This window comes from Pristiophorus japonicus, chromosome 13 (assembly GCF_044704955.1).
Source record: "Pristiophorus japonicus isolate sPriJap1 chromosome 13, sPriJap1.hap1, whole genome shotgun sequence".
Classification (NCBI taxonomy): Eukaryota; Metazoa; Chordata; class Chondrichthyes; family Pristiophoridae; genus Pristiophorus; species Pristiophorus japonicus.
The window spans coordinates 77,738,649-77,799,596 of record NC_091989.1 but is presented as its reverse complement, the minus strand read 5'-3'; the positions used below and the strand labels follow the sequence as shown (position 1 = coordinate 77,799,596).

Below are 60,948 nucleotides of genomic sequence, written 5' to 3'. Positions count from 1 at the left end.
CTTTACTCTTGAAAAAAGAAGGCTGAGGAGTGACCTAATAGAGGTCTTTAAAATGATAAAAAGGTTTTGATAGAGTGGATACAGAGAGAATGTTTCCACTTGTGGGGAAGAACATAACTAGAGGCCATCAATATAAGATAGTCACCAAGAAATCCAATCGGGAATTCAGGAGAAACTTCTTTCCCCAGAGAGTGGTGAGAATGTGGAACTTGCTGCCACAGGGAGGGGTTAAAGTGAATAGTTTCGATGCATTTAAGGGACGGCTGGACAAGCGTATGCTGGAGAAGGGAATAGAGGGTTATGCTAATCGATTTAGATGAGAAAAGACGGGAGGAGGCTCGAGTGGAGCATAAATGCCGGCATGGTCTGGTTGGGCCGAATGGCCTGTTTCTGGGTTGTATATCCGATGTAATCCTGTGTAATGGCTGATCTGTATCTTAACTCCAGCTATCAGCCTTGGTTCTGTAACCCTTAATACCCTTGCCTAACAAAAATATATCCCTGTCAGTTTTGACATTTTTAATTGACCTCCAGACTCAACAGCTTTTTGGGGGAGAGAGTTCCAGATTTCTTGTATATTATCTTAGAAATGTTACAGTACTGAGCCACTCAACTAAGGTGAATGCAATAGTATTTGCAAACAGTGGGCAAATGTTACGTCAAGATATCGAGCATCACACAATCAAATATCACATGATCAAACCTCCAGGAATACATCCAACCAGAGTTGGCAACACAGCTGTTAGCTGCTGAGTTTCTGGCGGTAATCTGATGCACTGTTGGTTCACAACTTTATTTGCTGCTGTCTGGGCCCTGCACAGATCTCCACCGTCTCCTGGGCCCTGCACAGATCTCCACCGTCTCCTGGGCCCTGCACAGATCTCCACCGTCTCCTGGGCCCTGCACAGATCTCCACCGTCTGGGCCCTGCACAGATATCCACCGTCTCCTGGGCCCTGCACAGATCTCCACCATCTCCTGGGCCCTGCACAGATCTCCACCGTCTCCTGGGCCCTGCACAGATCTCCACCATCTCCTGGGCCCTGCACAGATATCCACCGTCTCCTGGGCCCTGCACAGATCTCCACCATCTCCTGGGCCCTGCACAGATCTCCACCGTCTCCTGGGCCCTGCACAGATCTCTACCATCTCCTGGGCCCTGCACAGATCTCCACCGTCTGGGCCCTGCACAGATCTCCACCGTCTCCTGGGCCCTGCACAGATCTCCACCGTCTGGGCCCTGCACAGATCTCCACCGTCTCCTGGGCCCTGCACAGATCTCCACCATCTCCTGGGCCCTGCACAGATCTCCACCGTCTCCTGGGCCCTGCACAGATCTCCACCATCTCCTGGGCCCTGCACAGATCTCCACCGTCTCCTGGGCCCTGCACAGATCTCCACCGTCTCCTGGGCCAAACTTTTGTTCAGTTGCCAACTCTCCAAGAATTAAAGAGTAATCTCCTGCTTACAGTTGCCAACTCTGGTTTGATGCATTCCTGGAGATTTGATCATGTGAGATTTGATCACATGGTATTGAATCACATGACAATGCCCATGTGATGCTTCACCAAGTGACATGCCAACTGCTTGAGTGACTAATGTTACCCAAATAAAATGTTTGACTTTTTGTTTTATAGTGAGATGAATAACATAATTTATAAATCAAAGCAAGAACACAGAATAGAAAGATCTAATCATAAGTAATGTTTAAATAAAACATTACTTCTGTGATGTTTCTACAATATCAACCGCAATGGGAAACAGCAAGGGGGAGAAACTCAGGAGTGCCCCGCTTGGGGGCGATAACATTCGCGGGGCGGGACTTCCTGCGCCAGACGTCACCGCCCCTGACAGGAAGTGGAGCGCAATGCCAGGTGCTCCACTTCCTGTGGGGGCCGGTTCGGGGGCACTGCCCAGGTGTAGCGCTGCTGCGTTCCAAGGGCCCTCCCGTTCCGTTAAAGGTGCGGCAGGGTTTTCAGGGGCCGACACTGGGCCAGCGGGGATGCGAGGTGCTGTGGCTGCAACCTGTCACACAAAGGGAGTGCCGGGCTGCACCATCGCGGCACGGACCCCATGACAATCGACACATAGGCTGGACCGGTAAGTCGGAGGTCAGCGCAAAATGCCGCCGCACACCGCCCCTTTAAATCTCGCCCCGCGAGCGGAATGCAGCCTGATTCGCGACCCGTGAGGCTGGTGCTGACATCGGCCCACGGGGCGCTGCCCAATTTCTGCCGCGGCGCGAAAAGGGGTTGTCGCGAACGGCGATTACATCATCGCTGGTGTGGCAGCAGCCCGGGGCACTACCAGTGAGGGCGGGGCGCTATTGGCTTTGTGCCTCCGCTAACTCCCCCGCAATCACGCGGCAGCCGGTAGCTCCTTCCCCCCCCCCCCCCCAGCGTCCTGTTAGTGCCCTCCGGAGGCACACAGCAGGGGCATTGCACCCCCAAGTAAATATCACTTGATTCAACAAAAACACCAATATAAGTAACTCTCCCTCCCCATTTTGTGTTTCTCTCTCCCTCTCTCTCGCTCCCTCCCTCCCCCAGTTTCTGGCTCTCTCTCTCTCTCCCTCCCCCAGTTTGTGTTGCTCCCTCTCTCTCTCTCCCCATTTTGCGTTTCTCTCTCTCTCCCTCCTCCAGTTGCTCTCTCGTGACACACAATGTTCCCAGGCGATATCTCTTGGTCCCGATGTTTACGCCCATGCCCATTTTGGCTGCCACTCCATTACATCAATAGCCTGTTTTTTTCTCTTGTCTTTATCCCACTTAGGCCAGTCTCACCTGTCTTTTCCCTTTTCTTTCACCTGACCTTCAGCCTCAACAGCTTTCACCAGCCATGTCACCTTTCATTTCTCCCCTCTCCGGTACTTCCCCCTCCCAAACCCCTCTTCTGGCATTCTCTGAGGGACCCAGTGAGGCACTTGTCACTGTCTCCTTACGAGCAGCAACCCAAACTACTCCTCCTGCCTCTCTCCCACCGTCCTGCCCAGCACACCCTCTGGGAACTAATCATGCCAACTGCCTCCTCATCCCACTCACCCCTCCCCACTACCCCCCCTTAATTCTCAGCCGATCAACAATCACTCTCCCTATCTCCCTCCAGAATGTCGCTTCATTGCGAAGAAGGGCATTGCCATCCATGACCTTGTTGTGGATGGTTACATTGACCGCTTGTCTTTGATGGAAATTGCCCCTTACCTGGTTGCGCCTTCCACCACCAGTCTCTGCCAAAACTGTCACAGTGGCGGTGTGGCACTTGAGCTAATTGAATGGCAGAACAGGCTCGAGGTCCTGAATGGCCTCCTCTTCCTATGTTCCTAACAAATGCAAGGAGCTCATTGGACCTCTCTGTTACTAAGACTGAGTCCATTCATTCCGCTGCCTCTGCCACATCCCTCCCTCCCACTTGTCCACCAAGACAAACTTCCCCTGAGGTTCCCCACTGTCCCTAAACTCGCATCTTTCTCTTTTTTTTCCTATCTCTCCTCATGCCCTCTCCAAACGTATCCATAAGCCCCATCTCCTTCTCTCGGGACCCTATTCCCACTACACTGGCAGTCAAGGCGGCCAGCATCGTGAGAGGAGCGGACTCGGGTCTACAAAGGATGGCGGCAGCGAGTGGGAGCGGCGGCAGTCGAGGAGCTGGTGCAGAGGCCGAAGGTAAAACAAAGAAGTAAAAAGAAATTGAAGTGTGACATCACAGCCAAGCAGGTAAGTGATTGGCTGATGGATTGGTGAGTATTTAATCTTTTTCTTTCTCTTTTTATTTCCTTATCAGTAGGAAATCTTTGGCATTGTTGCCAAATTAAGTTAATTTAAGGGTTAAGTCATGGCAGGAGAGCCCAGACCCATGTCGTGCTCCTCCTGTGCTATGTGGGAAGTCAGGGACGCTCCCAGTGTCCCTGACTACTATGCGTGCAGGAAATATGTCCAGCTGCAGCTCCTCACACACCGCATTGCGGCACTGGAGCTGCGCATGAACTCATTCTGGAGCATCCGCGATGCTGAGGATGTCGTGAGTAGCACGTTTAGTGAATTGGTCACACCGCAGGTAAAGGGTACATAAGCAGATAGGGAATGGGTGACTATCAGGCAGAGCAGTGGAAGGAAGGTAGTGCAGGGGTCCCCTGCAGTCATCTCCCTCTAAAACATATACTGTTTTGGATACTGTTGGGGGAGATGACTCATCAGGGGAAGGCAACAGTAGCCAAGAACTGGAACTGGTTCTGGGGGAAGTGGGACCAGTCTGCACCTGGGCAGGACTGCAACCAATAATCTAGGAGGAGTGTTTGCTAGTGCTGTTGGGGAGGGTTTAAATAATATGGCAAGGGGATGGGAATCTATGCAGGGAGACAGATGGAAGTAAAATGGGGGCAAAAGCAAAAGATATAAAGGAGATAAGGAAAGGTGGAGGACAAAGAAATCAAAGGCAAAAATCAAAAAGGGCCACATTACAACATAATTCTAAAAGGACAAAGAGTGTTAAAAAAACAAGCCTGAAGCTTCTATGTCTCAATGCGAGGAGCATTCGTAATAAGGGAGATGAATTAACTGTGCAGATAGCTTTAACGGATATGATGTAATTGGGATTTGGGAGACATGGCTCCAGGGTGACCAAGGCTGGGAACTCAACATCCAGGGGTATTCAATATTCAGGAAGGATAGACAGAAAGGAAAAGGAGGTAGGATAGCGTTGCTGGTTAAAGAGGAGATTAACGCAATAGTAAGGAAGGACATTAGCTTGGATGATCTGGAATCTGTATGGGTATGGCTGTGGAACACCAAAGGGAAGAAAACGCTAGTGGGAGTTGTGTACAGAACACCAAACAGTGGTAGTGAGGTTGGGGATGGCATCAAACAGGAAATTAGGGATGCGTGCAATAAAGGTACAGCAGTTATCATGGGTGACTTTAATCTCTATATAAATTGGGCTAACCACACTGGTAGCAATACGGTGGAGGAGGATTTCCTGGAGTGTATAATGGTTTTCTCGACCAATATGTCAAGGAACCAACTAGAGCAGGCCATCCTAGACTGGGTCTTGTGTAATGAGAGAGGATTAATTAGCAATCTTGTTGGAGGCCCCTTGGGGAAGAGTGACCATAATATGGTAAAATTCTTTATTAAGATGGAGAGTGATACAATTAATTCAGAGACTAGGGTCCTGAACTTAAAGAAAGGTAACTTCGATGGTATGAGACGTGAATTGGCTAGGATAGACTGGCGAATGATACTTAAAGGGTTGACGGTGGATAAGCAATGGCAGACATTTAAAGATCACATGAATGAATTTCAACAATTATACATCGCTGTCTGGCGTAAAAATAAAACGGGGAAGGTGGCTCAACCGTGGCTAAGAAGGGAAATTAAGGACAGTGTTAAATCCAAGGAAGAGGCATATAAATTGGCCAGAAAAAGCAGCAAACCTGAGGATTGGGAGAAATTTAGAATTCAGCAGAGGAAGACAAAGGGTTTAATTAGGAGGGGAAAATAGAGTATGTGAGTAAGCTTGCAGGGAACATAAAAAATGACTGCAAAAACTTCTATAGATATGTGAAGAGAAAACAATTAGTGAAGACAATCGTAGGTCCCTTGCAGTCAGAATCAGATGAACTCATAATGGGGAACAAATGACAGACCAATTGAACAAATACTTTGGTTCTGTCTTCACTAAAGAAGACACAAATAACCTTCCGAAAATACTAGGGGACCGAGAGTCTAGCAAGAAGGAGGAACTGAAGGAAATCGTTAGTAGTCAGGAAATTGTGTTCGGAAAATTGATGGGATTGAAGGCCGATAAATCCCCAGGGCCTGATAGTCTGCATCCCAGAGTACTTAAGGAAGTGGCCCTAGGAATAGTGGACGCATTGGTGATCATTTTCCAACATTCTATAGACTCTGGATCAGTTTCTATGGATTGGAGGGTAGCTAATATAACACCACTTTTTAAAAAAGGAGGGAGAGAGAAAACAGAGAATTATAGACCGGTTAGCCTGACATCGGTAGTGGGGAAAATGTTGGAATCAATTATTAAAGATGTAATAGCAGCGTATTTGGAAAGCAGTGACAGGATCAGTCCAACTCAACATGGATTTATGAAAGGGAAACCATGCTTGACAAATCTTCTAGAATTTTTTGAGGATGTAACTAGTAGAGTGGACAAGGGAGAACCAGTGGATGTGGTGTATTTGAACTTCCAAAAGGCTTTTGACAAGGTCCCACACAAGAGATTGGTGTGCAAAATTAAAACACATGGTATTGGGGGTAATGTATTGACGTGGATAGAGAACTGGTTGCCAGACAGGAAGAAAAGAGTAGGAATAAATGGGTCCTTTTCAGAATGGCAGGCAGTGACTAGTGGGGTACCACAAGGTTCAGTGCTGGGCCCCCAGCTATTTACAATATATATTAATGATTTGGACGAAGGAATTGAATGTAATACCTTCAAGTTTGCAGATGACACTAAGCTGGGTGGCAGTGTGAGCTATGAGGAGGAGGCTAAGAGGCTGCAGAGTGACTTAAACAGGTTAGGTGAGTGGACAAATGCATGGCAGATGCAGTATAATGGAGATAAATGTGAGGTTATCCACTTTGGTGGCAAACACAGGGAGGCGGAATATTATTTGAATGGTGACAGATTAGGAAAAGGAGAGATGCAAAGAAACCTGGGTGTCATGGTACATCAGTGATTGAAAGTTGGCATGCAGGTACAGCAGGCGGTGAAGAAGGCAAATGGCATGTTGGCCTTTATAGCAAGAGGATTTGAGTATCGGAGCAGGGAGGTCTTACTGCAGTTGTACAGGGCCTTAGTGAGGCCACACCTTGAATATTGTGTACAGTTTTGGTCTCCTAATCTGAGGAAGGACATTCTTGCTATTGAGGGAGTGCAGCGAAGTTTCACCAGACTGATTCCCGGGATGGCAGGACTGACATATGAAGAAAGACTAGGCCTGTATTCACTGGAATTTTGAAGAATGAGAGTGGATCTCATAGAAACATATAAAATTCTGAAGGGATTGGACAGGTTAGATGCAGGAAGAATGTTCCCGATCTTGGGGAAATCCAGAACCAGGGGACATAGTCTAAGGATAAGGGGTAAGCCATTTAGGACCGAGGTGAGGAGAAACTTCTTCACTCAGAGAATTGTGAACCTGTGGAATTCTCTACCACAGAAAGTTGTTGAGGCCAGTTTGCTAGATATATTCAAAAGGGAGTTAGATGTGGCCCTTACGGCTAAAGGGATCAAAGAGTATGGAGAGAAAGCAGGAATGGGGTAATGAAGTTGCATGATCAGCCATGATCTTATTGAATGGCGGTGCAGGCTCAAATGGCCGAATGGCCGACTCGGGCACCTATTTTCTATGTTTCTATGTTACACTGCTGACCCAATGCTTGCTGATATTGTTAAGGGATCCCTCTCCTCAGGTACTATCCCACACCCCTCCAAATCTGCCGTCATCATCCCGCACAAAAAAAACACCCTCGAGCCCTCCGTCCTTGCAAACTACCGCCCCATCTCCAACCTCCATTTCCTCTCCAAAGTCCTTGAATGTGTTGTCGTCTCACAAATCGTTGTCCATCTTTCCCACAACTGCATGATTGAATCCCTCCAATCAGGTCTGCACCGGTGTCACAGTAGCACAATGGGAACGTCTGCCTGGCCCAACTGCTGGGTGAATTCTAATTCTTCCTGAATTATTGCTGCTTATGTTCTGCCTCTCTTTCAGCAGCCACAGTTTCCTTAACCTAGAGTCCCTGGCCTTCCCCCCCCATCCCCTGCCCCCCGCCCCCTGTCTTCCCCCACCCCACCCGCCCCCCACCCCCGGTCTACCATTGCTCCCGTCCCCCCCAAGTCTTCCTGACAAATACATGCTGAGGAACCAGAATCCTCCAACTCCTCACCGTCCCTCCTCACTGACCTTGCGTCTCGGAGAGACTGATGCCTAACCCGAACCCTAACCCGAACCCTAACCCTAACCCGAACCCGAACCCGAACCCGAACCCGAACCCGAACCCGAACCCGAAAACATAGAAAATAGGTGCAGGAGTAGGCCATTCGGCACTTTCATTCAATAAGATCATAGCTGATCATTCACCTCGGTACCTCCTTCCCTGCTTTCTCTCCATATCCCTTGATCCCTTTAGCAATAAGGGCCATAACCCTAACCCTCAGCCTAACCCTAACCTCAACCCGAACCCCGACCCGAACCCCAACCCCAACCCCAACCCGACTTCACATTGGATTGAGTTCTTTGGGCTAGGTTTTCGGCTCGCTTGCGCCTCAGTTCATGCCCTGGAGGAGCGGTAAAGGGTGTTTCTCGGCGTTACGCCTACCGTCCAGCTTTTACCGCCCGGTCGGCAAATTCGGCTCAGGGTTTGCGGCGGCGCAAAAACGAACCGCCCCGCCCTCTAGTTTCACTGAGATGATGTCAATTGTCGTGCAATGCTCTGCTAGTGCCCCGGATGCAAAATTCGGCCCTAATGCCTCATTAAACGCCCACCCCAGGAAGTGAATGAAAAACCAGGCATTCCCAGGGCGCAGCAGGCGGGCAGTGTATTTAAATGGAGGGATGAGGACCGGACATCGCAGGTCACAATAATTACAACGATTGCGCACAGCACGCAGCGTGAAGCTCCGACGTTAAAGCGGCAATTTTATCTCCCATTACAGTGTCCTTACAAGATCAGTGAGAAAATTTATTGGGGGCATTACTAGTTCGCCAGCGTATCATGTTCCATAGAAACATAGAACCATAGAAAATAGGTGCAGGAGTAGGCCATTTGTCCCTTCGAGCCTGCACCACCATTCAATAAGATCATGGCTGATCATCACCTCAGTACCCCTTTCCTGCTTTTTCTCCATACCCCTTGACCCCTTTAGCCGTAAGGGCCATATCTAACTCCCCCTTGAATATATCCAATGAACTGGCATCAACAACTCTCTGCGGTAGGGAATTCCACAGGTTAACAACTCTGAGTGAAGAAGTTTCTCCTCATCTTAGTCCTAAATGGCTTACCACTTATCCTTAGACTGTGTCCCCTGGTTATGTACTGCCCCAACATCGGGAACATTCTTCCTCCATCTAACCTGTCCAGTCTCGTTAGAATTTTATATGTTTCTATGAGATCTCCTCTCATCCTTCTAAACTCCAGTGAATACAGGCCCAGTTGATCCAGTCTCTCCTCATATGTCAGTCCTGCCATCCCGGGAATCAGTCTGGTGAACCTTCGCTGCACTCCCTCAATAGCAAGAACGTCCTTCCTCAGATTAGGAGACCAAAACTGAACACAATATTCCAGGTGAGGCCTCACTAACTGCAGTAAGACCTCCCTTCTCCGAGACTCAAATCCCCTAGCTATGAAGGCCAACATACCATTTGCCTTCTTAACCACCTGTTGTACCTGCATGCCAACTTTCAATGACTGATGTATCATGACACCCAGGTCTCGCTGCACCTCCCCCATGCTATTGCCAGTCGGCATCAAGCTGGAGGAAGGGCTCTTGGCCATGTTGGCCCATGGATGAAGAGAGTCCAAAGATGTCTGAGGAGGAGGCCTTACCCCCCATGGGTTTACAGGCAGCAACGCTCAGACCTCCAGATCTCTGAGGAGCAGTGTGTGAGGAGGCTGCACTTCCAAAAAGACCGATACCTGCACCGCTCTGGAGGCAGCCTTCAATACTCCCCTCAACAGGTCTCCTAATTCTTTGTGGTGTGTTGTATGTTGCACAGCTTGGCCATCATGAGGGGCCAGGCCTTGCCCTTGTAGATTGCAGGCCCACCGCAGGAGGAGGAGGAGGATGACGAAGAGGAGCCTGGCGAGGCCCTGATTGGATAGTCACACCATCCACGGGGGAGGCAGCATAGAGATGCTGCCCAACCAACACTTGCACTTTGCCAGCTCGTAATGAACCGGTTCTCCTAAATGAAGGAAACTGAGGGATGGAGATAATACTGGACACGCTATGTGCCTCTATAAAGGCACACCTCCGGTGAGCGTTGGAATAATGCACAGGACACCAACGGCAAAGGATGAATCATAACTTTTACTGCAACAAAGTAACAAAAACTCCCCCACCAAAATAAACCAGACAATAGACAATGTTATGCTGCAGGGCACTGAGCAACAAATCAACGAAGCTATTTACACGTCTATTCAACAAAAATCAGGGCATCTGCACAACCTTGTCTTACACATTATTCTGACTTATTTAACGCCACGATTTTCGGCTGGGGTGCAAAAACTTCCTTGTGTAACATTTGATTTTGCGCCCCTGATCATGAAACCTCATTTTTTGCCGAATTTTGCAGACGAGGCCGCAAACTTTTTTCAGGCGGTTTCAGGACAGCCCTGCCGCCATTACCGCCCCGAAATCCCAAAATCCAGCCGTTCCCTTTACTTCGATTGGGATACCCATGAGTGAATGGACAATCCTTTCTTCCTGAATCATCAAGGTGAAATCAGACAATGTCACACACTAACAACGAATTATTGACTACAAATTCACAACTTAGTGAAACATTGAGTGCACGAGTAATTGATAGATATAAGTAGATGTCATAAGGTTCACCCAGCAGTTTGAATAACAAACAATTCATAGTCAGAGTTACTCAATAAAATGAGTAACAGGTTGTAAAGGCAATTCAGTAGTGTCACTGTATTTCTGCATTAATAGTCACTGATTATCAGAACCATGACAGGGTTCCCCTTGTCCTCACCTTTCAGCCCACCAGCCTCCACGTTCAACGGATCATCCTCCGCCATTTCCGCCACCTCCAGCGTGATCCCACCACCAATCACATCTTCCCCTCCCCTCCCCTCTCAGCATTCCGAAGGGACCGCTCCCTCCGTGACACCCTGGTCCACACCTCAATCACCCCCAGCACTCCCTCCCCTTCCCACGGCACCTTCCCGTGCAAGTGCAGGAGATGCAACACCTACGCTTTTACCCCCTCCCTTCCCACTGTCCAGGGCCCCAAACACTTCTTCCAAGTGAAACCGCGATTTACTTGTACTACTTTCAATTTAGTATACTGTATTCGCTGCTCACGATGGGGTCTCCTCTACATTGGGGAGACCAAGCGTAGATTGGGTGACTGCTTTGCGGAGCACCTCCGTTCAGTCCGTAAGTGTGACCCTGAGCTTCCGGTCGCCTGTCACTTTAATTCCCTGCTCCACTCCCACTCTGACCTCTCCGTCCTTGGCCTCCTACAGTGTACCAACGAAGCTCAACGCAAGCTCGAGGAACAGCACCTCATCTTTCGTTTAGGCACTTTACAGCCTTTGGGATTCAACATCCAGTTCAACAATTTCAGACATAACATAAGAACGTAAAGACCATAACCTCGGTCCATCTTTTGTTCCCTTTCCTCCCTTTATTTTTACCCCCCCGAAATTTTAATTTTAATTTTTTCTCTCAGCGTCCGATGGCAGCTGGTAATTATTCTGCCGTTCACACCCTAGACTTATCTTTTGTTTCCTAACGTGCCATTACCATCTCAATTTGGCCCATCATCCTTTTTGACACTCAAATCTCTCCTGCCTTCCACCCTATCACAGACCTTCCTGTTTGTTCTTTCCTCCCCTCCCCCTTTCCCTGCCCTACACTTCCTTAAGAATCTGTTACTTTTCGAATTTTTGCCAGTTCTGATGAAACCTTAACTCTGTTTCTCTCTCCACAGATGCTGCCTGACCCGCTGAGTATTTCCAGCATTTTCAGTTTTTATTTTAGATTCAAGCACCTGCAGTATTTTGCTTTTGCACTGATTTATTAAATTATTGTTGAGATCAGTGTCTGAGACTTCTGCAAATTGGTGAGGTCTAAATTAGGGCTAAATGTTAGACAGCTGACATGTTAACAGCATCAGATAGCCAGTCTATTGGATAGGCTGCTGGTTAGCAATGTTTCCAGAACGTGTATGACCCGTACTTGTGAGCGATGTGGTTCAGTCGATTCTTTCTTCCCTGGGATGCAGCCGGTGGTGTAGTGGTTATATTACTGGACTAATAATCAAGAGGCCTCGATCAATAGTCCGGTGAACATGAGTTCAAATCCCACTGTGGCACTTTATGAATTTGAATTCAGTAAAATAAAAATCTGGTATCAGTAGCAGTGACCATGAAGTTGTCGGATTGTCATAAAAACCCAACGGGTTCACTAATGTCCTTTAGGGAAGGAAACCTACCGTCCTTACCCGGTATGGCCTACATGTGACTCCAGTCCCACACCGATGTGGTGACTATTAACTGCCCTCTGAAATGGCTTGGCAAGTTGTATCAAACTGCTACAGAAAAGGATAATCAGAATAAAACCGGACAACCACTTGGCTTCAATCTATGCATTGGATTCAGACACGGTAAAGGCACACCCTGCCCAGTCGACCCGGCAAAGTCCTCCTGACGAACAGCTGGGGACTTGAGCCAAAATTGGGAGAGCTGTCCCACAGTCTGGTCAAGCAATAGCCTCACAGTCACTCACAGAATCAAACCTTTCAGCCAATGTCCCAGACTCCTCCATCACCACCCCTGGGTATGTCCTGTCCCACCGGCAGGACAGACCCACCAGAGGTGACAGCACTGTTGTATACAGTCGGGAGGGAGTGGCCCTGGGAGTCCTCAACATTGACTCCGGTCCCCAAGATCACTCATATCTTCAGGTCAAACATGGGCAAGGAAACCTCCTGCTGATTACCACCTACCGCCCTCCCTCAGCTGATGAATGAATCAGTACTCCTCCATGTTGAACACCACTTGGAAGAAGCACTGAGAGTAGCAAGGGCACAGAATGTATTCTGGGTGGGGACTTCAATGTCCATCACTAAGAGTGGCTCGGTAGCACCACTACTGACCGAGCTAGCCGAGTCCTGAAGGACATAACTGCCAGACTGGGTCTGCGACAGGTGGTGAGACAACCAACACAAGGGAATAAAGTACTTGACCTCGTCCGCACCAATCTACCTGTTGCAGATGGCATCTGTCCATGACCACTGCACAGTCCTTGTGGAGACCAAGTCCCATCTTAACACTGAGAACACCCTCCATCATGTTGAGTGGCATTAACACTGTGCTAAGTGGAATAGATTAAGAATAGATCTAGCAGCTCAAAAGTGGGCATCCATGAAGTGCTTTGGGCCATTGGCAGCAGCAGAGTTGTATTTTAACACAATCTGTAACCTCATGGCCCAGCACACCATTACTCCTCCATCACCATCAAGCCAGATGACTAATTCTGGCTCAATGAGGAGTGTAGAAGAGCATGTTAGCAGCATCAGGCTTACTTAAAAATGAGGTACCATCTGGTGAAGCTACAACACAGGACTACATGCATGTTAAACAATGCTGAAGACTTGTGCTCCAGAACTAGCCGTGCCTCTAGCCAAGCTCTTCCTGTACAGCTACAACCCTGGCATCTACCCGACAATGTGGAAAACTACCCAGGTATGTCCTGTCCACAAAAAGCAGGACAAATCCAATCCGGCCAATTACCGCCCCATCAGTCTACTCTCAATATCAGCAGAGTGATGGAAAAGGACATCGATAGTGCTCTCACACAGCAATTATTCACCAATAAATTCCTCACCGATGCTCAGTTTGGGTTACATTAGGACCACTTAGAAACATAGAAAATAGGAGCAGTAGTAGGCCATTCGGCCCTTCGAGCCCACACCACCATTCAATATGATCATAGCTGATCCTCTATTTCAACACCATTTTCCCACTTTCTCCCCACTTGATGCCTTTTGTTTCTAGAAATCTATCTATCTCCTACTTAAATATATTCAGTGACTTGGCCTCCACAGCCTTCTGTGGTAGAGAATTCCACAGGTTCACCAGCCTCTGAGTTCACCCACTTAGCTCCAGACCTCATTACAGCCTTGGTCCAAACAAGGACATAAAAACTGAATTCCAGAGGTGAGGTGAGAGTGACTATCCTTGTCATCAAGGCAGCATTTGACCGAGTGTGGCACCAAGGAGCCCTAGAAAAATGGAACTCAATGGGGATCAGGGGGAAACTCCAGTGGCTGAAGTTATACAACAACAACAACAACAACTTGCATTTATGTAACACTTTTAACATAGTAAACCATCCCAAGGTGCTTCACAGGTGCGATTATCAGACAAAAGTACCTAGCCCAAAGGAAAGTGATTGTTGGAGGCCGATCATCTCAGTCCCAGGACATTACTGCAGAAATTCCTCATGCAATTTCCTAGATACAGCCACCTTCAGCTGTTTCTTCATGACTTTCTCTCCATCATAAGGTCAGAAGTGGGGATGTTCGCTGATGATTGCAGTGTTCAATTCCATTTGCAACTCTTCAGATAATGAAGCAGTCCATGCCTGCATACAGCAAGACCTGGACAACATTCAGACTTGGGTTGATAAGTGGCAAGTAACATTCGCGCTACACAAGTGTCAGGCAATGACCATCTCCAACAAGTGAGAGTCTAACCACCTCCCCTTAACATTCAATGGCATCACCATCGCCGAATCTCCCACCATCATCATCCTAGGAGAACAGACAATTCCACTGCCGAAGAGGATCATTGGCTTGACACTCCAGAAGTTAACGGCTCTTTTGTTATTATTCGCTTTCGGGATGTGCGTGTTCCTGGCAAGGCCCATCTCTAGTTGCCCCTTGAGAAGGGCCACTGACCATTGACCAGAAACTCAACTGGACCAGCCACATAAATACTGTGGTTACAAGAGCAGGTCAGAAGCTGGGTATTCTGCGGCGAGTGTCTCACCTCCTAATGCCCCAAAGCCTTTCCACCATCTACAAGACACAAGTCAGGAGTGTGACAGAATACTCTCCACTTGCCTGGATGGGTACAGCTCTAACAACACCCAAGAAGCTCGACACCATCCAGGGCCAAGCAGCCCGCTTGATTGGCACTCCATCCACCACCTTCAACATTCACTCCCTCCACCACCGGCGCACAGTGGCTGCAGTGTGTACCATCTACAAGATGCACTGCAGCAACTCGCCAAGGCTTCTTCGACAGCACCTCCCAAAACCGTGACCTCTTCTACCTAGAAGGAAAAGGGCAGCAGGTGCCTGGGAACACCGCTACCTCCAAGTCACACATCATCCTGAACTGGACATATATTCCTTCATCGCCCTGGAACTCACCACCTAACATTACTGTGGGAAAACATTCACCACATGGACTGCAGTGGTTTAATAAAATGGGTCAGCACTTTCTCAAGGGCAACTAGGGATGTGCAATAAGTGCCAGCCTTGCCAGCGATGCCCACATACCGTGAATTAATCATTAATTTTTTTAAGTAATTTGCTTGTGGAGCGTTGAGTCAGTGGGACGACCTGTTCCGCTTGGATCCCGTGTTCCAGCAGGGCCCGCCTGCCACGAGAGATGCTATCTATGAGGTGGCTTTCTCTCACCTTCCTTCATCTCCATCACTTTGTACAGTTAAGTGACACACTTATTTTTGCCTGTATCAGGGTGGCATAGCCATTCAACCTCTTACTCTCTAGCCTGACGATACTTGCACTGATAAAGGTACCTTCCTACGTCTGCTATGTTATGGTTACTTACAGACGAAGATTTGAGAAAACAAAACAATCTTTTTCTAACAAACAGAAGCTACATCTAGTGAAGACAACGAGAGTCTGAGTGACTAAGAGAGTCCATTTCTTGTACTTCCTCTACAACTCTATTACTACAGGAGGTGCTCAAGCCTCTCCTTTTTATACTTTACCTTCAAAGGGAATTTTCTTACATTCAGTTGACCAATCTGAGTGAGACAAGTGTTAGAAGGGTTCGCCCCTTTTAATGTCAATCACTTCTAATAACTAATAAACATGGCGGTCCTGAGCATGCCTTTGAGTTACTGTAGTTTGGACTACCTGAGGATGTGAGACTGTCTCCATTTCCAACTCATCAAATTTCTTCCCATGAATGTGTCCCATATCCAATATGAGGGGACGTGACATCACTTAGAACTCTACATCTCTTCAACTCTGGCCTTCTGTGCATCCCCCAATCCCTTTGTCCCAAACCTTGGTAGCCGTGCCTTCAGCCGTGTCGGCCCCACACTGTGGAATTCCATCCCTAAACTCCTCTGCCACTCCGTCTCAACTCCTTCTTTAAGACCCTTCCTAAATCCTGTCTCTTTGATCAAGCTTTTAGTGACTCGCTTTTTTGGCTTTATTGTGTATAGAAGAACTCCACAGAGCTGAGTACTGTGAGCTAAACTTGGTGTGACCTTAGTCTTCCTTATTACAACTCCAAAGTGCCTAAAAAATATGGCAGCCAACCTTTTATACTGGCCCTGCACGTGTGTGCAGGTAACCATTAGGACTCCAACAGTTGCGCCCTCTGGTGGCAAGTATTACATAGTTACATACATAACATCACCCCCCCCCCCCACACCCTCAAGTCATCGGTACAAGTTATTTACAAGTTGAGGCGATCCGGAGCCCTTTGCTCCCTGGTTGATCGTCTAAGTTCAAACCCTGGTGTGTGTGAGTTGGTCGGACCATTGCTGCACTGCACCGCTGCTGGTCTGACCGGACTATCAGGAATGGTGGGTTCATCCTCGTGATTGACGGTGAGGTCGATTGCTGGTTGGGGGTGTGTTGGTGGATCGTCGATGGTGATATCCTCTTCAAGTCGTTCCTGGTTGTCAGTAAATAGCAATTTGGTCTGATCTAAATGCTTTCTGCACGTTTGGCCATTTAACAGTTTGATTCTAAACATCCTATTCCCTTCCTTGGCCAAAGCAGTGCCAGCAACCCACTTGGGACCATGACCATAATTCAGGCAAACACAGGGTCATTAACATCAATGTCACGTGAAACAGCCGTGCGATCGTGGTACATGTTCTGCCGGTGTCGCTGGGTTTCCACGTGATCATTAAAAACCGGGTGGACTAGGGAGAGCCTGGTTTTGAGGGCTCTCTTCACTAACAATTCTGCCGGGGGAACCCCGGTGAGCGAGTGGGGTCGGGTCCAGTAACTGAGCAGAATGCGAGACAAGCGGGTCTGCAGGGAGCCGACCGTCACGCGTTTTATGCTTTGCTTGATTGTTTGGACTGGCCGTTCCGCTTGACCGTTAGACGCGGGCTTAAACGGAGCAGACCTGACATGCTTGATGCCATTGCGGGTCCTAAACTCGTTGAATTCCGAGCCGGTGAAACACGGTCCATTGTCGCTGACAAGGACGTCGGGCAAGCCATGGGTGGCGAACATGGCCCAGAAGCTTTCAATGGTGGCAATGGATGTGTTGGATGACATGATTACGCATTCAATCCATTTGGAGTAAGCTTCCACTACTACAAAAAACATCTTTCCTAGAAAGGGGCCAGCAAAATCTACGTGGATCCTGAACCACGGTTTGGAGGGCCATGACCACAGACTCAGTGGAGCCTTCCTTGGTGCGTTGCTCAGTTACTAGCAAGTGTTGCACTGATGTACGCATGACTCCAAGTCCGAGTCAATGCCGGGCCACCAAACATGCAACCTGGCAATTGCCTTCATCATGACAATGCCTGGGTGGGTACAGTGTAGGTCGTGTATAAACGTTTCCCTGCCTTTTTTTGGCAAAACCACGCGAGTACCCCATAAGAGACAATCCGACAGAATGGACATTTCATCTTTACGTTGGTCAAACAGTTTAATTTCATCTTGCATTTCCCGGGAACGGCCAACCAGCTCCCATTTAGGACGCAATTCTTTACTAATGATAACACAGAATCCTGGCTAGCCCAGGTCCTGATCTGGCGAGCTGTGACGGGTGACCCCTCGCTCTCAAAAGCATCCATGACCAGTAGCAAGTCTGCAGGCTGTGCCATTTCAACCCCAGTGGTGGGTAATGGTAGCCGGCTGAGAGCATCGGCACGGTTTTCAGTGCCTGGTCTGTGCTGGACAACATAGACATAAGCTGATAATGTTAGTGCCCATCTTTGGATGCGGGACTGTAAGGGGGTGGTCCCGGGGGTCAGGTTCACCTCTGACCTACTTGAGCGGTTCGAATCGCTCCCACTCCCTTGGGTTCTAGACTCCGGATTTATTTGGGGATGTGATAAAATGCAAAGGACAACTGGTTTGATGCAAAAGAAACTTTGATTTTATTACAAGAAAATACAATGTCAAACTTATAGTCACTCTAAGAAAGAACAGTACATCACACACTCAAAGGGGTTGCAATGAAAATTACACCTCCCACCTCCCAATACCTAATCCTAGCTAGGTTAGACTCCAGGGCAAACAGGGACTATGCTTACCAATGCTTTCTGGTCAGTTGATGGTAGTTCGCAGTTTCGGGGTTCGTTGGATTCTGCAGGATCTGCTTGCCGTACCCCAAACGTCGGAGTTACTTCTTACTACGCAATCTTCAGTTGGGTTGAGTCCGCTAATGTGGTAGGGTGCATTTTGGATTTGTGGGGTAAGAACCCGTTTTCTTTCGTCAGAAATAGGTTTCAAAGTCCTTTTAGGTAACGTTTTCACCTGTTGGTAGTTAGGCCTAGATTGTAGAGTGGAAACTTTCGATTCTTCGGTTTCTTCCTTGTGAAATTTTGTTTCGAGGTTGGTCGATCGCGGTGATTTTTAGTGGTACCACGTTGGCTGTGGTCAGTTGCTGCCACGATAGTGATGTTCTTCCTTCCTTTTCGATTTCAGGACGTCGAGGCTGGAGAAGTTAGTTTACAACTGTCGCGTTGGTTTCTCTCCCTTCTTGATGGCATAGGCGTAGTATGTCCCTAGCACTAGCACAAGCAGTGTCTCTCGAGGCAGTAGCATAAGCAGTAGCAAAGCATAGCATACCCTTTGTTAAAACAGGGGCCCTGTTATACTGTTTGAGCTGTCCTAATCTTAGCCTCAAATCAGTCCAGAATTCTTTGTTTAATTTTGGCGGGCCCGAGAATTCTTTGTCATAGTTTGGCAGGTTCGTTAAAAGTTAATATGTCTCAGGTGGGCTGATATTCTAAATCTGTTTCTTGATGGAAATATTAGCTTGGTAATTGCAATGTTCTTTTGTGCTTGGTTTTTGCATGCAGGCTAAAGTGGGCCTTTTGTTTTTATGCATAGGCTGAAAATGGCTTTCCAGGTTCAGGTTGATGGCTGGCCATCTCTGAGTTAATTGTTGCAATGTTAATGTCTCTTGTGGAGAAGGGTTTTCAAGTATCCATTTTCCAGACAATTTACTTTAGTCTCAATGCCCCAGGCAGTTTCAATAATCAAACTGGCTTCTTTGAGGGATAGTTCCTTCGCCCTGCCCACACAGGTTCAATCTGCTTTATAAAATCCCAAATTCGATTAAAGTTCATAGTTTCTTCCCTGTGCACTTTAGGATTTCAAACTTTCTGGTAGATAGTTCCAAATTAAATTTTGTTTCCAATGAGTCCAAACACTGGGGGGTTTCCCACGAATTTTGCCATTCTACAGGATGAAGCACTGGTATTTATACCTTTGCTCTCTGAAAACAGCGAAATGAGCAGCCTATGGTCAGTTTCAAGCTCAAACCGAAGCCCATATAGGTATTGATGCATTTTCTTAATCCCATATACACATGCTAACGCCCCTTTCTCGACCATACTATAGGCTCTCTCAGCCTTAGACAGACTTCTAGATGTGTATGCAACCGGTTGGAGGTTGCCCGATACTTTGGCTTGCTGTAACACACAGCCGACCCCATACGAAGAGGCGTCACAAGCTAGCACTAAACGTTTACATGGGTCATAGTGTACAAGTAACTTATTTGAACATAGCAGTTTCCTGGCCTTCTCAAAGGCTGTGTCTTGAGATTTGCCCCAAACCCAGTCATCACCCTTACGTAGCAACATGTGCAAAGGCTCTAACAACGTGCTCAACCCGGGTAGAAAGTTACCAAAATAGTTGAGGAGACCCAGGAACGAATGCAGCTCCGTCACATTCTGTGGTCTGGGTGCACTCTTGAAGGCTTCTGTTTTTGAGTCCGTGGGTCTGATGCCGTCTGCTGTAATCCTTCTCCCCAAAAATTCGACTTCTGGCGCCAGGAAAACACACTTGGAGCGTTTCAGCCACTCTGCCTAGGCAACTTAGAACCTCTTCCAGGTTGTGCAGGTGTTCGATGGTGTCACGACCAGTGATCAGGATGTCATCTGGAAACACAACGGTGCGCTGGACAATTTCAGCCAACTCTCCATGTTTCTCTGGAAAATGGCTGCAGCTGAGCTAATCCCGAAAGGGCACCTGTGGTATATAAACAGCCCTTTGTGTGTGTTGATGCACGTCAGTCTTTTCGAAGATTCAGTCATCTCCTGTGTCATGTAGGGGGAGGTTAAATCCAACTTGGTGAACGACTTCCCTCCCACTAACGTTGCGAACAGGTCATCCGCCTTGGGCAGCGGGTACTGGTCCTGTAGTGAGACTCGGTTAATCGTTACCTTGTAGTCTCTGCAGATTCTGACCGTGCCATCGCTTTTCAACACCGGAACAATTGGACTGGCCCACTCGTTGAACTCGACTGGCGATATGATTCCTTCGCGTTGGAGTCCAGTTTGATCTCGACTTTCTCCCTCATCATGTACGGAACCGCCCGAGCCTTGTGATGGACGGGCCATACATCGGGGCCTAGATGGATCTGTACCTTGGCACCTGTGTAGTTGCCGATGCCTGGTTCAAATAGTGAGGGAAACTTGTTCAGCATTTGAGCACACGAGGCGTTATCCACTGAAGGTAGTGCTTTGATGTCGTTCCAATTCCATCTCATCTTTTCTAGCCAGCTTCTGCTGAACAGCGTTGGGCCATTGCCTGGAACAATCCACAATGATAGGTCATGCACAGCTCCATCATACAATACCTTCACTGCCGCACCTCCAATGACTGGTATGAGCTCTTTGGTGTAGAAACGCAGCTTTGCATTAATCGGGCTCAGTTTGGGCCTTTGTGCCTTATTGCCCCACATTTTCTCTCAAGCCTTCTGGCTCATTATTGACTGATTCGCACCCGTGTCCAACTCCATGGATACTGGAACTCCATTTAATTTGACTTTCAGCATTATAGGAGGGCTCTTGGTGATGAAGGTATGTACCCCATACACTTCTTCCTCAGGTTGAGTTGCCTGTGCTGCGTGATCCGCGCCGGATCGATCATCCTCTGTCACGTTTGCACATTCACTGGGGGTGCCCCATCATTGCGCAGCCTTTGCACACATAGTGCTTAAATCGACATTGATGGGCCCGATGATTACCCCTGCAGCACCAACACGGTGCTAATGGATTCACATTCACCCCCGATGGCGGACTCTGAGTCATCACAAGTCTTGCAGCCGCAGACGTGTAGGCCCTGCCATATGCAGTTCTGCCTGCTAGCGACATCATTTTATGCACAGTACTTGCCGGTGAGCTTCGATGTTGAGAAGATATCTGTTTGGTGTTATCCTCCGTGACCATGCATGCCTGGGCGATCGCGATGGCCCTGCTCAAGTCCAGGGTTTCGGCAGCCAGCAGCTTTCGAAGAATGACCTCGTGGCTGATGCCCAGCATGAAAAAGTCCCGCAGCATTTGCCCCAACGCAGCTCCAAAACCGCAATGTCCCGCGAGGTGTCTCAGGTCGGCGATATAATCCACCACATCCTGGCCCCCGGAGCGATGGTGCGTGTAAAAACAGTATCTGGCCATGAGGATACTCTCCTTCGGCTTGAGGTGGTCCCGATCCAGCGTGCACAACTCTATATTCGTTGGTGTGTCGGTGCGAGCAGATTCTTAATGAGGCCGTATATTTTAGGCCCACAGACGATGAGGAGAACCGCCCCGTGCTTGGCCGTATTCGTGTCTCCTTCCAGCTCGTTGGCCACGAAGTACTGGTCAAGACGCTTGACGAAGGCTTACCAATCATCACCCTCTACAAATCTCTCTAATATTCCAACGATAACCATGGTTGCGTGAAGGTTCGTATTCTGTTACTCGTCACCAATTATTGTGTATAGAAGAACTCCACGAGGCTGAGTACTGTGAGCTAAACTTAGTGTGACCTTAGTCTTCTTTATTACAACTCCAGAGTGCCTAAACAACATGGCAGCCAACCTTTTATACTGCCCCTGCACGTGTGTGTGCAGGTGACCAGTAGGACTCCAACAGTCGTGCCCTCTGGTGGCAAGTATTACATGTTACATACATAACAGGCTTAGTGTCAAGTTTTGCCTCTGCTGGGATGCTTTGGGACATTTTAAAAATAAGAACATAAGAAATAGGAACAGGAGTCAGCCATACAACCCCTCGAGCCTGCTCCGCCATTTAATAAGATCATGGCTATCTGATCATGGACTCAGCTCCACTTCCCTGCCTACTCCCCATAACCCTTATCTCCTTATCATTTAAGAAGCTGTCTATTTCTGTCTTAAATATATTCAATGTCCCAGCTTCCGCAGCGAATTCCACAGATTTACAACCCTCTGAGAGAAGAAATTTCTCCCCATCTCAGTTTTTATTCTAAGAGTATGTCCCCTAGTTCTAGTCTCCCCCATCAGTGGAAACATCCTCTCTGCATCCACCTTGTCAAGCCCTCGATAAAATCACCTCATTCTTCTTTGTTTTCCTTTGTTAAAGGCGCTACGAAAAGGCAAGCTGTTGTAGTTTTGCGAATGATTGCACTGGCAGTGTGCAGCCCTTCCCCACTTACACACCCCAGCATTACAGCCCTCACCGAGTAACCTCTGACCAGAAGCCACTTGGTCCATTTTCACTGTGTCAGCGGTGCCCTTGTCAACCTTACACCCCAAATAAACTCTGTCAGGTGTAAAACTAATTCAGAATAAATTAAAACCAAACTTGTTCCTTCACCGATTCGTTTCAACAGTTGTTGGCAGGTCATTGGGAATGAATGTTTGACGTGAATCAGTAAAGATTTTACAGCAAACTTTGGTAATTTTTAATGGACTATAACTACTAATTGACAGTGGCCCTTATAAATTCTAATTCCGAAGGAGTATGTTTGGAGTTGTTCTGTATTGACTCTGAGAATTGATCCCCATTTTGGGAACGCTTAGTTTCACTGTGCGTGTGAGGGAGGAATAGCTGAGTGTTCCCTGCAACAACTCTTCTTACAACGTCCAGTGGTTGGGACACAAGGCTCTGAGACGCTGAACAACAAAGGGGACAGCGCTAGCCTGGGCTGTGTAGATGACATCAGGTTCTCGGTGAGACGCTGTCGGGGGCTGGGTCTATTGGATGCTGATGATACCATCAGGGATGTCCTGGAAGATAATGATTTTATCCAGATAGGTAGGTAATTGAATGTCCCGTTAGAAGTCGATGCTCTGCTATCAGTGTAGTGTCAGCGGTGGCTCAGTGTGTAGCACTCTTGCCTCTGAGTTAGAAGGTCATGAGTTCAAGTCCCACTCCAGGGACTTGAGCACATAAATCTAGGCTGACGCTCCAGTACAGTGCTGAGCGAGTGCTGCACTGTCGGAGGTGTCGTCTTTTGGATGAGACATTAAACCGAGGCCCCGCCCGCTCTCCCAGGTAGACGTAAAAGATCCCATGGCACTATTTCGAAGAAGAGCACGGGAGTTATCCCCGGTGTCCTGGCCAATATTTATCCCTCAGTCAACATAACAAAAGCAGATTATCTGATCATTATCACATTGCTGTTTGTGGGAGCTTGCTGTGCGCAAGTTGGCTGCCGCGTTTCCCACATTACAACAGTGACGATATTCCAAAAGTACTTCATTGGCTGTAAAGCGCTTTGAGACGTCCGGTGGTCGTGAAAGGTGCTATATAAATGCAAGTCGTTTTTGTTTCATTCACCAGCTCAGAATAATGATTAGTTTTGAGACGTGCTTGCAAATTATGTTTACTCTCTCAGAGAAAAACATAAAAATAACTGCAGCTTTTCGCACATTCAAACCCATTTAGCATCATTAATTGTGGTATTACAACAGTGACTACACTCCAAAAGTACTTCATTGGCTGTAAAGCGCTTTGAGGCATCCGGTGGTTGTGAAAGGCGCTATATAAATGTAAGTATTTCTTCTTTTATTCCGAACTCCGAATGCCGTTTGGTTTTTCCATCACAGTTATCCAAGAGCAAGAAGCTGAACGTGAACAACTGAACACTGGCATGGCCTCTCGGTATCCTTTCTATTGGGTTTATCTAGAACAGTCAGGGAACCCCTCCACATGTTTAACAGATGTGTCTGTATTACTTCGCTCTCGTTTTTCAAAAGTCGCATTTCAGATTGATTGATACGAAATTCTGCATTGCTAAGTGTGCTTATTTTTAAGGAGGTCGTGTTTCTGATGTTATTGTAATTCTCATCATTGTATAAATCACAAGATCACAAGATAATTATAATGAGGAAGGCCATTTGGCCCATCTTAATTTGCCTATCCATAAAGTCCCTCCAATCTTCCTATCTTATCTCATTATTTCTTTAAGAAATCCAGGATTTTGTCTGCACTCGTCTACCTGTGTATCAGTTCCATACATTGGTCACACTTTGTGTAAATTACCGCTTTCCTGCTATCAGTGCTAACTATGATTTTATTGGTTTGATTCTATGTCCCTTTGTCCAACTGTCACAATTTATTTAAAGTAATACAGGTAGGAACTCCCTTATCCGGAGCCCTCGGGACCTGGCCTGTTCTGGATAAGGGATTTTTCCGGATGAGGGATGGTCACATTAAATTGGATGGTACAGGTACAAGGGGATATCGGGGCTGCCTGGCTTGGGGCTGGGAGTGTGACAGAGAGTTCATGGGGGGTGGGGGGGGGGGGGGGTGTGCTGTGGATCGCGGGATCAGGCCAGCGATTGCGGGAGTCAGCAGCGAGGAAGGACTTCAATTTGTTCATGTCGGAGTTCTGCGCATGCGCCACCTTGTGGCCGGGAATGGTTCTGGACGAGGGGTGGTTCTGGATAAGGGAGTTCTGGATAAGGGAGGCTCAACCTGTATTCCAGATTTACCTTTTCCATTCCTTTAATTATCTTGTATCCTGCTATAAGATCACCTCCTTTCCAGGCTGAAAATTCCAATTGCCCCTTTAAGTTCCATTTACACCGCCACAGGCCGTGCAGAGCACCCCCCAGCGACCCTCCCCTTTAAGTTCCACTTACACCTCCACAGGCCGTGCAGAGCACCCCCCAGCGACCCTCCCCTTTAAGTTCCACTTACACCTCCACAGGCCGTGCAGCGCCCCCTAGTGGCCCTCCCCTTTAAGCAAAGGAGATGGATGTTGAAGTGCAGAGCATCCGCCCCAGTAGCACCCCGGGGCCCACCCCCTCAGGAAGTGGAGCATGGGAGATTGCGTCCGCTTCCTGTGAGTGATGGGAAGCGGGGGCGGAACCTTTACGCCGGACGCTGAAGGTCCCGGCCCTGGAAGGTTACTGCCCCCAATCGGAGCGCAGGGTAATTTCGCCCCCCGAGTCTCCCCAGTCCTTCCCTATAATTCCGACCCCCCGACACCGGGGATCAGACTCATGGGTCTTCTCTGCACTGTCGCTAGCCCTTGAATATCTTGTTTTTGTTTCATGGCAACTAGAACAGGAGCTAGTATTCGAGGTGTGGCCTGACCAAACTGTACTGTTTGGGCACAACTGCCCCAGACTTATTCTGGCTGTAATTCACCATTGTTGATTGCTACTCTGCATTTGTTGGATGCGTTTAGCGTTGAGTCTACTAAGATGCCTAGGTATCTTTCAGTTCCATTGTGAGCCACTTGAACACCATCCATTGGAACACCAGGGGTCACTCGTGTTCCCTTCGATGTGTGGCACTTTGCACTCCCTGCATTTCATTACAGTTCCCAGTGTTCTATCCAATTACATATTTTATTCAACTCATTCTGCAATTTCTGAGCTGGTTCTGCATTTCTGCCTTTCCTTATGCTAATCCCAGAGAGCCTGCATTCTGCCTGCAGGGTTTGGAGAGACCAGTTTCCCACTTTATTTCATTTTTAATTTTTGGTTAATCTATTTAGGGCCACGGTTGTTTAATCCAAGCTTGTTCCTTGTTATTCATTCCTGGGATGTGAGTGTCACTGTCACTGGCAAGGCCGGCATTTATTGCCCATCCCTAATTGCCCCTTGAGGAGGTGGTGGGACTTCTCTTTGAACCGCTGCAGTCCATGTGGTGAAGGTGCTCCCACAGTGCTGTTAGGGAGGGAGTTCCAGAATTTTGACCCAGTGACGATGAAGGAATGGCCGATATATTTCCAAGTCGGGATGGTGTGTGACTTGGAGGGGAACTTGGAGGTGATTGTGCTCCCATGCACCTGCTGCCCTTGTCCTTCCAGGTGGTGGAGGTCGCGGTTTCAGGAGGTGCTGTTGAAGAAGCCTTGGCAGTACATCTTGTAGATGGCACACACTTCAGCCATGGTGCACCAGTGGTGGAGTAACTGGATCTCTTTAAGCTACAGTTACCTAATTTATTTGAATGCAAACCTTTGTAGGAGGAGATTACAGAGATAGGGAGGGTCGAGACCATGGAAGGATTTAAAACAAAAATGAGAATTTTTAAATGGAAGTATTGCCGGACTGAGAGCCAATACAGGTCAGCGAGGACAGGGGGTGATGGGTGAGCGGGACTTGGTGCGAGTTAGTACACGGGGCAGCGAGCAGAGGGGGTGATGGGTGAGTGGGACTTGGTGCGAGTTAGGACACGGACAGCGAGCACAGCGGGTGATGGGTGAGCGGGTCTCGGTGCAAATTAGGACACAGGGCAGCGAGCACAGGGGGTGATGAGTGAGCAGGATTCGGTGCGAATTAGAACATGGGGCAGCGAGCACAGGAGTAATGGGTGAGCGGGACTTGGTGCGAGTTAGGACACGGGCAGTGAGCACAGGGAGTGATGGGTGAGCGGGACTTGGTGCGAGTTAGGACACGGGCAGTGAGCACAGGGGGCAATGGGTGAGTGGGACTGGGTGTGAGTTAGGACACAGTCAGGGAGCACAGGGGGTGATGGGTGAGCGGGACTTGGTGCGAGTTAGGACACGGGGCAGCGAGCACAGGGGGGTGATGGGTGAGCGGGACTGGGTGTGAGTTAGGACACAGTCAGGGAGCACAGGGGGTGATGGGTGAGCGGGACTGGGTGTGAGTTAGGATACGGGGCAGCGAGCACAGGGGGTGATGGGTGAGCGGGACTTGGTGCGAGTTAGGACACAGTCAGGGAGCACAGGGGGTGATGGGTGAGCGGGACTGGGTGTGAGTTAGGATACGGGGCAGCGAGCACAGGGGGTGATGGGTGAGCGGGACTTGGTGCGAGTTAGGACACGGGCAGCAGAGTTTTTGATGAGCTTAAGTTTATGGAGGGTGCAAGATGTGAGGCTGGCTAGGAGAGCAGTGGAATAGTCGAATCTGGAGCTGACAAAGGCATGGCTGAGGGCTGCAGCAGCAGATAAGTTGAAGCAGGAACGAAGATGGGTGATATTATGAAGTCTTTGTGAGGGAGTGGATATGGAGCCGGAGGTTTAGCTCAGGTTTGATTAGATTCCAAACTGCCTGGTTCAGCCTGAGACAGTGGCCGGGGGGGAGGGGGTGGATGGAATCAGTGTCTGTGTCTGTAGCAGGGTCTGAAGACGATGGCTTCAGTCTTCCCCACGTTTAGCTGGAGGACATTGCAGCTCATCAAAGGAATGGCTGTCGGTAAGCAGTCTGACAGCACAGAGGCAGTGGAGGGATCTGGAGAGGTGGTGGTGAGTTAGAGATGGGTGTTGTTATAGTACCTGTGAAGCTGACCCCTTGACTGTGGATGATGACACCAAGAGGCAGCATATAGAGGGGACCAAGGATAGATCCTTGGGGACTCCAGAGGTAACGGTGCGGATACGGGAGTGGGAAGAGAAGCCGTTGCAAGAGCTTCTCTGGCTATGACTGGGTAGGTTCCTATGGAACAAAGCAGTCCCACCTAGCCGGACAACGGAGGATGGTGGGGTCAACCGTGTCAAAGGCTGCAGACAGGGCGGGAAGGGTGAGGAGGGATCGTTTACCATGGTCATTTGCGACTTTGATAAAGGCCACTTCAGTGCTGTGGCTGGAGCGGAAATCTGATTGGAGATTCAAATATGGAGTTGCAGTAAAGATGGGCACAGAGTTGGGAGATGACAACATATTGAAGGACTTTGAAGAGGAAAGGGAGATTAGAGATGGGGCAGTATTTTGCAAGGACAGAGGGGGTCAGGGGTGGGTTTTTTGAGTGGGGAGTGATAATGGCAGGTTTGAAAATGAGGGGGACAGTATCCTACGATCAGTCTGATCTGGGATCGCGTTCCCGAGCTGCCCCCCACCCTCACCTATTTATGATTTGTGATTGCTCTCTGAAAGCCCTTCACAAGTTTGGTTCAAGGTGCTGCCCTCCCTCCTGCTCCACTCCTTTTTATTCTGTAAGTGTTCCTAGTTATTTATCAAACTATCATTGTTGCTTATGCACAGTGTTTCCTGCCACTCGTTTACCTCCTCCATGTTCTTGGTGAAACCCTCCTCTCTCAAGCACGAGGAATATACCAGGGAACATTGCTTTCCAAGTCCCATCGTTCAGTTTCGAGGCAAGTGAATGAACATTACAGTAATGTTCATCCACATATCACATCATAGAATCATGGAGCACAGAAGGGGGCCATTCGGCCCATCATGCCTGTGTCGGCTCTCTGACAGAGCTCTCCAATTAGTCCCACCCTGCTCTTTCCCATAGCCCTGCAAATTTCTCCTTTTCAAGTATTTATCCAATTTCCTTTTGAAAGTTACTATTGGATCTGCTTCCAGCGCCCTTTCAGGCAGCGCGTTCCAGATCACAACAACTCGCTGCATTAACAACATTCTCCTCCTCTCCTCTCGAGTTCTTTTGCCAATGACCTTAAATCTGTGTCCTCCAGTTACCGACCCTCCTCCCAATGGAAACAGTTTCTCCTTATTTATTCTATCAAAGCCCCTCATAATTGTGAACACTATTAAATCTCCCCTTAACCTTCCCTGCTCTAACGAGAACAATCCCTGTTTCTCTAGTCTCACCTCGTAACTGAAGTCCCTCAGCATGGATACCATTCTCGTACATCTCTTCAGTACTCTCTCCAAAGTCTTCACACATTTCCTAAAGTGCGATGCCCAGAACTGAACACAATACTCCAGCTGAGGCATAACCAGTGATTTATAAACTTCCTTACTTTTGTATTCTACTTCTGTATGTATAAAGCCAAGGATCACATATGCCTTTTTAACAGCCTTCTCGACTTGTCCTGCCATCTTCAAATATATTTCTGTATCTCTGTAACATTGGTTATTGTGCTCATTGAGGTGAAAGATCACACTTTTCACCCTAGTTCTTCCAGATCAGGCAGAGCAGTCCTCACTGCAGCAATGTGCCTGAACACCAAGCTCAGGAGATGGCCTGCTACCTCCACCATTCTGACCTTTGATCCATTTGCCATAGCAGCCATTTTTGTAAAGTTCCTAAATGTGATTATCATATACAGGTTGAACCTCCCTTATCCGGAACCCTCGGGACCTGGTCTGTTCTGGATAAGGGATTTTTCCAGACGAGGGGTGGTCATGTTAAATTGAATGGTACAGGCACTGAGCAAAGGGATATCGGGGCTGGCTGGCTTGGGGCTGGGAGTGCGGGAGAGAGATCATGGGAGGGGAGAGGGGCGGTGCATCGCGGGGTCAGGACTTCAATTTGTTCATGTTGGAGTTCTGCGCATGCGCCCCCCCCCGGTGGCCGGGAATGGTTCTGGATAAGGGAGTTCTGGATAAGGGAGGTTTAACCTGTAGTTCCAAATGATACAATACATTGGTTTCTGCACTGTTTCACACATTGATCAACATTTATCAACCTCACAATTGATGGACTGTGCTGTAAAAATAATGAATTGATCTTACAATTTCTTAATAACTAAATACAGAAAGCATCAGGAGGTTCAGCAGGTGAGTGAGGGCAGGTTTGGTATATGAATTCAGATATGAGCCTGTATGAGACTGTGCACTGATATAAACAGTTACATATATATACAAAATAATTACTCCGCTAATTTAGTTGAAGTAGTTCTGAATGGATAATTCTGATAAAGACAAATCTGGGAAGATAATACATTGTCTATAACAACAGACTCTAGTTCATCCTTCGAGTTATTTTTCTGCCTATTTAGTACATTTACTTGGATGGAAATAGCTTACTGACAGAACAACTTGTCCAGCTCGGTAAAGGGGCCTACAAAATCAAGGTGAGATGTCCACTCCCACTTCAAGTGATGTTTAAATGTGCAAAAACATACAGCCGTGTGTCATTACACAAGTGATCATTCTTTTCTTTTTAGCTTACCCCAGATGTTGAAAGGAAGGTCAACAAATCGAGGGACCTGGTGGAAAAAATCACCAATCAAGATCAAGGTCGCATTTTATTGCATCTAAAAACCACTGTGAAATAAATACAGAAACGTTATTTTAATTTTAATTCATAGTCAGCAATCTAGTGTGTAACATTGCATTGTAATGAAAGGAAACTTTATGAACCAACTTTAAAACCAAAGTGCCGGTCTCACCGATGACATCAGCATGGTGTGAATGTTTTGTTTTGCAGCTGTGTATGGAATAAACACAGGATTCGGGATATTTGCCAGGACCCGTATCCCCCATGATAAACTTGTGTGAGTATATTCGAATACTGTTGTGTCCTTAGATGCTCTAACAATGACCCCATGAGGCAAAGTATTGCACTTGAACTGTAGTGACCTTCGTCCATTTAATATAACTCCAGAGTGAGGATCACACATGGTGGCCTGCCTTTTATACTAGGCCTGGCACACCTGTACAGGTAACCTATAAGTCTCCCACTGCAGTGCCCTCTGGTGGCACACTTTAGTAACCATACAGCTGGTGTACAAGTTTCCCATAGTAGTGCCCTCTGATGGCACATCATATGTAATAGTACAAGCAGTAAACATGCCTGGATACATGACATCACTCTTCCCCAAATCCTTAGTGCAAATCACCGTCATACATTGACTGTGCTCTGGGCTTAGCTCTATCTGGTTGACCCTTGGAGGGTCGCTTCAATCTTGGGTGAGTAGGTGGTGTTTCGTTGGCAGTAGAGGTGCAGGTGGTTTCTGTTTGTGAGTCCATGACCACTCCATTCTCTCCCCCCCACATACAGATTATGTGGTGGCTCATTACATTTGTGGTACAGTTGTGAGGCAAGTGCATTTGACTGGTGAGATACATTCTTGAGACATACTTGGAATCAGTACTGGTATCAGCACCGGTGTGTGAGGACAAGCTAGTTCCAGAACTGCTGCATGGTGTCGAGGTAGTCTGGTGGTGGCACACTGCCCAGTGCTGGCAGTGGGAATCTGGTTGGCTCAAGTTGCCTGCTCTCGGGACCTTTGCCATTGCTCCTAGCATCAGGCAGGTTCACAGATGCCTGTGACCTCCTTTCCTTACGCCCCAGGTCGCTGCTGCACCCTGAGGAGCAGTCGTCTATCAGTGCACAGGGAACAACTGACTCACTTGCCTGGGCGTTATTTGGTTTGCGATCCGGGCTGGTCCCAGTCCCATTTGGGAGAACTGTTGTGGGTGACCCTTCGTTCCCGGGTGTAGCCTTGGTGGCGATAGGGTCTGGGGGCTGCACCTTAGCACGGTTTGCTCTTTCAGGCTCATGGCGGTTGGTGCCATTGGGTGCCTGAGAGGTGGAGCCAATCACGGGCAGAGTATCGATACCGGTGCCGTTGCCCTCCTGAGATCACTTGCTCTGCAGCTTGTGGCCACACTCCATGGTCCCAGGGATGCAGACTACAGCATTGGGTAGCCCGCTGGACCTGTGTGCTTCCGATGAGTGTTTGCCCGCTACATAATCAGAATACAGTTGAAATCCTGCATCGCACAATGTTTCATTGCTTATTATAAATAAACTGTGGCTCCGATCACAATCGCATGACTTTTCTTTGCTTATTTCATGTATAAAACTCTGATCATCAATTACAAGCTTTACATTTAACTCACAGTTGCTTTTACATTGATTGAGAATGTGGAACTGTCCCTTTAAGTGTGGTGGGTTGCAGGCCTCTTTTAAGAGAGCCTTGCTATCTTTACCCCAATCCTCTTCTCCGTTTGGTGCCACGTGTTGCTCCATCAGTGCTGCACCTCGTGGTCTGGCCACCGCCATCTTTTTCTTCAGTGCTTCACCTTGTGGTTTGGGCACCATCTTTCTTCCATCCACAATGTCGACTGCGGTGATCCTCTTCTCTCCGGGTTCTGCCTCCGAAGCTGGGAAGTCGCCTCTGGATCCGATTTTCTTCCTCCAGAATCCTGCCACTGGAGCCTGGAAGGTGCACTTGGGTCGTCTCAGCTGGATCATCTCCACGCAGTCGTGCTGAGTGGTCTGTGTCTCGGGTGCTGTGCTGGTTTGCTCTCTGGTGCCAGGTCCACCCTCGGGTGAGGCCTTGTTTTGGCTCTGTGTGCAGAGGATGTCGATCGCTGGAGGGGTGAAATCTTCCCAACTCCAGTGGATCTTCTCCATCCATCTTCTGCCGAGTAGCATTGGTCCATCACCTACAACAATCCACAGAAATAACTTGTGCACCGCGCCATCATGGAGTACCTTTACATTCTCACTACCAACGACTGGGATAAGTTCATCGGTGTAGGTGCACAGCTTTGCCTGAACCAGGACCAACTTCGGTCATTCAGTTTGATTGTCCCATAGCCTCTCAAAGGCTTCTTGATTCATTACTGACTGGCTCATCCCCGTGTTCACTTTCATGAAGACTGGAGTGCCATTTATCTCAACTTCCATTCTCAACGGGGAACATTCGTTGGTGCAGGTAAACATTCCGTACACCTCATCGTGGGGCTGAGCTGCCTCTCTGACTATCGCTTCATAATCCGCGCTGGATTCATGGCCCTCTGCAGACTCTTCATCAACACGATGAGTCCTATTTCTTTTACACATTTGCTGGAGGTGGCCCTTTGTGCTGCACCCTTTGCACACATAGTCCTTAAAACGGCACTGGTGAGCCCAGTGATTTCCAACGCAACGCCAGCATGGTGCTAACCGATTAGCTCCCTTCGACAGACTCTGAGTTAAGGGACTCGGGTGCCTGTTCTCTCTCCCCTGAGAAGATTTGTGTTCTACTGTCCAGCCTCTAAAAGGCGCCAGTCTGTGTACAGTACTTGCCGGTTTTGAGTCCTGAGGATGAGTCATCTGCCTAGAGCCTGGCCTTCTGCAGTGTAACTGTGGTATCCGCAGATAGTAGCCTGTGAAGAAGGTCCTCGTGGCCGATTCCGATGACAAAGATATCCCGCAGTGCTTCGGTGAGGTGCTCGCCGAAATCACATGGTGCCGTCAGCCTCCTGAGGTCTGCAGCATATTTTACGATTTCCTGGTCTTCGGGCCGACAGTGGGTGTAAAACTGGTGTCTGGCTGTGAGGATGCTCTTTTTGGGCTTGAGTTGTTCTTGGATCAGCGTTACAAGCTCCTCGTACGTCTTGGTCATTGTCTTCGCTGGTGCCAGCAAGTCCCTGACGAGGCCATAGACAGTGGGCCCACAACTGGTAAGCAGGATAGCTCTGCGTGCCCGTATCATTGCCTGCCAGGTCGTTTGCTGTGAAGAAATGGTCGAGCCTCTCTGCAAAGGCGTCCCAATCATCATCATCGGCAAACTGCTGCAACGTACCAAGGTTAGCCATTTTTGCGTGAAGGTCCGTAATCTCGTTGCCAATTGTTATGTCTTTAGATGCTCTGATAATGACTCCACGAGGCAATGTATTGCACTTGAACTGTAGTGACCTTAGTCCATTTAATATAGCTCCAGAGTGAGGATCACACATGGTGGCCTGACTTTTATACTAGGCCTGGCACACCTGTACAGGTAACCTACAAGTCTCCCACTGCAATGCCCTCTGGTGGCACACCTTAGTGACCATACAGCTGGTGTACAAGTTTCCCATAGTAGTGCCTTCTGGTGGCACATCATATGTAATAGTACAAGCAGTAAACATGTCTGGATACATGACAAATAGCATACTACTTTACGTGATCTCCCATTGCACTCTGCGTTACTCAACCCTCTGTGTTCACAGGGAGTTGCAGGAAAATGTTATCCGCTCCACCGCAGTCGGTAAGTGAAGGAATCCCTTTTGCTATTTGCATTTGCTAAGACACTGCACTTGAGAACGGCTCTCTCTGTGAGTACTGATTTTTATTTCCCCTCACTGTGTGCACACATGACCTTATTATTAACAAAATATAACTGAAAGTTATCAGATGATATGTTAAATATATAATTAAAATAATATTAAAAGCTTAATCTGTCCACGATGTTTAAATGGTCAAAAGCAAAGACCAATCACTAAATTCATACATAGGTAACAAAGGAATTTTTAGAGGGAAAAGTCTAAGGTCCATCTAGTTCACCTGCCACCCTGGGGTCCCACAATACAATAATGGAGTTGTTGGCCAATCACAGCAACCAATCTCTATCAGTGAGTCTACAACAGACCCAGACATGAGGTGAGGAAAGCTTTGGGGACCACAGGCCCACAGTCCCCTGTTCCCTCCCGAGCTCGCTACACTCACCACACGGCATGTCTCAAACTGCTCGTATATGTATCCCCATATGTTACTTTCAGAAGGTAATCCATCTAATTTTGTATTTGAATGAATCAATACTGTTTGCTTCCAGCATCTCCCGAGGGAGCCTGTTCCATAGATTGACCTCGCTCACTGAGACAATTCTTCCACAGATTAGTTTTGAATTTTCCCCCTTCAAACACAGGCCGTGTCCTCTGGGTCTGCTCTCCTGGACACGGTGAGACAGCTCGACACGGTCTAGATTATCCAGTCCCTTTAAAATCCTAAAACAGCAATTATATCACCTCTCAACCTTCTTCCCAGTGAGAACATGCCCAGTTTACACAATCCAATCCCTCCATCCCCTCATTCATTCTGGTTGCTCTTTCCTGTATCCTTTCAATAGCCGCAATATTCTTTTCATACTTCGGTAACCAGACCTGTACACAGTCATCATCTTAGGCAGTCCCTCGAGTCAAGGATGACTTGCTTCCAGGCCAAAAAAGGATGAGTTCACAGGTATTTCAATGAAGGACCTAATAGTCCAGATCCCGAACTACATCGTGAAGGGTGGAAGATGCCTGTGTGTGGATTTTTTTAACGTATGGTGGCCGTTGCACACCAGTCACCACACGGGCTTGACAGAGCTAGGTCTTGGTCCAGTGGCAAGGATTACCCCAGACAACTGGAGACGTGCTCTGCTGCACGGACCTAGTGCGCACACATATTGCAGTGTGGGCTGGCCCGTGCTGCCCCTGGGTCCCTGGCCCCGAACTCACACCTCCCCGGGCCCCGATCACATCCCTCCACAGTCTCTCACCCCTCCTTCATCTCAACCTTGTCGCTCCTGCTGTACCTGTCCACGCTCCAATCACCGACCTGGACCTTGATGATGTCGCTCTTCGCTGCCGTCATCCTCCTGCACTAACTCACGCTGCTCCCCAAAGTGGCCTCCACGCTGCTCACAGTACTCCAAGTGTGGTCACAACGATGATTTACAAAGTGTCAGGATCACCTCACTATTTCAGCTCAATATTCATCGTTTAATGGATCCCAACATCTGTTTTGCTTCACTCTCTGCCACTGAGTATTATTGAGATAGCTGAGATTGATGGTCAATGGGGATGGTCAGATGCTTTTATTCCCCCTGCACATTACAAGGCTGTTTGAGAATCAGTAGATGAATCAGTGCTTTGTGCCTGGTGCTTCTCCTCCAGGTGTTGGCGATTCCTTGTCACCGGAGAGGTCCCGAATGCTGCTGGCTCTCAGGATCAATGTTCTTGCCAAGGGTTACAGTGGGATCTCCTTAGAGACCCTCACTCAAATGATCCAGGCGTTTAATGGTAATGTCCCATTTTGTATCTGCTGTCTTCTATATGCGTGATGTATTTCATATATTGTTGATTTAGTAAAAGACTAAGTTTTGTCAAGCTGTGATCCTGCTCTGTGCTCTCTCTATCGCCCCCTGTAGCTTCCTGTCTCTCCTACGTCCCAGAGAAGGGAACTGTTGGGGCCAGTGGCGATCTCGCTCCCCTTGCCCACCTTGCCCTGGGACTGATGGGTGAAGGCCAAATGTGGTCTCCAAAAAGTGGCTGGGCTGATGCTAAATATGTGAGTTCTCTGGAATTCCTGTTTCTTGTTTCTTATGTGGATTTCAACCAATTTAAAAAACTGTGTTTTACGGCGCAGATACAATGGGCCAAATGGCCACCTTCTATGTTGTATGATTGTATATGATTCCATGTGATTCTAGGATTGAATGATTCTACATTATTGAATAATTCTATGTGATTTTATAATTCTGTATGATTCAATGATTCTATGATTCCATATGATTCTATGATTGAATGATTCTACATGGTTCTTTATGATTTTAAGATTCTGTATGATTCAATGATAAAACAGAAGTTTCAAACAGTAACTCTAACTCATTCCATCAGGTTTTGCAAGCTCACGGTCTTCAGCCAATTTCACTCAAAGCTAAAGAGGTAATAGAACAGTAAAATGCTTTTACCAGTAAAACAAGATTTGAACAAATTTATAGATATTACCAACTCATATCTCATCAAGCAACATATCTAGTTACTGTACCTATAAGTGTTCTTTATTTTGAAGTATTGATTTTTGAATGCTGGTTTACTGATCTATGATTTGGGAAAGGGGTGTATATGGGACACTGTATACTACACATCTGGAAGAGTTCTCTTCGTCTGAAGTAAGACTAGGGGGTAGAAATTGTCCCCGCCCCAAATGGTTTTTTACCGCGGCTGCGGATCATGTCGACTCCTGCGCGGCATTCGGCTTTTTGTTTTTGTTTTTTTGTTTTGATCCGGAAGTCGGTGTAAATGGTGGCGGTGACTACACCCAAGAGGCAAAGACACGGCGGTGACAGCAACTGAGGGGCGGAAGTTGGGGGCGATGCAAAGTTTTTTGGCCAGGCCAGTGGCCTGGCACCCAAGAGGGGGTGCCAGGCTGCCTGTTGGTGGCCCGGCCAAACCCGGAGGCATAATTGTCAGGCCGACATGGCAGTCAGCTGACAAAAAAAACATGGCGGCATCGGCAGTGCGCCCTCCCCTTTAAGGGAAGCCGCACCGCCGCTGCAGAAAGCCACCACCTCACTGGACCACCGGGTGAAAGCTTGTTTTGGCACCGCCGGGCAAGCTGAAGATTTTCTATGGGGAATGTCACCGTCGGCGGGTTAGGTCGGCGGTGCACACAGTGATGATGTGCTTAAGACGTATCGGCAGCAGCAGAGCGGTCAAGGGGAAGGATCGGGGCATCTCCGGGAAAACCTGGGAGGGCAACTGGGCTATCAGCCATGAGTGGAGTGGTCGCCGATTTGTGGTGGTGACAGGCCTGAAGGAAGGGGACAACTTCGGCCCCCTAGTCTTGCCAAATTATTTGATGTTTATTTGAAACAATTTGAAAATGCGAACATATTTTATTACAGTACCATTGTTTTTACAAAATCATCGACAGTTACCATTCACTTTTATTTAATGATTACTCATTGATAATTACTAGCATTTATTGGTTGAATCGTTTGTTGAGATGCACAAGCAAGTGAACAAGGTTTCCCCATTGCACCCTGATGTACTAACATTGCTCTCTCCATAAATGATATTTGGGGAACATTTGCAGATATCTCAGGGGCAAGCATTCATTCCTACAAATTTGTATTTTAAGTTATGACTCAGTTGTTACAATAGTGTTTATTGAAATCAATTTATATCCAACTCAACTGGTTATTCATGCCTAGGGAGTGGGAATGATCAACGGGACTCAGATGATCACGGCACTGGGCGCTGAGGCGGTGGAGAGAGCGATGGCGATAGCCCGACAGGCGGACATTATTGCCGCTCTTACACTGGAGGTTCTAAAAGGCACCACCAGAGCCTTCGACAGTGGTGAGTGATCTGTCACAGTGTGTGCTGCTGAAGTGAAGGGCTCCATGCTCCATATAACAGTCTGCACACTGTGAGCATTTATCGAGCTGCTTTCATTACTGTGTTTGAGTCTGATGAAATAAACAAAGACGCCTTCAAAGCACCGATTGGTATTAAATAAGGTCTCAACACATTGTGGCTGGAAGGTTCAGGTAAATTCACCATGTTGTGGTTTGTGAATTGCTGCTTGGCTAAAATTAATTGAATTCCCCGATCACATTAATCCGGGAGAAAATTAACAGCCACATGAACAAGCACGGATAATAAAGGAGAACCAGCGGGAAAATCGTGCATGACTAACTTGATTGAGTTTTTTGATGAAGGAACAGAGAGGATGGATGAGGGCAGTACAGCTGATGATGTGTATTTGGACTTTCAAAAGGCGTTTGATAAAGTATTACATACTGGGTGTGTTAGCAGAATTGAAGCCCATAGGATACAGGAGCAGTAGCAGCAGGGATACAAGATTGGCTCAGGGACAGAAAACAGAGGGGGAGAAATTGGCCTCCTTTGCGCCTCCTGTTGGTGCCTCTGAGGGGTGATAACGGGGCACAAATGGGTTCCCGACCGTGCACGGCAAATCCATGACACCTGCGACTTCCCTGCCGGTTTGCGCTGGCGCTGAGATTATTGGGGAAAATTCCGTTGCGTCCCGTTTGGGGGCGGTAATATCCGAGAGGCGGGACTTTCTGGGGACCCACTCGCTCACTTCGGGTTACCGTCCCCAAAAGGAAGTGGAGCACAAAATAACGCACTGGGCCCCACCCTCCAGTATTAACGTCGGAGGCAGCGGAGGCAAGGAGACCGATTGCAAAATATGGCCAGAGGGAGGAGGGCCAACAGGGCTCTCAACAGGAGGCCTTACCCTCCCAGGGTATTCCAGGAGCAGTTCTCCTATATCCATTTCACTGAGGAACAGTGTGTTCGAAGGCTCCGCCTCACCAAGGATGTGGTCACCGAACTCTGCCCCCTCCTGTGACCAGACCTCCAGCCTCAGACCAGGGTGACCACGGCTCTCTCAGTGCCAGCCAAGGTCACTGTTCCCCTCAGTTTCTGCACCAGTGGATCATTCCACTGTGCAACAGGAGACATTAGAAGCTCAGAATCATTAGTGCCTGGTGCTAATGTTTCAACATTTCAAAAATTAGCGCCTGTTTGCAAATTTCAATTCCTGGTGAATGGCTGTTTTTCGGACTGGATGATTCCCCAGAGTTCAGTACTGGGACCACTGCTGTTTTTGATATACATTCATCACTTGGACTCGGGGGTGGGGGAGGGGGGGTACAGAGCACAATTTCAAAACTTGCAGATGACATGCAACTTGGAAGTGTAGCAATCAGTGAGAAAGATAGTGATAGACTTCTAGAGGCTAAACAGATTGGTGGAATGGGTGAACACGTGGCTGCTGAAATTCAACACAGAAAAGTGTCAGGTGATTAGCATGACGAATGAGGAGAGACAATACAATGAAATGGTACAGTTTTAATGGGGTGCAGGAACAGAGGGACCTGGGGTTGTGTTTGTACACAAATCTTTGACCGTGGCAGAATAAGGTCCTGGGCTTTGTAAACAGAGGCAGAGGGTACAAAAGCTAGGAAGTTATGCTAGGCCGATATAAAACACTAGTTCTGCTCCAGCTGGAAAATCATCTCCAATTCTGGACACCGTATTTAGGAAGAATATGAAGGCTATGGAGAGGGTACAGAAGAGATTACGAGAATGGTTCCAGGTCTGAGGGTTTACAGTTACGTGAATAGACTGGAGAAACTGGGGTTGTTCTCCTTGAAGCAAAGAAGGTTAAGAGGAGATTTGATGGAGTGGTTAAAATCATGAAGGATTTTAGACAGAGTAAATAAAGAGCAACTTTTTCCAATGGCTGTAGGATCGGTAACCAGAGGGCTCAGATTTAGGTGTTGGGCAAAAGAACCAGAGGCAACATGAGGGAAAACTTCTTTACGCCACAAGTGGCCTGATAGGGTGGAGGATACAGATTCAATAGAAGCCTTGAAATGACCAATGGTCATCGACCTGAAACATTAACTCGGTTTCTCTCTCCCCACATGGTGCCGCTATTTCTAGCATTTTCTGTTTTTACTTCAGATTTCCAGCATCTGCAGTATGTTGCTTTTGGATAAATACTTAAAAAAAATGACAGGAAGATGGGGAAAGAGCGGGGGAGGGGGACTGACTGGAATGCTCTTCGAAAGAACCGGCGCAGACTCGATGGGCCGAATGGCCTCCTTCTGTGCTGTACTATTCTCTGATTCTCTGATTAATTGAATTCCCCAATCACATGAATTGAATTCCACAATCACATTAATGTCGAGCCAGACTCTTTAAAACGTTAGCACCCAGTTTAACCCACGTATGAAAATACGAATCCGCATCTTGAAGGCCACAAAAATGACATGCATTGCGCGGCTGTTTTGAAAGCATTGAGTTGCGGTTAACGTGGTGCTCGGCCTTGTACATTAAACAGATATCCATGACCTCCGACCTCACCGGGGCCAGGTGCAAGTAGCCGCGCGATTCCGCTCACTCTTGAATTCTGATGTCCATCCGTCTGAGATCGCAGGTAAAGCGTTAGCCGAGCTGTAACAATGACTCGCCGCTGTTTGAAAGGTGTGTGGGGCTGTCCTTGTAACCATTTGCAACTTTCACAGCAAGCCACAGGTTGTGTGACCGTGTGCAGGATGCGTACACTCTGCGATGTTGCCCCCAGGTAGGCAGTATATAAAGCACAGCAGTGCCATAGACTTATCATTCACTTATTATAATCTAATCACTGTGATCAAAGTGGCCACCTGAGTTCTGGTTTTAAATATTGCACATTTCTCCCGATCTCTCTTCTAGGTCCATGGTGTAGTCAACGACACAATTGCTTTTGTGAAAGGCATTCTGGTGACTGAAATGAACAGTGTTACTGATAACCCGGTATCCTTCAGTGGGGTGAGCGTCAGTGCACTGCAGGCCTGATACTGCCCTCAGTACGTTTTCACTGTATTCAGATCATAATTAACAAAACAATAGCAGCATAAAGGCAACATGTCTACCATTCACTTTTGGCTTTAATGTTGGATGTGACTCAGTGGGCAGCACTCTCGCCTCTGAGTCAGGAGGTTGTGGGTTCAAACCCAGGCTGAGGGAGTGCTGCACTGTCGGAGGTGATGTCTTTTGGACGAGACGATCAACTGAGGCTCCGACTACCCTCTCGGGTCAAAGATCCCCCGGCACTATTGGAGAGCTGGGGAGTTTTGTCCTCCCGATGTGCTGACCAATATTAATCCCTCAATCAACACCGAATACAAATGATCTGCCACCTTATCACATTACTGTTAATGGGACCTTGCTGTGCGCAAATTTGCTGCCGCGTTTCACAGGGAACATGGGAGGGAAATGATCTCTGACTCACATCTGACTAATCATCAGCCAAACCATCAGCTGGAAAAAGCTTTGCAATATCGGTGTGCTCCGCCCAGCTTTATTTCCAACGAGAACCTGCTTGCATCCTTTAAAATCTGGACAATTTTTGCCCTTAATCAGTTTCCAGATTGTGCTCGCGGAGCGAGGGGATATCATTTCCGGTGGGAATTTCCATGGTGAATATCCTGCTAAAGTAAGTGTTCTGTCTGCTGAGAGTGTTCATGATTTTGTCCAGAAGTATTCTGGATTAAACAAATTCTAAGTAAACACAGACATCAATACCGGAAAAGACACAAGTTACGGAACCAGCAAAATATCCAGCTGCTTTCTCCTCACTCGGTTATAAACAATTATATCTCTGTCTCGCTGTAACAGTCTCTCCCTGTTTGCATACTAAGAAAGAAAATGCAACTCATCTCTGAGCCCAAAGAATATTACCGTGCAAGCTTTTAACATTTAACAAATAATAATCTGGAAATTATTGTGGTGCTATTAGCCAATAAACCCTTAACTCATTCACATGACATTCCTTAGTCCATCGTTATCACAGGGATATCAACCTGCATTAAAATAGCTAAATGAGAGGAGGCGTACAAATACATTAAAGGAGCAATTTTAACTCCCTGTGCCCTGCGGAAACTGGGCAGACTGGGAGGTGATATCGGGCAGGTCTGTTTGCTCCTCCAGTCTCGGGGTGGTGACTTTAACCCTGACTCAGGCAGGAGCCTCATTGACATATGTCAATCGGGGTTCAGTAATGGTCGTAGGGCCCTGCAGGCACTGTAAGGGCGGGTACTGAATGGGGTTTCCTGCTCAGTAATACCCATCAGTGGGGAAGGGGAGAGCCTGAAGGGGAGCTCCCTCAGGCCCCACGGGGGAAGTCTGATCCCGCCTGCCCCTGGCTCTCCCCTTGGAGACCCTGCCAAGCCCCCCCCCACCCCCCACCCCCCACCACCCCTTTCACAACTTACCTGAGTGCTGGCAGGAGCCCAATTTCCGCCTGGAAGTGGTTTCAGGCGGTGAGTGAGGCCCGGGTGTTAGCGGGTAGGCGAACTATGCATTCTGCCAACTTCCTGCCCGGGAGTTACAACTCTCCCTCAAACTTCCAATAATGTCACCAACGGTCATTTGCAGGCTAATGTTTTGGGGGTGATGTAACCAGCGGGAGAGCTGACCTCTGATATTCTCCAAGGATTGGTGATGTAACTGTGGGCATCTCTACACTGGACGGACTGACACTTGTGGCTTGTCTCCCTGTAACACCCACAGGTCTGTGACTACCTGGCGATCGGTGTTCATGAACTCGCTTCCATCAGCGAGAGAAGAATTGAAAGACTGTGTAATCCATCCCTCAGTGAGCTGCCTGCCTTCCTGGTCAAGGAAGGGGGTCTGAACTGCGGCTTTATGATGGCTCACTGCACAGCAGCTGCATTAGGTACAAACATTTCTTCACTGTAGAATTTGACAGGCGCTAACTCTAAAACATCTAATCAATAGAACAATCATGGGTTATGAAAGCAAGGGAATGATTTATTTCATTTGCTTGAACTAAATGTTAAAATACAGTGACATTTTCTCTAAAACACATCAATCTGACTTCAAAACAGAAAGTGCTGCAAACACTCAGCAGGTCAGGCAGCATCTGTGGCGAGAGGAAGGAAGGGTTAACATTTCAGAGACACTAACTCTACCTTCCTCTCTCTACAGAGGCTGCCCGACCTGCTGAGCATTTCCACAATCTGCAGTATCTTGCATTCTTCTGTGTATAGTTTTGTACAGATTCCCAGTAAACACAGACTTAATCTAGGCTGACACTTCAATGCAGTGCTGAGGGAGTGCCGCACTGTCGGAGGTGCCGTCTTTCGGATGAGACATAGAAACATAGAAACAACGAAAATAGTTGCAGGAGTAGGCCATTCGGCCCTTCTAGCCTGCACCGCCATTCAATGAGCTCATGGCTGAACATGCAACTTCAGTACCCCATTCCTGCTTTCTCGCCATACCCCTTGATCCCCCTAGTAGTAAGGACTTCATCTAACTCCTTTTTGAATATATTTAGTGAATTGGCCTCAACAACTTCCTGTGGTAGAGAATTCCACAGGTTCACCACTCTCTGGGTGAAGAAGTTTCTCCTCATCTCGGTCCTAAATGGCTTACCCCTTATTCTTAGACTGTGACCCCTGGTTCTGGACTTCCCCAACATTGGGAACATTCTTCCTGCATCTAACCTGTCTGAACCCATCAGAATTTTAAACGTTTCTATGAGATCCCCTCTCAGCCCAGTTGATCCAGTCTTTCTTGATAGGTCAGTCCCGCCATCCCGGGAATCAGTCTGGTGAACCTTCGCTGCACTCCCTCAATAGCAAGAATGTCGTTCCTCATGTTAAGAGACCAAAACTGTACACAATATGCCAGGTGTGGCCTCACCAAGGCCCTATACAACTGTAGCAACACCTCCCTGCCCCTGTACTCAAATCCCCTCGCTATGAAGGCCAACATGCCATTTGCTTTCTTAACCGCCTGCTGTACCTGCATGCCAACCTTCAATGACTGATGTACCATGACACCCAGGTCTCGTTGCATCTCCCCTTTTCCTAATCTGTCACCATTCAGATAATAGTCTGTCTCTCTCTTTTTACCACCAAAGTGGATAACCTCACATTTATCCACATTATACTTCATCTGCCATGCATTTGCCCACTCACCTAACCTATCCAAGTCACTCTGCAGCCTCATAGCATCCTCCTCGCAGCTCACACTGCCACCCAACTTAGTGTCATCCGCAAATTTGGAGATACTACATTTAATCCCCTCGTCTAAATCATTAATGTACAGTGTAAACAGCTGGGGCCCCAGCACAGAACCTTGCTGTACCCCACCAGTCACTGCCTGCCATTCTGAAAAGTACCCATTTACTCCTACTCTTTGCTTCCTGTCTGACAACCAGTTCTCAATCCATGTCAGCACACTACCCCCAATCCCATGTGCTTTAACTTTGCACATTAATCTCTTGTGTGGGACCTTGTCGAAAGCCTTCTGAAAGTCCAAATATACCACATCAACTGATTCTCCCTTGTCCACTCTACTGGAAACATCCTCAAAAAATTCCAGAAGATTTGTCAAGCATGATTTCCCTTTCACAAATCCATGCTAACTTGGACCTATCATGTCACCTCTTTCCAAATGCGCTGCTATGACATCCTTAATAATTGATTCCATCATTTTACCCACTACTGAGGTCAGGCTGACCGGTCTATAATTCCGTTTTCTCTCCATCCTTTTTTAAAAAGTGGGGTTACATTGGCTACCCTCCACTCGATAGGAACTGATCCAGAGTCAATGGAATGTTGGAAAATGACTGTCATTAAACCGAGGCCCGTCTGCCCTCTCCGGTGGATGTAAAAGATCCCATGGCACTATTTCAAAGAAGAGCAGGGGAGTTCTCCCCAGTGTCCAGGTCAATATTTATCCCTCAAACCAATATCACTGAAACAGATTATCTGGTCATTATCACACTACTGTGTGTGGGAGCTTGCTGTGTGTAAATTGGCTGTCACGATTCCCACATTATAACAGTGACTGCACTCCCAAAGTACGTCATTGGCTGTAATGTGCTTTGGGACGTCCTGAGGTCGTGAAAGGCGCTATAGAAATGCAAATGTTTGATTTTTATTAAAATATTTATTAACTAGGGGCTATTTAACTAGGAGTCACAGTCTCAGGATAAGGGGGTCAATCATTTAGGACAGAGATGAGGAGAAACTTCTTCAGTCAGAGGGTGGTGAATCTTTGGGATTCTCTACACCAGAGGGCTGTGGATGCTCAGTCATTGAGTATATTCATGGCACCATGGGTGGCTCTGCTGCACAGGAGGGGAGGAAAAAGAGTGGGAGAGCTAGAGTGATAGGGGATTCGATTGTAAGGGGAATAGATAGGCGTTTCTGCGGCCGCAATCGAGACTCCAGGATGGTATGCTACCTCCCTGGTGCAAGGGTCAAGAATGTCTCGGAGCGGGTGCAGGACATTTTGAAAAGGGAGGGTGAACAGCCAGTTGTCGTGGTGCATATCGGTACCAACGATATAGGTAAAAAATGGGATGAGGTCCTACAAGCTGAATTTAGGGAGGTCCTACAAGCTGAATTTAAAAAGTAGGACCTCAAAGCTTGTAATCTCAGAATTGCTTCCAGTGCCACGTGCTAGTCAGAGTAGGAATCGTAGGATAGCTCAGATGAGTGCGTGGCTTGAGGAGTGGTGTGAAAGGGAGGGATTCAAATTCCTGGGACATTGGGAACTGGTTCGGGGGGGGGACCAGTACAAACCGGATGGTTTGCACCTGAACAGAACCGGAACCAATGTCCTAGGGGGAGTGTTTGCTAGTGCTGTTGGGGAGGGGTTAAACTAATATGCAGGGGGATGGGAACCAATGCAGGGAGACAGAGGGGAAGTAGAATAGGGGCAGAAGCAAAAGATAGAAACAAGAAAAGTAAAAGTGGAGGGCAGAGAAATCCAAAGCAAAAGTCAAAAAGAGCCACATTGCAGCAAAATTCTAAAAGGGCAAAGTGTGTTAAAAAGACAAGCCTGAAGGCTCTGTGCCTCAATGCGAGGAGTATTCGTAATAAGGTGGATGAATTAACTGCACAGGCAGCAATTCATGAATATGATATCATTGGCATATGGCTCCAGGGTGACCAAGGCTGGGAACTCAACATTCAGGGCTTTTCAACATTCAGGAAGGATAGACAGAAAGGAAAAGGAGGTGGGGTAGCGTTGCTGGTTAAAGAGGAAATTAACGCAATAGTAAGGAAGGACATTAGCTTGGATGATGTTGAATCTGTATGGGTGGAGCTGCGGAATACCAAAGGGCAGAAAACGTTAGTGGGAGTTGTGTACAGACCACCAAACAGTAGTAGTGAGGTTGGGGACAGCATCAAACAAGAAATTAGGGATGCGTGCAATGAAGGTACAGTAGTTATCACGGGCGACTTTAATTTACATATAGATTGGGCTAACCAAACTGGTAGCAATACGATGTAGGAGGATTTCCTTGAGTGTATTAGGGATGGTTTTCTGGACCAATATGTTGAGGAACCAACTAGAGGGCTGGCCATCCTAGACTGGGTGATGTGTAATGAGAAAGGATTAATTAGCAATCTTATTGTGCGAGGCCCCTTGGGGAAGAGTGACCATAATATGGTAGAATTCTTCATTAAGGTGGAAAGTGACACAGTTAATTCAGAGACTAGGGTCCTGAACTTAAGGAAAGATAACTTCGATGGTATGAGACGTGAATTGGCTAGACTAGACTGGCAATTGATACTTAGAGGGTTGACGGTGGATAGGCAATGGCAAACATTTAAAGATCACATGGATGAACTTCAACAATTGTACATCCCTGTCTGGAGTAAAAATAAAACGGGGAAGGTGGCTCAACCGTGGCTAACAAGGGAAATTAAGGATAGTGTTAAATCCAAGGAAGAGGCACATAAATTGGCCAGAAAAAGCAGCAAGCCTGAGGACTGGGAGAAATCAGCAGAGTTCAGCAGAGTTCAGTTAGAATTCAGCAGAGGAGGACAAAGGGTTTAATTAGGAGGGGGAAAATAGAGTATGAGAGGAGACTTGCTGGGAACATAAAAACTGACTGCAAAAGCTTCTATAGATATGTGAAGAGAAAAAGATTAGTAGGGCCCTTGTAGTTAGATTCAGGTGAAGTTATAATGGGGAACAAAGAATTGGCAGACCAGTTGAACAAATACTTTGGTTCTGTCTTCACGAAGGAAGACACAAATAACCTTCCGGAAATACTAGGGGACCGAGGGTCTAGTGAGAAGGAGGAACTGAAAGATATCCTTATTAGGCGGGAAATTGTGTTAGGGAAATTGATGGGATTGAAGGCTGATAAATCCCTGGGGTCTGATTGTCTGCATCCCAGAGTACTTAAGGAAGTGGCCCTAGAAATAGTGGATGCATTGGTGATCATTTTCCAACAGTCTATAGACTCTGGAGCAGTTCCTATGGACTGGAGGATAGCTAATGTTACACCACTTTTTAAAAAAGGAGGGAGAGAGAAAATGGGTAATTATAGACCGGTTAGCCTGACATCAGTAGTGGGGCAAATGTTGGAATCAATTATTAAAGATGAAATAACAGCACAATTGGAAAGCAGTGACAGGATCGGTCCAAGTCAACATGGATTTATGAAAGGGAAATCATGCTTGACAAATCTTCTAGAATTTTTTGAGGATGTAACTAGTAGAGTGAACAAGGGAGAACCAGTGGATGTGGTGTATTTGGACTTTCAAAAGGCTTTTGACAAGGTCCCACACAAGAGATTGGTGTGCAAAATTAAAGCACATGTTATTGGGGGTAATGTACTGACGTGGATAGAGAACTGGTTGGCAGACAGAAAGCAGAGAGTCGGGATAAATGGGTCCTTTTCAGAACGGCAGGCAGTGACTAGTGGGGTGCCGCAGGGCTCAGTGCTGGGACCCCAGCTATTTACAACATACAGTAATGATTTAGATGAAGGAATTGAGTGTAATATCTGCAAGTTTGCAATGACACTAAACTGGGTGGCATTGTGAGCTGCGAGGAGGACGCTAAGAGGCTGCAGGGTGACTTGGACAGGTTAGGTGAGTGGGCCAATGCATGGCAGATGCAGTATAATGTGGATAAGTGTGAGGTTATCCACTTTGGGGGAAAAACACGAAGGCAGAATATTATCTGAATGGCGGCAGATTAGGAAAAGGAGTATTGCAACGAGACCTGGGTGTCATGGTACATCAGTCATTGAAAGTTGGCATGTAGGTGCAGCAGGCGGTGAAGAAGGCAAATGGTATATTGGCCTTCATAGCTCGGGGTTTTGAGTGTTGGAGCAGGGAGGTCTTACTGCAGTTGTACAGGGCCTTAGTGAGGCCTCACCTGGAATACTGTGTTCAGTTTTGGTCTCCTAATCTGAGGAAGGACGTTCTTGTTATTGAGGGAGTGCAGCGAAGGTTTACCAGACTGATTCCCGGGATGGCTGGTCTGACATATGAGGAGAGACTGGATTGACTGGGCCTGTATTCACTGGAGTTTAGAAGGATGAGAGGAGATGTCATAGAAACATATAAAATTCTGACGGGACTGGACAGGTTAGATGCAGGAAGAATGTTCCCGATGTTGGGGAAGTACAGAACCAGGGGACACAGTCTAATGATAAGGGGTAAGCTATTTAGGACTGAGATGAAGAGAAACTTCTTCACTCAGAGAGTTGTTAACCTGTGGAATTCCCTACCGCAGAGAGTTGTTGATGCCAGTTCATTGGATATATTCAAGAGGGAGTTAGATATGGTCCTTACGGCTAAAGGGATCAAGAGATATGGAGAGAAAGCAGGAAAATGGTACTGAGGGAATGATCAGCCATGATCTTATTAAATGGAGGTGCAGTCTCGAAGGGCCGAATGGCCTACTCCTGCACCTATTTTCTATGTTTCTATGTTTCAAGGCTGAGATCGATAGATTTTTGGGTACTAAGGGAATCAAGGGATATGGGGATCAGGCAGGAAAGTGGAGTTGAGGTAGAAGATCAGTTATGATCGTATTAAATGGCGGAGCAGGCTCGAGGGGCCGTATGGTCTACTCCTGCTCCTATTTCTTATGTTCTTATTTAGGATTTTTGTTTGCAATTGTTGTAGTGATGAGCTGTTTAGCAATTACACATAAAACACAGTAAAATAAAACAATCCAGTCACCAGACGCTAACCTAAAATCTCTCTAGTCTCTGAGAACAAGGTACTGTGCCACCCGTCATCGGTTGACTCCCTGTCCACCTGCGCTGCCATTGAGGACCATGTCTCCATGGGGGGATGGGCTGCCCGGAAGGCACTGAGAGTCGTTGAGCACGTCGAACAAGGTGAGACGAATGGGCAGGAGTCATATTAAACCATGTGGTGTAGGGAAATGAGGAAAGCTCCCCTGACTCATCGAGCCAGTTCTTGTCATTTGCACGCTCCGCCCCATTCCATTAACCTGTCGTAATTCTATTGGGACCCCAATCCCAAAATGAACCTTAACCCATTGTATCAGGTGCACATATCTGGTTATTTTGCCAATTATTTTAAATCTGTGTCCTCTGGTTACGACCCTCCTGCCAGTGAAAAGAGCTTCTCTTTATTTATTCCATCAAAATCTCTCATCATTTTGAACACCTCTATCAAATCTCTTCTTTATCTTATGTGGTCCAAGGAAAACAATCTCAGTTTCTCTAGTCTCTGCAGCTAACTGAGCTACATTGAGGTACAGTAAGGTAGTGGTTATATTACTGGACTAATAATCCACAGAACATATGATTATGGCAGTTTGAGAATTTGAATTCAGTTTTTTTTTAAATCTGGAAGTAATAATTTTGAAAAGCTGGTATCAGTAAAAGTGACCATGGAGCTATCGGATTGTTTAAATACCCGACTGGTTCACAATGTTCCTTATTGAAGGAAACCTAGCGTTCGTCCTTACCTGGCCTGGTCTATGTGTGGTCCCAGTCCCACATCAATGTGGCTGAATCGTAACAGCCTTCCGAAGTGGCCTAACAAAGCTCTCAGTAAATCCACCACCCTCTCAGGCAACTAGTGATGGAGAGTAAATGCAATGTCCACATACTGAGAATGAACAAAATACTGGCCCTTGGTCGATCAACACCTCATCCTTGTGTTCAAATCCCTCCATGGCCTTCCCCCTCCCTATCTCTATAACCTCCTCCAGCCCTACACCCCTCCCTATCGCTGCAACCTCCTCCAGCCCCTACACACCTCCCTATCTCTGTAACCTTCTCCAGCTCCTACAACCCTCCCTATCTCTGTAACCTTCTCCAGCCCTATACCCCTCCCTATCTCTGTAACCTCCTCCAGCCCTAAACCCCTCCCTATCTCTGTAACCTCCTCCAGCCCCTACACCCCTCCCTATCTCTGTAACCTCCTCCACCGCCTACACCCCTCCCTATCTCTGTAACCTCCTCCAGCCCCTACACCCCTCCCTATCTCTGTAACCTCCTCCAGCCCCTACACCCCTCCCTATCTCTGTAACCTCCTCCAGCCCTAAACCCCTCCCTATCTCTGTAACCTCCTCCAGCCCCTACACCCTCCCTATCTCTGTAACCTCCTCCAGCCCTAAACCCCTCCATATCTCTGTAACACCCGCCAGCCCCTACACCCCTCCCTATTTCTGTAACCCCCACAACCCCCCTATCTCTATGTTCCTCCGGTTCTGGCATGTTGTGCACCCCCCCACTTCCTTTGTCCCATTATTTCTGGCTGTGTCTTCAGCTGTCTAGGACCTATGCTCTCAAATTCCCTCCTAAACCTCTCCGCCTCTCTACCTCTCTTTCCTCCTTTAAGTTGCTCCTTAAAAACTACCTCTTTGACCAAGCTTTTGGTGACCTGTCTCTTTCTTTGGCTCAGTGTCAATTTTTGTCTGATTACTCTCCTGTGCAGCACCTTGGGACGTTTTACTATGTTAAAGGCGCTATATAAATGCAAGTTTTTGTTAGTAATGAGTTTGGTCACTTGGTATCAGACTGGGTTAGCTAACATTCAGATTGACAGATAAAAGTGAACTCCTGTGTGGGTCCCGTTTCTTCCAGTGCTTGCTATCGAACTCCTTGCAGCGTGCCAGGGTCTTGAGTTTGTGCGGCCGCTGCACACGACGGAACCTCTGGAAAAGGTGTACGAACTCGTCCGCTCAGTGGTGAAGTAAGTTCCAAGTTCCGCTCAAATTAAAATGTAAATCTCGGAACGCTCCTGGGCCGGCTGTTTAGCTCGGGATTTTCCCATGCTCGGCCGGCCTAGCGCCCCGAGAGAGGTGTGTAACGCCTCCCTTAGCAATCTGCCCCACCCTCAGGGCCCAGCGGGTGAATTTTGCTGACTGAGGCGCAAACTGTTCCCGGGCGCAAACTTTACCGCCCCGCCGCCATTACCGCCCCGAAATCAGCAAAGCCGAAAATCCAGCCCAAAGAATAATAAGGCATCAGTGCTGGTCGTGCGCCAAGAATGAAGCATTTGCACCATGTTATTGGCTTCTGTTCTGCTGGCCACAGTAAACGTTCAGAGTAAAAGTGGTATTCGGGAAATGGAAAAGTAAATGGGGCTCGGTGGAAAACCGGCGGCGAGTTAACAACCCAGGGTCACAAAGCCTGCTCGGAACACTCCAAGTCCCAATCAACAAACGGTTTCGTGGGGATGTTTTGAGGCTACAATTGGTTGTTAGCTGTATTTGTGTGTACAGGCGCCATTTTCAATTTAGTGAATGCCTGACCACTGGTTCATTTTTAATGTCCTTTGTTTCGGTATATCTTCAAAAGATTTTGAACAGTACATCTGAAGCTGACTTTTTCCCAATCAGCAACTGGTCAGAAGCTGCCGGAGTTGAGAGTGAGTCAGACTCTTTAACAAGTTGCCACGTGAGAACGAGCAGCCAGCATATCACGAGGTTCCGTTTTACGTTGAGTATTGATGCAAAAGACTATATGCCGAGGAGGATAGGAAAGTCTGTGTAATTCTGTATAGCTATTATTTGTATTTGATGCTGGATATTTATTGGGTTACTCTTTACTAAATCAGTCTATTAGTTTGTAGCCTAAGACACAGTTTAATGTGCCCTGTGTGTTTAGTCCTGAGGACAAGGAATGACATTTGAACCTTCAGTTATCACCGATCAGTACCAGGACTCCTTCCTTGATACCATTAACCTATACCTGCTCACGCCAGGCTCTATATCTGTATCCAGTGCATCTCCAGTGATGCCCCCCAATATCTTTGCCCCATAGAGGTTAAATTCACTGGCCTGATGGAGTGTTGGTTTTTCTGCCTTTCTATAGTCAAGGAAGTCATGTGGCAGATCCAATAAGCCTAAATGCAGTGATGAGGGACCCCTGGGCCACCTACATTTATGTATTGCGCAAGGAAAGGGACCCTGTGGTTTGAGGGAGTGAGGGTTTGCGAGAATTGTCCGTGTTGCTGAACTCCAGGGAAATATCCAGTATTACAAAATGTAACAGTTTGTAGTGAGGAGTATCGGTGCTTTCACTGGCGTCTTGCTCCTCCCATTAACTTTCCCTCTTTTCCTGCTTCTCTTTCGCAGGCCCTTAGATAAAGATCGATTTATGGCCCCAGACTTTGAAATCGTTCGGAAGCTACTGACTGAAGAAAAGGCAAGTCATCACAACTTCAGACGCGGCGATGGTTTACAGACAGTTTACAGATACCTCGAGGGTTTACAGACAGTTTACAGACACCTCGAGGGTTTACAGACAGTTTACAGACACCTCGAGGGTTTACAGACAGTTTACAGACACCTCGAGGGTTTACAGACAGTTTACAGACACCTCGAGGGTTTACAGACAGTTTACAGACACCTCGAGGGTTTACATACACCTCAAGGGTTTACAGACAGTTTACAGACACCTCGAGAGTTTACAGAGTTTACAGACACCTCGAGTGTTTACAGACAGTTTATAGACGCCTCAGTCGTGCTGGTTAAATATGGTGCGGTAGATTCCTGGGCCTTAAATTGACCGGCCCCCTGTTGTAGAAAGAAGACAAGTTTCATTTCCAAATGTATGTGATCCCCAACATCAGTTATGCATCTGGACAGCAAGTTGTAAATCTACCTGATTGTCCCAGCCCATCTTGTGTATTAAAACATCAGACCAGCCTGTTGGTTCCGAACATCAGGGACTTGCATCATGCATCATGCCTGACCTTTCCATGTGAGCTTCCACAGAAGGTGATTTGGCAATTTGTGGCCAGGTTGTGTGATGGATACACAGTAAGAGGGGAGGTGGGAGAAAGTGCAACTTGGCAGGGATTATTTTCCAAGTGCGTGATGTCGGCAGGAATCCTGTCCACTGACGGGTGGGATGGAGGATCTGCTGGATGCTGTGATTGTTCAGACAATTGGTTGGTAAGATTGGCCATTGGCAGCGCACACGTGCAGCATGGATCATCATGCTCCAGGTTGCAGCACCCTCACCTCCGAGACAGGTGGTGGTAGGTTCAAGCCCCACTTGAGAGACTTGAGTCCATAATCCAGACAGACACACCCAGTGCAGTACCGAGGGAGTCTTTTGGATGAGAGATTAAAGCTGCCCTCTCAGGTGAACGTAAAAGATCCCATGACACTATTCAAAGAAAAACAGTGGAGTTCTCCCCGGCCAATATTTATCCCTCAATCAATATCACAAAAACAGATTATCTGGTCATTATCTCATTGCTGTTAGTGGGACCTTGTTAAGTGGAAAGATTGGCTGCTGCATTTCCCACATTACAACAGCAACAACAACAACACTTCAAAAATCATTCATTGACTGTAAAACGCTTTGGAACGTACTGAGGTTGTGAAAGGTTCTGTAGAAATGCACGTCTTTCCTTCTTTCTTTTCTGTTTGTCTGTCTGTGTGTGTGTGTGTGTGTGTGTATCTGTCTGTGTGTGTATCTATCTGTGTGTGTATCTGTCTGTGTGTGTATCTGTCTGTGTGTGCCTGTGTCTGTCTGTGTCTGTGTGTGTGTCTGTCTGTGTGTGTCTGTCTGTGTGTGTATCTGTCTGTGTGTGTCTGTGTGTGTGTGTATCTGTCTGTGTATGTGGCTGTGTGTGTATCTGTCTGTGTGTGTGTGTATCTGTCTGTGTGTATCTGTCTGTGTGTATCTGTCTGTGTGTGTGTGTGTATCTGTGTGTATCTGTCTGTGTGTGTCTGTGTCTGTGTGTGTGTGTATCTGTCTGTGTGTGTGTATCTGTCTGTGTGTGTGTCTGTCTGTGTGTGTCTCTGTCTGTGTGTATCTGTCTGTGCGTGTCTGTGTCTGTGTGTGTATATCTGTCTGTCTGTGTGTGTCTGTCTGTGTATGTGTGTCTGTGTCTGTCTGTGTGTGTGTGTATGTCTGTGTGTGTGTCTGTGTGTGTATCTGTCTGTATGTGTCTGTGTCTGTGTGTGTGTGTGTGTATATCTGTCTCTGTGTGTGTGTCTGTCTGTGTGTGCCTGTGTGTGTGTCTGTGTCTGTCTGTGTGTGTGTATCTGTCTGTGTGTGTATCTGTATGTGTGTGTGTCTGTGTGTGTATCTGTCTGTGTGTGTGTCTGTCTATGTGTGTCTGTATGTGTGTCTGTATGTGTATGTCTGTGTGTGTGTCTGTGTGTGTGTGTCTGTCTGTGTATCTGTCTGTATGTGTCTGTGTCTGTGTGTGTGTGTGTATATCTGTCTGTGTGTGTGTGTGTGTCTGTGTCTGTCTGTGTGTGTGTATCTGTCTGTGTGTGTATCTGTCTGTGTGTGTGTCTGTCTGTGTGTGTCCATGTGTGTATCTGTCTGTGTGTGTGTATCTGTCTGTGTGTGTGTGTCTGTCTATGTGTGTTTATGTGTGTCTGTGTATGTGTATATCTGTCTGTGTGTGTCTGTGTGTGTGTATCTGTCTGTGTGTGTGTACCTGTCTGTGTGTCTGTCTGTGTGTGTCTGTGTCTGTGTGTGTGTGTGTGTGTGTGTCTGTCTGTGTGTGTCTGTATGTGTATGTATCTGTCTGTGTGTGTGTCTGTCTATGTGTGTCTTTTTGTGTGTGTGTGTATCTTTGTGTGTGTCTATCTGTCTGTCTATCTGTGTGTGTGTATGTCTGTATGTGTGTCTGTGTATGTGTATGTCTGTGTGTGTGTCTGTGTGTGTCTGTGTGTGTATCTGTCTGTGCGTATCTGTCTGTGTGTGTGTCTGTCTGTGTGCGTCTGTGTGTGTATCTGTCTGTGTGTATATCTGTCTGTCTGTGTGTATATCTGTCTGTCTGTGTGTGTCTGTCCATGTGTGTCTGTGTGTGTGTGTGTGTCTGTCTGTGTGTGTGTGTCTGTCTGTGTGTGTATCTGTCTGTGTGTGTGTCTGTCTGTGTGCGTCTGTGTGTGTATCTGTCTGTGTGTATATCTGTCTGTCTGTATGTGTATATCTGTCTGTATGTGTATATCTGTCTGTCTGTGTGTGTCTATCCGTGTGTGTCTGTGTGTGTGTGTGTCTGTCTGTGTGTGTGTATCTGTCTGTGTGTGTATCTGTCTATGTGTGTGTCTGTCTGTGTGTGTCTGTGTTTGTATCTGTCTGTGTGTGCATCTGTCTGTGTGTGTATCTGTCTGTGTGTGTGTCTGTCTATGTGTGTCTGTATGTGTGTCTGTGTATGTGTATGTCTGTGTGTGTGTCTGTGTGTGTGTGTCTGTGTGTGTGTGTGTGTCTGTGTGTGTCTGTCTGTGTGTGTGTGTGTCTGTCTCTGTGTGTCTGTCTGTGTGTGTATCTGTCTGTGTGTGTCTGTCTATGTGTGTCTGTTTGTGTGTGTATCTTTGTGTGTGTATCTTTGTGTGTGTCTATCTGTCTGTCTATCTGTGTGTGTGTATGTCTGTATGTGTGTCTGTGTATGTGTATGTCTGTGTGTGTGTCTGTGTGTGTGTGTGTTTTTAGTGTGTCTGTTTGCACGTTTTTATTTTCTATTTCAATTTTCACAGCCCACCAGTCTGCAGATAATGCCATTACCGTGAGTTAATGTTGCTTTCTTTCACTATGAAAGCAAGGCTTATTCAGAATCCATAACACTGATGAACATCCCCTATTAAATCTACATTCCACTGTTGCTCCGACCTGCATGGGAACATCAGCAGCGGGTCGGGGCCATAAATGGAGCGGCGACCAGCGGCCATGACCAGTGTGGCGGCATACCACTGCACCGTACAGCGCGAGCTGGTGCAGGAGGGCGAGGGCTGTGAAGAGGGCGGCTGTCACCATAACCCAGGTTGGTGATTGGAGTGTGGGCAAGTACAGCAGGAGCAGCGAGGTCGGGGCGAAGGAACGGCAAGAGATTGTAGAGCGACGTGATCGGGGCCCAGGAGAGGCGAGGGCCCAGGGGCAATACGGGCCAGCCCACACTGCGATATGTGCGCGCACTAGGTCCATGCAGCAGAGCAGGTCTCCAGTCGTCCTGGTTAACCCTTGCCACTGGACCAAGACCTAGCTCTGTCAAGCCCGTGTGGTGGCTGGTGTGCAACGGTCACCCCACGTTAAAAAAATCCACGAACAGCCATCTTCCACCCTTGAGAATGTAGTTCGGGACCTGGAATATTAGACCTTCATTGAAACACCTGTGAACTTAACCCTTTTTGGCGCGGAGCAAGTCATCCTCAATATGAGGGACCACCCAAGAAGAAGGATTCTGGAGCTGGGATTTATTGTCGTCTGTGGCTGGGAGATTCGAACCTATAGTTTGAGAATTGGTAAGTTGATGTGTCAGGTCACATCCTTTGAGAATCACTCAACGTCTCCATAACAGCTCCATATTGTGTAAGCTTGGACAGACAGTGTGACGGTACACTACATTATCTCCTGAATATGCATCAGTGGGTTGTGATTGAGCAACGTACCAACACATTGCTGCGGGGTTTGGGTTCAGCTCTGTCCCAGAGACAGGGAGTGAGAAATGTGGTTCTTCATTAATCCATCAATGTTGACCTAACTGTGTATCCATAATGGTTTCTATTCACAGGTTTGGCGAGCAGTAGAACCCTACATGGAACACTACAGATTGGCTCAAGCACCAGAATAGATCTGCTGTGCTGAATGCAGAGTCCAAAGACGCCATTGATAATTGTGCGCTTGTAAGATAAACCACAATGTGATCAGAAATAAAAACACAAAGTGACAGAGGTGTGCGGCCTCTCCCTCAGCACCTCATTGGCCCTGAGGAGGCAGAGGTGGGTGTTCTTGGACCGCTGCGGTCCGTGTGGCGAAGATACTTGCCCCTCTCCTTCACTAACTTTTCAAGGCTGAAGACTCTTGAGTTTTTCTGACCTTTCCTCATACTCTAACCTCTGACACTTGGGACCCACCTCCTTCCTGGTCCTTTTCTGCATCGATGTTTCCTGGTGTCTCACAGTACTCAAGTTGTGACCTGACCAGATCTGCCTCAGATTTGCACTCTATTAATCCACCAGTTTGGCTCCCCTTGTTTGCATTTGGTGATTGCAATGATTAGATGTGGTAAGAGTTGAGTCTACTATAACTGGCACTCACTCAATGAATGCAAGATCAACACCATTGAGTGAGTGCCATTTTTACCATCTTGCACTGTTAAATTTCAACTTCCATAGTTCCACTTACATGCAAACTTTACTTAGGTCGATCTATATCTATTCATCCAATTCAATGACGTACTCACCTCCCCACCAGGTTTAGGATCATCTTCGATTATGACCAATGTGCATTGCATTTTTCAATCCAGGCCATTTATGTGGATGGAGTAGCAGAGCCCTGACACCAATCCCTCGACATGTAACCCAGGCCAACATTAGCACACAGTGCTTCCTCTCTTTCAGCCAATTCCTTCCTCAACTCTAACTGAATTGCGATACCTACAGCCTTACACTTGTCTAGCAGCCTTTCATGTGGAACTTGAAGGCTTTCTGAAGCCCAGGTACACGACAAAATGGTGCTCGCAACGTCCATTTGCTTTCTCACTCCCTCAAAAAAAAAGTCTGAGTAGGTTGGCCAGAACTTTCAGTCCTTTGAAGTAAGGCACACACCTACAGCATGAAGTGGCCTGGTAGTCGAGATTTCCAGTGGGGAGATGGTCAGTGGGGAGATGGGCTGTGGGGAGATGGTCAGTGGGGAGATGGTCAGTGGGGGGATGGTCAGTGGGAGATGGTCAGTGGGGGGGATGGTCAGTGGGGAGATGGGCTGTGGGGAGATGGTCAGTGGGAGGATGGTCAGTGGGGAGATGGGCTGTGGGGAGATGGGCTGTGGGGAGATGGGCTGTGGGGAGATGGTCAGTGGAGAGATGGTCAGTGGGGAGATGGTCAGTGGGGAGATGGGCTGTGGGGAGATGGTCAGTGGGGAGATGGGCGAGATGGTCAGTGGGGAGATGGTCAGTGGGGGGATGGTCAGTGGGGAGATGGTCATTGGGGAGGTGGGCTGTGGGGAGATGGTCAGTGGAGAGATGGTTAGTGGGGAGATGGTCAGTGGGGAGATGGTCAGTGGGGAGATGGTCAGTGGGGAGATGGTCAGTGGGGGGATGGTCAGTGGGGAGATGGTCAGTGGGGAGATGGTCAGTGGGGAGATGGTCAGTGGGGGGATGGTCAGGGGGGATGGTCAGTGGGGAGATGGTCAGTGGGGAGATGGTCAGTGGGGAGATGGTCAGTGGGGCGATGGTCAGTGGGGGGATGGTCAGTGGGGGGATGGTCAGTGGGGGGATGGTCAGTGGGGAGATGGTCAGTGGGGAGATGGTCAGTGGGGGGATGGTCAGTGGGGAGATGGTCAGTGGGGAGATGTCAGTATTTTTCATTTGATTTCAGATTCTCAGCTTTTGTCTTTTATGCTCTACAATGTGATAATAAAATTGCCTCTGATTATTCGTGCATTGATATCAGTGTATGACATGATCATAAATTTAAAAAGTACAAACCTTTAACCATTTGGGCCTGTTATACTGGGGGCCGCACTGTTTAATCACCATGTCAATGCATATATGCCTCTTTTATGATTGGAACATAAATAAATATAGATAACAACAAACTAAAATTGAATTATTTTTCTATAAACTCTTAGATTTCACACTTTATTTGAATCGAGGCGAAGAGTATTAGCGCCGTGTTAAGGATCGAGCAGCAATCACACATTCCTGAGAGAGCCTAGTGTTAGTTTGTCGTGATGTGTGAGCAGTGAAGCAACATCGTAGTGATATGATCAGTGTCCCAATGAAACAACAACAACAATAACTTTTATTTATATAGCGCCTTTAACATAGTAAAAGAGGTGCTCTGTTCAGCAACAGCAGCGAGACAGGGATGGTCAATTTAAGCAGCTGGCTTGCAGTCCAGGACAGTTGCCCATCCAAGCCCCGAACCGTACTGTACAGGCCTACATCAACAGAATGAACTTCCACTGTATCACTGGCCACAGTCTCAGGATAAGGGCTCAGCTATTTAAAAATATAGAACATAGAAATCTATAGCCCAGGAGGTGGCCATTTCAACCCATCGTGTCCGAGCCGGCCGACATAGAGCCGCACGGCCCTCGGTCAGCAGCCCTGAAGGTTACATATAAACCTATGAGCAATGAACAATGGCGGAAAGGTAAAGGGCATCCGGCCCAACAAGTCCGCCTCACACAACTGCGATACCCCATGTATTGCAACATTTTACACTCCACCCCACCCGGAGCCATGCGATCTCCTGGGAGAGGCAAAAAAACATAAAAACCCAGGCCAATTGGGGGGAAAAAATCTGAAAATTCCTCCCCGACCCATCCAGGCGATCGAAACTAGTCCAGGAGATCACCCTGGCCATATTAGATTCCCTGTAGTACTTACCATCGTATCTGCTCCAGCCAACAAGAGGTTATCCAGTCTAATCCCACTTACCAGCTCTCGGTCCGTAACCCTGCAGGTTACGGCCCATCAAGTGCCCATCCAATCACCTTTTAAATGTGGTGAGGGTTTCTGCATCCACCACCCTTCCAGGGCTGATATGAAGAGAAACTTCTTCACTCAGAGGGTTGTGCATCTTCGGAATTCTCTACCCCAGAGGGCTGTGGATGCTCAGTCCATGAGTATATTCAAGACTCAGATCGACAGATTTTTGGGAACTAACGGTATCAATAAATATGGGGAGGGGGTGAGAAGGTGCAGTTGAGGTCGAAGGTCAGCAATGATCCTATTGAATGGCGGAGCAGGCTCAAAGGGCCCAATGGCCGACCCCTGCTCCCATTCCTTATGTCCCTTTCAGTAGGGGGGTCAGCGGGGGGGGGGTCAGTGGGAGGTCAGTGGGGGGGTCAATGGGGATGGTCAGTGGGGGGTCAGCAGAGGGGCCAGTGGGGAGGTCAGTGGGGAGATGGTCCGTGGGGATGGTCCGTGGGGGGATGGTCCGTGGGGAAATGGTCAGTGGGGAGATGTTCTGTGGGGGGGTAGTCCGTGGGGAGATTGTGGTGTCCCTGCACCTTACTACAAAATCACACGTGGCATGTACTGCAGACACAGTCACTACGTGACCTCAACCTTTATTCCCAGGACCAAGGAGTGCTGACCCTGGGTGGGACCTCCCCTTTTATACCTGGAAACCCAGGTGAGGAGTGTCTCCCACAAGTTCACCCCCTGTGATCAGGGTGTGCATTTCTAGGGCATAAGTACAGTGTACAGGAGTTGCATGAAGGTTACAGTTACATGAAGGTTACCGTTGCATGATGGTTACATACATGACATCACCTCCCCCCTTACGTCTTTTTGTGTCAAAGGTTAAGTCTTTCAAATGGTCGACGCTCTCTCGTGGAGCGCCGCAGTTGTGACTCTGGTGGCTGAGCCTCAGCATGCTTCTCTGTCACCTGAGGTGATTCTGGCCTGTCCGAGCTGGCCGAAGGGACTGTGCATGCTGTGGACTGTCCTTGTTGCTTGTCCACTGGCAGTGATGTGGTTGACATCTCATGCTCTTCTTCAGGTTCCTCCGTGTCTATGCTGAACCTTTTCTTTACTTGGTCCAAGTGTTTGCGGCATATCTGCCCATTGTTTAGTCTGACCACTATGACCCTATTCCCTTCTTTGCCGATTACTGTGCCCTCAAGCCACTTGAGT

General features: G+C 47.7%; 1 protein-coding gene across 4 annotated transcripts; it reads left to right on the top strand.

The window, feature by feature from the left end:
- The first annotated feature begins 1,973 nt into the window (after window positions 1-1,973).
- Window positions 1,974-57,962, top strand: LOC139278657 (histidine ammonia-lyase-like). Of its 4 annotated transcripts, none has more exons than XM_070897686.1 (21): window positions 1,974-2,099; window positions 2,549-3,661; window positions 24,017-24,071; window positions 29,833-29,854; window positions 30,076-30,150; window positions 30,244-30,316; window positions 30,507-30,573; window positions 34,004-34,041; window positions 35,711-35,836; window positions 35,965-36,104; window positions 36,434-36,481; window positions 37,753-37,900; window positions 40,419-40,514; window positions 40,603-40,661; window positions 40,793-40,873; window positions 41,490-41,555; window positions 42,632-42,797; window positions 49,119-49,253; window positions 50,976-51,084; window positions 52,472-52,541; window positions 56,875-57,962. In XM_070897686.1, exons 2-21 carry the CDS (start codon window positions 3,490-3,492, stop codon window positions 56,932-56,934), a joined length of 1,806 nt encoding a protein of 601 aa, XP_070753787.1. In that variant the 5' UTR covers window positions 1,974-2,099; window positions 2,549-3,489; the 3' UTR covers window positions 56,935-57,962. The 4 variants fall into 4 exon arrangements, with proteins under 4 accessions (XP_070753787.1, XP_070753789.1, XP_070753790.1 ...); XM_070897688.1 differs by having other exon boundaries at window positions 2,549-3,712; XM_070897687.1 differs by lacking the exon at window positions 1,974-2,099 and having other exon boundaries at window positions 2,449-3,661.
- Window positions 57,963-60,948: the final 2,986 nt, after the last annotated feature.

What these genes read in the sequence shown, in the direction of transcription:
- LOC139278657 (XM_070897686.1), top strand. Translation starts at nt 3,490, where the DNA reads ATGCCCTCTCCAAACGTATCCATAAGCCCCATCTCCTTCTCTCGGGAC. An exon ending in GCTGGGCTGATGCTAAATAT is followed by an intron (nt 36,105 to 36,433) that starts GTGAGTTCTCTG and finishes TCATTCCATCAG; the next exon opens with GTTTTGCAAGCTCACGGTCT. An exon ending in ATGGTGAATATCCTGCTAAA is followed by an intron (nt 41,556 to 42,631) that starts GTAAGTGTTCTG and finishes TAACACCCACAG; the next exon opens with GTCTGTGACTACCTGGCGAT.